The sequence below is a fragment of the Mizuhopecten yessoensis genome, unplaced genomic scaffold, assembly GCF_002113885.1.
Source record: "Mizuhopecten yessoensis strain PY_sf001 unplaced genomic scaffold, ASM211388v2 scaffold11091, whole genome shotgun sequence".
Classification (NCBI taxonomy): domain Eukaryota; kingdom Metazoa; phylum Mollusca; class Bivalvia; order Pectinida; family Pectinidae; genus Mizuhopecten; species Mizuhopecten yessoensis.
The window spans coordinates 711,488-783,576 of NW_018408875.1; the positions used below are offsets into that span (position 1 = coordinate 711,488).

Below are 72,089 nucleotides of genomic sequence, written 5' to 3' on the forward strand. Positions count from 1 at the left end.
TATTTTGTTCTAAGTAATCAATCAATTCTGCGCTTCTTGGAGGTATTGAATGTGATTTATTATATTGTCTTGTTATTTTGTGTAATTAGTTGTTCGTTATTTATCACACATTTTCGCATAATTGTACCAAACTACTAAGTATTAGCTGTTTACAGCAATCATCGGTGGCTTGCTATTTTGTTACTTTATCGACGCTTCATAAACCAATCGTTATTGTTTCAAGATGGAGGGTAAATGTGTTGGAGAAGGGTGTCAAGTATACTTCAAGAAACGTAGTGGCAATAAGAACAGAAGTGCACGCAATGTAAATAGTCCACAATATAAATGGCTCCTAGATACGCTGGTGCAACAAGGATTGATGTCAGCAAAGGAACAAGCACTTATTTGCCAGAAGTGCTACATGAAGTATCTTCGGAACAAAAATCAGCCTGAACCTGAACCCGAGCAGAACCAGGAAATAGAGGAAGAAGACGACTCCCCGTCCCATATCCTGCCGTTGCTGACCCTTCATGATCTTTTGAATGGATCATCTTCACACAAAAAATGCTGTCTCTGTCTTGTTACCTTTGCAAGAAATGGAACAAAATCATCAGTCTTACCAAAACGTGCAAGACATCACCTGATCTATTCACACAAACTGTGGTGTCCCACCTCATCCCGCGTCTGCTCCATTCACCTTATTGGTAACGACTTAGATCCGTCTACAGAGGTTGTCCTTGATGGTAGAGGTTCCTTGGAATCTCAGTTACCATCAAAATCGTCCGAAATCATTAATGACCTCCTAGAGGTGTCGCACGTCCTTTCACAGAACCAGTCTGCGTTTACAATAAGCTTTTCTTCTCTTGATGACTCGGCATGCATGGCCTGGACAGGTTGGTCCAAAGATCAGTTCCTCGAAATCCACTCGCACTGTTCCCCATATCTTTCATCTGGTATATATACCAAGACTACACACGATGCTCTATTACTGTTCTGGGTAAAACTGAAAACCGACATTTCCTGGAGTCAGTGTTCTTCTCTTTTTGGAATTTCCAAGTCAAGTGTGTCCAAAACTTTCCACTCCATAGTACAGGCATTAGACACATCGATAGTCCCACAATTTCTAGGTCCGGATCACTTGACAAGAGAACAGTTGCTCGGGCACAATACTGTCTTTTCAGAAGCATTTTTTGGAGATAAAGCCACTGCCATATTAGATGGCACCTATATTTATATCCAGAAAAGCTCCGACCACAAGCTCCAGAGAATGTCCTACTGTGGCCAGAAGAAGAGAAACTATCTCAAATTCATGAGCATCGCCTTACCAGATGGCTACATTCTGGACACAGTAGGACCATTCACTGGCAGCGAAAATGATGCTACAATTACAAAAAAAGTCATGGACAAGCTAGTTACTTGGCTACAACCAGACGACAACGTTGTCGTTGACCGAGGTTTTAGAGATGTCCTACCAGTTCTCGAAGCCTCTGGCCTCAATGCTAGCATGCCGTCATACCTGAAACCCGGTCAAAGTCAACATTCTGACGTCCAAGCAAATCTTGACAGAACTATCACCAAATCGAGGTGGATTGTGGAATCCTATCATGGTCGTCTGAAACACTGGACGTTCTTCCGAACGCAATTGGTGTCTAACAGCTTTATCAATGTCATCGAGGCTTTGCTTCGAACCGTCACAGCCTGTCTGAATGGTATTAGAGGACCGATCTACCAGAGATCTCCAGAGAGAGATGCCAAAGATAGGCTAATGGCTGAACGTATGAAGGACCGTTTGACAACACCGAATGGTTTAGCTCAGAGAGTCAAGACAGATCCGGATCTATCTAGACGGGCAAGGTCCGAGTTTGTCAAGATGGATGCATCTTCCGTACTGTTTCCCCGTCTCGATCTTGATTACTTGAGAACCATTACGTGTGGAACGTATCAGATATCTCTGGCTCCTGGTTACATCGCCGAACATTTAAGTGATGACGGAGACTATGAGGTGTGGCTTTACCAGCACTCCCCAGACCTTCTCCGATGTCAAATACATTCTCGACACAAAAGCCAAACGAAATATAACGTTTGGATACGGTTCACCGTTTCACCCGATGTTGAGGCCCCAATAAAGGACTACTACTGCCAGTGCCCAGTTGGAGAGAGAACGATGGGAATGTGTGCGCACATCTCCAGTATCTTGTACTACCTTGGGTATTACAGGACGCTGGAAAACCCTCGACCATTACAACCACAGGTAAAGAAATTCCGACAAAACTTGAAATAGTTTTCCATGCGGCAACGGAGTGCATATGTCGAAAGTATGTTTGGGGCTCGATATGAAAGATCCCCGTTACCATGTGACTAACCAAACTTATAAATATAGGTATTATACAATCGCCCGTAGCTATGAACACTCCCGTAAATGCGAAAACCAACCAAAATCATAAGGAACACGTTTTGTTTGTTGTTCTGTCTATTTGTCAGCCAATGTCTTCAACCACGGGGACTTGTGAAGTAGCCATCTTGGATTTTTTTTATGAAAAAGTGTTTCTCTCACTTTTTTTCATATCTGTGTACATATTCTCAACATACCGAGCAAATACTCTCGTTTTTTTGTTAATTATCTAAAGAAAGTCGAAAATCGGCAATTCAACCATAGGCTAATTCAACCCAACATTTGAAAATGTTCCACCACTTACATTTTGATGATTTTTCCTCTCATCAATAGCATATTACGTACTGTTTAATAGGATAAAAATTGGTTTGCATCCAACGCCCATAAAAGGGTGTATTCTCTAAAAAACACAGTTTTTGTGTCTAAAATGTTATCATCGAAAATGGCATTTTTGAGATTGTTTCTTCCATAAAACAGCCAAATGGCGCGATGGAAACATGATTTTTTGTCACAATCATGCCATGAATGTATTCTTTACGGTGACCATCATTTGATTAGATTTTCATTAATATTTTACATAACATGCACATTTTATCAACACTTAGACAGCTTCTGAAAGGTACAACTTTGAGGAGCCATAAAAAACAAACCAAGTGACCTAAATCTTTATACTTTATAGATTTGTGACCACAACGGCATGGGCAATGCACCACCAACAGGAAATTTGAATCAGAGAAGGGGCCGTTTTGGAAACCGGCCCTTTAAGGGTCGTTCTTGACATAGTCAGGCAAGGAGTTCCAGATACTGATGACAGATGGCAAGTATCATGGTTGTGGTAGTTACGGTTACGCTGAGGTAGAATATCTAGAGGATATTGAGGAGCCAGACCATGAACCATTTTGTAGAAAAGAATAAGCTTGTGCTGTTTACGTCTTTCCTCGAGGTGAAGCCAAACAGTTTAATCCTACTTGTGAGTCTAGTGCCGCCAGTGACCATGCGTGCTGCTTCTAATTGAAGATTTTCTAATAATTCAGATTGAGCTTTAGAAAGGCAGTCCCATAAGATATCGCCATAGTCTAATATAGGTCAAATAAGAGTGTAGTACATAGTTTGGAGACTATACCTGTCCAAAGAGAATTTAAATTTACGTAAGATATTTATTTTAGGTGAAATCTTAGATATCAAATAACTGATGTGTTCATTCCAATGACCATTTCCAGAGAGAAAAATACCTAAATGCTTGTGTGTAGTAACTTCAGAGATGTTAGTATTGTTCATATTTAATGGAGGATGAAAAGGTTTAATGGTTTTTCTACTAATGAGCAGGGTTTGTGATTTGGAAGGGTTAAAATTTACTAACTATCTTTGCGACCAGGTATGAAATTTATTAAGGTCACTATTAAGAATATCTGCGCTGACTCTAGGAATATCAACAGTTACGTAAAGAGAGATATCATCAGCGAATAACTTTATTTTAGCTTGTATATCTTTAACAATGTCATTTATATATATCAGAAATAAAAGAGGTCCAAGAATTGAGCCTTGTGGAACACCGGCCTTAACATTTAACCAATTTGAGTGTTTACCATTGAAGACAACTCTCTGCTTTCGATCGGAAAGATAATTTTCAAACCAAACTAATAGCGAATTTCGAATCCAATAGCTGGATAATTTACAAAGAAGTCCTTTATGCCAAACACGATCGAAAGCTTTACTAATATCACAAAAGACCATACGTATTTTCCTACCATTGTCTAAGGCTAAATATATATCATGGATGATCGCAAGAAGTTAATTTGTTGGTGAGTCACCGTGCCTAAAACCAGATTGATGGGGGGATAGGAGGAAGTGAGTGTGCAAAATATTGTAGACATATTTGAAGACACATTTTTCCATTAACTTACAAACAATCGATAGCAGATATAGGTTTGTAATTCGTTAATATAGACTTGTTATCCTTTTTATGCACAGGGGTGACGTTAACAAACTTTCATACAGATGGGAATACCCCAGATCTAATTGACCTGTTAAAGAGATTTCTTAAGGGGACAAATATGATATTTACTGATTCTTTAAGAAAACGAGGATTTACCAGGTCAGGACCAATGGCTTTAGAACAGTCAGTGGTAAGAATAGCATCTCTGATATCATTAGCTGTCATGTTAATATCAGATAAGGAATTATTACGTTCGTCGATAATATTAGGGAGATTTACATTGAAGTCATCAACTGTAGACTGGGCACAAAAGAAGTAATTAAATAAGCAAGCTTTCTCAAAGTCATCTGAGACAGCGCTATTATTATGAAGCAATGGTGGTATACAAAATTTACCAGAGTTAGGTAATAGTTGCTTTACAGTTTTCCACCATTGTTTGGCACTAATGTTAGAGGGTTTGCGAAGTTCGGTACATACATTTGAAAAATATGTTAATTTGGCGTGCTTGATTGTGTTAACGCATTTGTTACGAAGTCGACGAAACTTTGCCCAGTGATCTTCAGTGAGGGTACGCTTGGCTTTTTTATGAGCGCGCTTACGTTAACGAATTAATCTCCTTATTTCGTTTGATAGCCAAGGGGGGTCATTATATCTGGTGGTTATTTTTTTATTCGGAATACAAGATTTAGCAATAGTAAGTAAAATATCTAAGAAATTTTTGACATCATCATTAATATCATCAAAATCACTCAATAAATTCCAGTTAAGTGAGCTTAGTTTTACCCTAAATAAATCGTAATTTCCTAGGTCAAAAAGCCAAACGTTTCGCTTAAACACCTGCTGCACTGGCTTTGAAATATTAAAAGAACAGTAAATTGGACAATGATATCTAACCGGTTGGTCAAGGAAGCTTTCTCCAACATAACATTTATTAATAAGGTTATTACTATTAGTACAGACTATATCTAACAATGACTAAGAGGCTTCTGAATAAAAAGTTGGTGATTCAACAAGCTGAGTTAGATTAAAGGAAACCAGTATATCGCGTAAGTGGGACGAATGGTGGTCTACTAGGGCATTTGCATTAAAGTCGCCGGTTATCACAATATGAGAAATGCCTGTATTATATGCTTTTTCTATAGAATGCTAGATATGGGACCATATGATGACAGGAGAGTTTGGAGGCCGATAAAAAGTACCATATAATATTTTCTCTGAACCAAGTACAACTTCTAACCAGACACATTCAATGGCAGCTATCTCTATATATCTGATCTTCTCTTTGCAGGAATATTATATTTTACATAAACCGATATACCACCGCCCATTCGATCAGGTCTACAGTAGTATAATGGGTCAGAATATCCAGGCAGGTTAAGCTCAGATGAGATATCATTTAAATTTAACCATGTCTCAGTAAAGGATAAAATTGGTATATTACTTAACTCGGTGTAAAGAATATCGAGTTTTTATTTGAGACTTTGAACATTAAGATGGACAAATGAAAAATTACTGACTGCACCGAGCTGGCCACTAATATTCGAAAATATAGATGAGGACGACGAGCTAGAAGACATGGGACCAGGATTCAGTTCTATATCTCCAGATAACAACAAATGCCAATAGTCAAAAGCACGACGTAGAGATATAGATAATTTATCAGTAGCGGACAAGATAGAAGAGGAGATGAATTTAGCACTTGAAATTGAAATTGGCCCAGTGATTAGGAAAAGTTGTCAGGACAATAATTTTTCAAGAAAGGGCCATAACTCCATAAAAAGGGTTGGAAAAACAATACTTGGATGCAGATCATAAGGGGGTAGTTATCATATCTAAAAACTTTCGTTGTAATTGGCCGCATAGTCTTGGGGGAGTTGTCAGGACAAGTATTTTTCAACAAAGGGTCATTAGTCCAAAATATGGGACAGATTGAACAAATAAAACCTGGATGCACAACAGCAGGTGGTAGTTATCATATGTGAAAACTTTCATTGAAATTGGTCCAGAAGTTCGGAGAGGTTGTGCGGGAAAGCCTTTTTCAACAAAGGGAAATTACTCCGTAAATAAGGGTCAGAATAAACCAATAATACCTGGATGCACAACTTCGGGTGGTATCATTTCTGGAAACTTTAGAAGAAGTTGTGCTTACAAACTTTTTCTACGGACATTCAGACAGATAGACAAGCTGATTCCAGTATACCCACCTAACTTCGTTGCGGGGGGATATAAATACTGCTAGTCCATAATAGTCCTCTACGAAGAGTTAGGCCTTAGGGAGGGAATATCCTCTCAGACCCAAAAGGGCATATTTATACTGCTTCCAGAATTTTAAAAACACGTAGAAAAAGTCTCCAATCGGGAGACAGCACTAAACTTTGAAGTTAGTGTGTTGTCTGTTTCTGAATTTGATGGAGAGAACATGCAACAAATTTCATTAAAAAATGCCGTAATTATAAACAAATGTTTACCTAAACTACAAAATGTAATAACATATATTGGAACTTGCAAAGCTGTTTACAATCTTAAATTTAATAAAAACTACATAGTCCTCATTTTTAACAGTTTACTATAAACATTTGATCACATTTTCCTCTTCTTCAGATAGAACACAGAGGGTATTTTCAAACAGAAAATAAATCAAAACTACGTGAGGATTTGTAAAATGGCTTTGTTAAAAAAAAAAAAAAAAAGACAAAGATATCGATTTATTAATAAAACGTTTTATTCGAACTCGAAATCGAAATGGTTATTTTTTGCATCTGAAACATTCGCCAGTTTTTATAAAAAGTTGAGTAACCGAAGCGTCGTGACTATCCATACAAATAGATTCGAAGAATTGAATACATTCTACAGCATCAATGATTTTTACGAAGACTCTAAGCTAGTTTCCATATGGCCACCAATAAGAGGTTTAGTTGAATCCTCTTATTAAGTTCATTATACAGAAGCAAATGAAGTTCCTTTTGTGACATATTGTGGTTCATCTCGAGTCCATGTTAAGACTTTCAACTAACTATTCTGTGGAACTAGTGTAATGTCGATGGCTATGATTAAATACCCTATGGTGATATTTGTAAGACTGAATTCTGGATTGACAAACTTCCTACCGCTATTGCACCCATATGTCTCATGAAATGTTCCTTTGTGTTTCTACGGTACGGGGTACTAAGAGCAGGACGATCGGTATTTTGATCACTTTTCTCTAAAATATTGACAGTCAAAGACATAATGAAATGATCGGGAAAGTTAAAACATTGTAAAATGCAATGATTTTCGCAAGGTTCACTGCGGAACATTGACTAAAAATTCGTTGCACAATTGTCCTTTTCTTTACCAATTACAATTACTAGAAATATGAAGTAAAAGCGCATCTTTAAAAACATCAATTTTATTGATGCAAAAGCAAAAACAAAACACATCATATATCAAAACACAGAGAGCACATTCAATACCATAGACGGGTTTTGCAATTTAGGTGTTCTGGTAAAATATTCTTTTTAAGTGAGCGAGCCTCTGTACATCCTGTTATTGATAAGTATACTTATAAGTTACAAGCCATGCATTTTGAAATGTAAGAAAAAATAATGCCGTGTCTGACAAAGACAAAGAAATTGATTAGATTATGAAGATAAGAATTGATTATTGTTTTTAAAAAAAATTGAAATTATGTTGTATACAATGTCTTTAATTAAGCGTAGAAGCAAAATATTTCTTTGCCAAAATTCGTTCTGTAATGTCAAGTATCAGTAAACAATATTTCGAACGTTCAACTCAAAATAGAGACAGCATTGAAGTAAGAAGGAGAACCACTTATTACACAAAAGAGAAATGACTATGCATATTCTTTTAGCAGGTTCTGTAGTGTCGCTGTGCTGATATTTGCCCCACAAGATAATATCACCACCTTTAGACCTTTAAATCTTTCTGGGTTGAACATATAAGCTCCCAGTGCTACGCCAGCGGCCCCCTCAACAATCTGAAATATGAATTGCGATAGCCAATCATCAGCGACCGGAAGTATATTTAACTGATCATAAATTCAAATTTCTATATTTAGAAACGTATCAAAATTGATATAACAATCATAATTGTATACGTTCTACTTGAATGCAGAAATTTTATTATTTTACATAAAACCATTGTATGGTTCATGATATATTAATATTTTCTAATTAGATGCCATCTGATGGGGTTTCCAGGATAAAAAAACACCTGTAACAGTAATAATGAGGAGTAAATGACACATGACAAGGACAAGATCCGAAATATAGTTTGGTTTTGGTTTTTCTTAAAAACATTTAAGGGCGTGTCTGCATCTGTGTTAAATATGTGTGCATGTGTGTATGAGTGCTGGAGGCGATATGTTGTCGTATAATATGCAATACCGCGGATCTGATGCCAACTATTGAGTACTACCTCACTGAATTACCGTGTCGAAGGCATCCAGCGGATTATTTTGCCCGGTAACAATATACTGGCAACGGGTTAAACAATTGCCTGTTGCTATTTCCCTAAATGCTAAACCTGAAGCAGGGAATCACAACTACTGTTTTAAGGATTTTGGCATGTCCCGTTCTGGAGACATCTAGAAAAGACTATAATTTTATATAAGCCTTGTTGCGTCAGATTTTATCCCCACCTTGCTGTGTCAGCTTTATATCCTTTCCTTGCTATGAAAGACTAGACCATGACCTTTTTGTTGGTATACATAACTTTCTTGCTGTATGAGATTTTGTCACTACGTTGCTGTGTCAGATTTTTGTGACTACGTTGCTGTGTCAGATTTTTGTCACTACAGTGCAGTGTGAGATTGTGTCACAACGTTGCTGTGTCAGGTTTTGTAACTACGTTTCTGTGTAAGATTTTGCCACTACGTTGCTGTGTAAAATTCTGTCACTCTATTGCTGTGTCAGGTTTTGTCACTACATTGCTATGTAAGATCTTGCCACTACCTTGCTGTGTCAGGTTTTGTCACTACGTTTCTGTACGAGACTTTGTCACTACTTTGATTTGTCAGATTTTTTCACTACATGTAAATGTTTGTCCCTACGCTGCTATGGCAGATTTTGTCACTATGTCGCTGTGTAAGAGTTTGTCACTTTTTTGCTGTTTACGATTTTGTTACTACTTTGCTATGTCAGAATAATCAAAATACCTTGCTGTGCCTGAATTTGTTGCTGTTTGTGATATATTTTGTCGCCAGACGATATCATATCATTTTTGTGCCTTATTTGTCACTATCTTGACACTTTGCCGTGTTGTATTTATACCTTGTGGTGATTCTTCACCATAAAGACAATAGCCTTTCCTATTTGTTCCTCTGTGACTAGTATCCACTCGTCCACGTAATCCCTGCACAGCTCGAACGTCACCTGCACATCAAGTGTATTTGTCTTTATTGATCTATTTTAACATCGGAATCCTGTAAACTAATTGATGGAGCCGATTTTCAATACACAGCTATCACATTCACATTTAAAATGAATCAGTAAAACCAAACCGTAAACGACGTAAAAATGTAATACATCAATGGATGGTGATCATAATAAATAAAAAGGATAAATGCAATGTTACTTTTATATCGATAATTGTTGTCTTTTCCTAATTAAAACGTATGTTAGATTCGGTAAATTGTTAAAGTGCTAAGGTTTACTTCTTCGAATATTACTGCTACCCTTGTCTTTGTCTCCTGTATTAGTGATATCTTGGGTGTTTAACATCAGCTCTGCCACTCTCTAAAATGTGATATTACTCTGTTATCTAAGTATGCTGTTTTACTTGAGTGTATCATAATTAAGACATAAAGAAGCTCGTCAGAAAGACATTTGTTACGGCGTAGCTTTGAACGGCGGTGTTACCTTCAAGCGAAATGAGTGCAAAAACCCGTTAAAGCAAGAACGTAAAAGAATATATTGTGAAATGTCTAATGATAACTTCTAAAGCTATTTACGTATTTGACAGTTGTGCAGCGCTATAATTCATTCATCAAATACATACAAACATATATATATGCTAGATTCTATAATAATATTATTTAAAACACAGCTTAAGAATTACATATGATCACATCAGTTTTTATCATTGACTTGAACTGTTGTGTAATATTTTGAAAAGGGGTATAATATTGTTGTTAATAATATGTTACTTTAAATCAAACTGATCTTACAGCATTTTCCTCTATAGCACCTGCCGTTCCGTCCGACAAGGTATCGAACGATTCTTCGTATATCAATTTCTTAGCTTTCACACTTTCGTGCATCACTTTAGATTTCTCCGGCGAGCAGCCAATTATCTGGATGGATAGAAAAATAAATAAAACAAAACAAAAAGAAGGGTAGAGTAAAAACTGTGTCACAGTTATACAACAGTAGAGTAGATACAAAATATGGACTAATAAACCCGTTTTTGTAAACAACCAAGTTTGCATGATGTTTACCCTGTAACCCTGCTTGTAAGAGTAGAATCTTCATTCTGAAAACTAATAAATCCAGCATATAACTCAGTGTTGAAATCACAATGCTCTCTTGACTTCTTCATCATTATGAATTCAAAAATAAATTGCGTGCCATTGAAACACTGGAAAGCACTGTTTTTATTCAAGGATAATACTTAACAAATGAAATTATCACAGTTCTATCAAATGCAGTTCAAACGTGTACTTATGTTCTAATAATTAATCTAGAAATAAGATATATTTCAAAACCTTTTTGTATCTGCCATTAGACATTTTCAGGGCTTCTGACTATTCAAAGTTTCCGAGTGCATCAAATTTCGGGCTTGCACTACCTTGATAGAAGGCTTCACTTGTTTAGCATATCTTGCTATTCCACCTATCAATCCACCTCCCCCAACTGACACCAAGATAGCATCCACTTCCGGTAGTTGTTCTAAAATTTCAATGCTGAACAAAGAAAAGAAATGAGACACAATGCATTCATGAACGCTGCTGATATATTTCAAATTTCGTGAACGTAATGTCACACCATGAAAGACACATATACGAGTAATCTAACCTCGATACATGATTTTCTGTAACAACTTAATAATATGAAAGGCGTGCATTAGTTAACATAACATATATTGTATATTTACGATAAACAAGCTAGCAAATTCCTCTCATAAACACACACATTAAGGGGTATTATAATAATAGGTACACGAATACCACTTCACCCAATTACTTTTCAACAGAAGCTTCGATTTATTTGTTATACAATTATTTGACCAATAGCAGCAATCAAATAAAAAAAAAAGCTGAATGAAGGTCTAATTTTTAAATTATATAAGAATGTGTATAATATAAAGACAGTTTATGTATTTGTTTGAAGACAAGTTATACTGATGGTAAATTCATTTACAAAACTATTATCTGATATTTACGAAAGCCTATTAGTGTCATTTTGAAAAGCGAGTTTAACGAGATAAATAACGCGTAATAACGAGATAATTATCCACAAGAAAAGAAGATACAAATAATGTAAACAAATATTTGCATTTTACTGTAAACAACTTTTATTGTTTACCCGAATGGACCAGGTGACCAACAAAAATTCAAACCAAATTAAAAAGTCATTTTTACTTTAAACGTCTAACCCTTTGGTCAGCATATCTTCTTTCATTTTAGTTTAAATCTCTGGGCTAGAGCTCAGAGACTATAGCCATGGATCTAAAAGTTTATTGAAAAACGTGTTATCGCATTTAAGGTGTAAAGCTAAGGTCCGGAGCCGCCGAGTGCAGATGATTGATGGTCTGAATTCAGTTTATTGACAGAAACATTCAGTTGCTTTATTATATTGATAAGATTTAAAAATCATTTATTTTATGCTTAGCCTCTCTAAACATAGATGAATTATATAATCATCAGCTCGCGATTGCGCTGTTTGGCCTATCCTACTATCACATTATCATTGTTATTAGAATGGAAAAATGTATTATCCAAAGTAACAATTTAACATCCGCATAATTAATACCATACCTTATTGTTCCCTGTCCTGCAATAATATCGTAATCGTTGTAGGGAGAAATATACTCTACGCCAGTGTCCTGCGTAATAAAACAAAGCAAACATTTCTTAAATATTGCTATCATTTTTTGTGTCTGTGATGTGATAATATACTATACAAGTCATTTCACTTTCTCACGAATGAAATCCTTTAAAGTAAAACAAAGAAAAATAAACATTTAACGTAATAAAAATTAGTTTACATTTGCAACTCTCCGCGCTTCCTCTTCAGCCTCTACACAATCCTCGCCTATCTGAACAACGGTTGCCCCTTGGTCCTCCATCCACTTCTTCTTGCCAGTGTCCACGTGTTCCTGGCAGTAAACTTTAAGTGGTATTCCAGCCCTTTTGCATGCTGCCAACTGTAGAATATGACGAAGTTATTCCGTAATATTACCAAACAGGTTGATATCTAATACGAAGACAAAACGTCTGTATTCTTAACCCCGATATCTAAACCATGCTCAATTATCTGTTCTTCAAATATTTACAAAAAAACACCGATTAATGATAGGAATACGAACTTTCATCGTTTGCATAGGATTACGAAACATAGAAATATGTATGAACAACGTGTTATTGCCGGCTCTTCAAGTTGCTCTGCTAAACTATTATCTAAACTTCTTAAAACAATTCTTAGTGCCGTCTATATATTTTATTGCCGTCCACCTTTATAAAAAAACAAAATTCTCATAATAAGACAATGGTGGCGCTCCGTCAGAGAATGTAAAATAAAGTCAAATATTTTAAAAGGAGGGAATGCTTAAGATTGATCAAATGATCTTTTGAGTTCTTCAAAATTTTCATTCAAGTATACAATATAACAGTATAGCCGTAATCCTGTTTAGAGAACCATTTTTGAGCATTTTGATGTGAAAAAGAATCACAAAAAAACAACAAGATATAATGTAGTGAAGTGAAACTCCTGAGAATGACGGTGTTCTTGGTTTTACAATATCGTTTTCTAGTAAGGTGACAAGATTTTTTCAAACAGACTGCAGGTATTCCTATGGTAACAAACCATGGTCCTCTTCTCGTCAACTTAGTTTCATATTCATATGAAAATGAAGAGCTTATCAGAACGATCACAAAAACACGCTTCAGTTTCATTTCTAAACTGTATGTCAGCGTGAGAATTTCGATTTTCCAATCTTGAACATTTAGATTTCCCTTTCTTGATAGTAAGATCCATACATCCTTAACGTACGATGTTTACATGTGAAATTTGATTCGGAGCCTTCTCAGAATATCCTGATTTCCGTGATAGATGACGACTGATAACTGACTAACATACAATACAGGGTTTCGGAGAAAAGAGGGTTGATGAAGACTTTTGGAAAGGTTAATAGTCGCCACCGTGATCTCATCGGGAAATATTAGCTGTGATATAAAGGTCAATGTTTTTACTATGTCTTTTTGTTTTGTTGCCGTTACTCCAGTTTTCATTTTTAGAGCGTGTCATTGTTCAGGTTTGTCCTAAATTTACATTGAAGGTGTCGTTATTGAAGCAGAAGGCGCTCACCCCTCAGAAACACCTGGTCGCATTCTCCTTTTATTTGTTGAATACTTTCCATGTAAATGTTTTCTATGTTCATGTTTTGCCTAGTTTTATCGTGCTAGAGTTACAATTGTGTTGATACTTCTGCATTCTTGTTTATTCGATAAATAGATTAATTTTATTTTAACTCAAATGAACTTAAAAGAAAATCAAAAAAGCGATATATTGCCTGACTGTACCGGATATGACGTTATACTTACACAACCTAGACCATGATTACCAGACGACGCGGTTATTACTCCCTTCTGTTTGGACTCGGGACTCCTTTCTGCGATCATCAATATTTTATTAAAAGCTCCCCTCGCTTTGAATGATCCTGTTATCTGCTCACTTTCTATAAGTAAATTGCATTATCATTGAAACAATGTTAATGTAATTTTCCTCAAATTCAGTAATGCTTTATGTTGGGAAGTTTCAAGTTAAGGAATTCCTATCATTAAGGAAATTTCGAGAAACTGGGGGTGGAGAAAGGTAACCAACAGGGGAGCTGTTTCTGTCCAAGCCTTTCCAATATCTTGAAAATGATATCACGTCAGACAAAGAACGAAAAACAAGTGTATCATCAATGAGAATGGTACATGTATCTAGCAATACAGTCGTTATGTAAATCTGTCAGCGGGTGGTCACGTTGTCCTACAACAACCTTAAAACCTTCCACTGAAGTGATGTTGTAACTATTTGATTAAAATGTGAGGTTCCCTGTGATTAAAGGAAAACTAGAACTGTAACTTAAGGTTAACTTCCATCATTAAGCAATGTTCGTGAAACTGGGGATGGGGATGGTACCCACAGGGGAGCTGTATCTGTCCAACCCTTTCCAGTATCTTGATAAAAGACATCACGTCAGACCTACACCTAGCAAAGAAATCCATAGTCCCCCACCAGTAATGCTTTCTTTATTTACGGAGCAGCTTTCAAACATACGCCATTTTTTCTCTTCAGATAAAGGTTGCTAGACAAGTGTTTAGATAATATTGGACTGCAACACATAATTTTAAATAAAAGAAACTTCACCAATTTGTCCACAAGTGTAGGAAGCATTGTGTGGAAGAAGACAAACCATAAGATATCCCCTACAAGCCGTCATATCTCGAAATTGAAAACATGGGGAAAGAGGTATCATTCAGTACACAACATGATGACAGGGAGTAGTTATCATATCTGTTAAGTGGTTTCGCTGAGATCGGCCTAGTTATTTAGAGAGAAAAAAAATCCAGACAAGGATTTTGCAACAAAGGGCCATTACTCTATGAAAAGGATCGGAATAAAAACATATTACCTGGATGCACAACGTTAGGAGTAGTTACCATATCTTAAAATTATCGTTTAAATTGGCCTAGTATTTTCGGAGTGGTTGGCCGGAGAAGTATTTTCCAATAAAGGGCCATAATTCCGTGAAAAAGGATTGGAATGAAATACTACTTCTTGGTTGCAGAGGGGGGTGATTATTATGATATCTGCTTGTTGATATCTATAAAGTGTCATTGAAATCGGTGTCCAAGTTTAGGATTTTGCAGACAACAGACATCGAGACAGACCCCCACCCCCCTACACACACACACACACAAACACACCCCAACTTCGTTCCTTAGGGTATTTACATGAACATTTATATGATCGTTTGGCATTGTACAAGCAAATGTCATAATTAGTCAGCAGTTTCGTTTTGAATATCTTCTTGTTGCTGTAAATGCCGAATTTTGACCAGAAGCTCTCCAAAAACATCGAAAACGCTGGCGAGCCAGCTAACTTGTTACTAGATATGTAGGTCAGAGGGAGACGGTGATAAAAAGTGATGACCTATACTTACCTAGCTTGATATAAACATCACAACCATCAGCCAGCTTACTTAGACCGAGAGAATATTCCAGTGGTGTCTTTCTTATATATGATATAATCCTTTGTCGAGCCTTCGTGGTATTGGTCGGTAGATCCATCGAGCTTGATTGATTGATAGGTTTTACGTCCGCTTCACTACCGAGTGGTTCGGTTGAAGTCTTAATTTTTATACTGTTAAGCTGTGTGCACGTTAGGATAACACAGAGCTTCTGTACAAATCAACGATACACTTCGCCACAGCAAATAGTTGGTGTTAAGTAAATATTGTCTAGATATGACAATCAGGTCAAAGGTCAATGAGCTAATATATTCATGAAACCATATTCATGCGCAAGTATTATTCTCTGCTCAAACCAGCTTTCTTGCTACTCACTAGATCCAAAAAGTCAAAATTCAAATATTGATAACAGTATTTGGCTTTAAGTATCTTCAAATCTTTTTCAAACCATTGACAAATAAGACAAATTTCATGAATACGGGCCCTGGTCACAGGCACAAGTACTTGCCTCGTCTGTCAATACACTCCTATCAGTTAAAAGGACGTTAGTTTTTAAGGGATCAGCTGAGGTCATATTACGCTGGTTTTCTACAGATTGTTTAGCCACTCATTGGTGACTTTGAAGTGTCATCTGACTGTAATGACATAATTAATCTAGATACAATAGCATGACGCCCAACTGGTCACATTATCCTAAAAATGGTTCCAACAAAGTCACCTCCGAAAAGCAGAGAGTTGATAACATTTCAGAGTAGGAGAAATATAATAGTATATTATCAGTAATTAATAAGTATGCCAAAACCAGTTGTTGTATAGTTGATTGGAAGTGACCGTAAATTGGCCAACAATTAACATAAAATCAACCAAAATCCCATAAGCAATATATAGATTTATGTAGGTAGAAGTTGTGCTTACGACATGTTTGCCATTTTATTTATCATTGTTGTAAGTCATTTCCTCAAAATTTAATTAGGTTATGGACCAATCAATCTGATTAAAATCATATGTTACATGGCTTCGTTAACTTCGTACTACGTCTGAACATCTGAGTGTGCCGCGGTCAGGGTCACGTTCAGGTGACCTTTATATTTATAAATACTCATTAAATTTTGACCAATCAGAGACCCTCTTTCAAAAGGGTGCTCGGAGTTGAACAATTATTAATCAATTAATATGTCAGACATTGATGAGAATGATGCGAAAGTGACCTAAATATCTACGCCACTGGTAGAAGAGTGAGCCTTGGTATAAGTGTGTGTAGTTCAACATTCAGCAATATTATTAATTCAAATACATATACATATTTTCCATATAAGTGTCAATCTATTGCAATAATCTCAATAAGTAATTAATTATCGATAGTTTTGGAAAGATACCTTATTATTCTGTGTAAATGTATATATGTTGTACCGGTCCAGGAGAAGACTTATATAGGCACTGCCTGTTGTCTAATCCTTTTGTTGACACAATAAAATTTGTTGAAACGAAAAGTCTTTTTTGTAGTTATTAGTTCTGAAGGTAGGATAATAATAAATAATGATAATAATATACAACATTTATATAGCGCCCTATATAATTTGTAAAATTACTCTAAGGCGCTTTACAACATATGGATAATAGTAATGGTTTTAATTGTGAAAACAAACAACAAAGGCTTGCAATCACTTTCATACATTAACAAGCAATGTGCACATAATTGAACAAATAAAAGGGTGGTATTTACATGACGTCTTTGCAAAGATTCTAAAATGCAGACGTGAAGAGGTGAGTTTTTATGTCCCTCTTGAACTTGGCCAGGATATTTGACTTCCTAATAGCAGATGGTAAGCTATTCCACAACGTAGCCGAAACCCTCCCAAAGCATCTGTTTCCGTAGGTCACAGTACGAGATTTTGGGACACACAACAAAGATTCTGACTCCGACCGCAGTGATCTTGACGGCTGATACAGGGTAACAAGTTCCTGTAGGTACTGAGGAGCTGTTCCATTCAGTGCCTTGTATGTGTATACCAGAATTTTGTACTGCGACCTGTATCGTACAGGTAACCAGTGCAACGAATAAAGCGCAGGTGTGATGTGCTCTCTCTTTCGAGTACGAGTAACTAGCCGTGCTGCAGTGTTCTGGACCCTCTGCAGACGACTAGTTAGTTTGTCAGATATACCACAGAGCAGGGCGTTACCATAATCCAACCGAGAGGTAACAAGTGAATGCACCAAAATCTTGCATGCATCTGCAGTTAGAAACTGCCGAATACAGCCGATGTTCCTGATCTGGTAGTAACAGGATTTGGCAATAGCGTTCACTTGTTTCTCCATGTTCAGAGAACTGTCAAAGTATACCCCTAGGTTTTTAACAGCTGGAACAGTCTCAATAGTTCTGGCACCAACCTTGAGCTGGAGAGCCATTGTTTGCTGACACTTTGGGGGAAAATCGATTAGTTCCGTCTTTTCCTGATTAAGTTTAAGCATGTTGGCGTTCATCCAGATACTGATATCTGTCAGACAAGCTTCCAGACTTTCTGAGACTGTATTCCAACTGTCCTGTGGTTTTATGACCATGTAAATTTGTATATCATCAGCATAGCAATGATAGCGGAGGCTATGGCGACGACAAATCTCTCCAATCGGTTTGTAGTACATACAATATTTCCGTGGTCCTAACACCGACCCTTGAGGAACCCCGATGGGGAAATTTATATTTTAGTATCAGCGGTACTGACATTTGAAGAACCACATCCAAAATTAGAAGGGGTTTTCCTTATGCCAACAAGCATTCATAAAGTTTGAGCTTTATACGATGTTTTTTTGCAATGACCCCCTCCCCGATTTTTTGGGGTTAAAAAAAATGCAAGAGGTCAATAAAACCAACTTTGAAATTGGAATAGCACGATATACGTATCTAGTTTAGAATGTGGCATACAACAATTCATGTTTCTACTAAATTCAACACCTGTAGCCGCTAAATAGTTGAGAATTTGACTGAGAAAATTAAGACTTTGACATATTTAAAGTATTTATAACAAAATTCTCTTGCAACTGATTGTAGTAATAAAGTGTGGCTTTTAATCTTCTTGTGAAATACGTTATTATTCTTGTCGTTGTATATTTTGATCACCCTCCATAGCACATTGGTATATAAAAAATCAAACTAACAATTTTTTTTATCGAATCACAAAATATTTATTATTGGGGAAAATTACAAAAATTGCACGATGCATCTAAGCAATAAATATCACAAACTTTTTTTTACTTTATCGTTTTAATTCAGACTTTCCATCAATTCCAAGCCGACACTGATACATTTGTATATATATGTACATTTATGATAAATAAAATGGTGAGCAGTTTCACATTATTACATACCACAGTGACGGCGGGAGACACTGTAAGAAATAGAAGGTGAGCATTCAAGAGGTGTCTTTCAAATTTAATATTTCTTCACTGTTTTTGTCAAAAACTGAAGTGAACTTTGACCTGTTACAGTACACAATTGTTCAAAATCTATATATCTCAAGACAATACAAAGTATGGATGCACCCGTTAAAAAACTTTAATTAATCTGGAAAATTGCGACTTTTTAGTCACAGGAGCATCGTTTACAAGGATTTTATTTATGAATTCCATTCCATTTTATTCTAAATTACTTGATTCAAACTGTAGTGTTTCCGTGTCGTTTACTCAGTCAGAATATAATCAACTTGTAAATGACACGATGTTTGCAACAATATCTAGCTTTTTTCAGATATAGATACAATGTCTAGGTATGTTTGCTACTAAATCGAGGTTGTTCTGTTAGTACAGTATACGGTAGGTAGGTACATGTAGGTAGGTAGGTAGGTAAGTAGGTATGTTTTACTACTAAATCGATGTTGTTCTAGATCTGTTAGTACAGAATACGGTAGGTAGGTATGTTTTACTACTAAATCGAGGTTGTTCTGTTAGTACAGTATACGGTTGGTAGGTATGTAGGTATGTTTTACTACTAAATCGAGGTTGTTCTGTTAAGATATGGTAGGTATGTTCGTTATAATATCTAGCGTTTTCATACATAGATACGTATGACTGTTATAATATCTAGCTTTTTTACATACAGGTACATGTAGGAATGTTCGTTATAATATCTAGCTTTTTAACACATTGGGTACATGTAGGTATGTTCGTTATAATATCTAGCGTTTTCATATATAGGTAGGTATTTTACTAAATAAAGGTTGTCTTGTTAAGATATTATAGATGTGTTTGTTACAATATCTAGCATTTTTAAGTATAGGGACGTTTGCTTGCTACAAGATTTAGTTTTTTCATATATAGGTAGGTATGTATGTCATAATATCGGGGAATTTTATTAAAATAAAGGTATAGGTATTTTATTAAATCGAACTTGTCTTGTTAAGATATGATACAGTGTAGGTATGTTTGTTACAACATCGAGACTGTCTTTTTTAGATACAGATAGACAATAATATGTTTGCGACAATACTGAGGCTGTCTTTTTAGATCCTGTAAACATAATGGTTACTAAAACGAGTCTGTCTTGTTAAAATACATGTATTTTCTCGCCTACATATTGTGGTTGATTCGATGTCTGTCTTATTTACATATGTAGATATACATGTAGTTAGATAAATTCTAAATTATGATTACATCATAAAGACCAACATGTTCTTATATTTAAAGCTTACTTAATGTCTGGGGTATATAAGCACTTTTATATTCAACTTTATTCAAAACTGTATTGTGTTCAGAAAGGATGTTGCTATCATTTAACGAGGATGTTAAAAATTAATAGATGCACTCTAAAAAGGTTAAACTGTTTACATAGAAGTTGTTAAAACAGGGTCAAAGAAATATAATTCCCAGTTTTGCTAATTACTTGATTTAATTAGTCCTGCCTCTTAATACTGTTCCATCATTTAAAATCACAAAGGAATTGGTGTTTATCATGCTATACGAAAACAGTATACAAACAGCAGAAGCGCTTCGTTGTAAAAACACAAATTGGTGAATACATTCAATTGTAATGTTAAGTAAACGAATATACAAGGTTTATCTAGAGGAATTATTGAAGATAAAAAGAGAGTGGGGGAGGGGCTTTAGCAAAACAAATCTACAAATCTACCAAAATATCTAAATAGAACAGGAGGCCAACAATACTTATCACACTGTTATTCGTCCACTAACAATAATTATTCTATAAGTAACAAACTTAATGTGATACAAAAACAAGTCCCCATTTATCTTTGTCCCGTAGCTATGGAATCGTTTTGGAACCAAGTAAATACAATTGCTAACTGAAATTAAAATACTAAAGCTTCCACAGTTTATATTGTTTTCATCACAACACCAACATTGAACCCTAATGCACTGTGAAGCCTGTGAATGGGTCCTACCTTCCAATTAACATGGTCAATACCAGGTCATATTTCTGAAAAATACCAGACCTCAACACATCCAAATAAACTTAATTTACGATACTGTAAATCTACAATAATTGCAGTGTGTTATTTTCAATATCATTTTTTCAGAATTTTAGTATTTTGTTGTATCATTTAAAAATGAAGGATTCTAAACCAATTTGAACAGCATGCCAATTTCTTTATAAATTCAACCATAATAAATCTAAGTAGTATAGTAACCTTACCAATGGAACAATGAGTTTTCCCTCACCTCACACATAAACAATTTGTGGTTGTGCTATATGAACCTTTCTACGAACAATGAGCTCTGATATCATATATTTAAGACAATGGATAACAATGTTTCAAACCGAAAATCTTAAAATGATTGTAAAGATAAATTGTTATGTTTCAGATTTATATACCTATTGACCAAGCACAGCTGAAAATGTGTGCATCACCTGTTTCTAGATGCTGTAAAGAAAATGTACGACCATATCATTTATACATTGTGTTTAAAATGTAAGTTTACATTTATCGATCCATGTACAGAGTTACACATGCAAAAACAATCACCATACTTCATCAATTCTTTACAATGTTTATATAATATGTTATAGCATATATATGTAATTGTGTTAAAAAATGAGGTAATTTGGTAAATTGCAGAAATATGTACACATATACAGTATTACAGTACGGTTACAGTAAGGTGAGTATTTCTATTAGTGTTTGTGAACATATTTGGCACAATTTTCACACAAAAATTCATTTTAAAACTTTCAATCTGGATGAAACTTTAAAAAGAATATTAAAGAAACAATCTACTTATTTGATATACTTATTGTTAGGATAACATAAACAGTTTCTTTGTACCATCGATAAACAAAAACTTTACCCTGAAAATGTTAGTCTTATCGATTGTTGAAAAGTATAAGAGATTACTTCTGCAGGATTTTAGGTCTTCAAAGCAGGTTTAGTCATCTGATAATAGGTATGTAATTTTCTAGAATCCATGGGCCTGAAAAGCTCAATTTCCCCTTTCGAATGAAGAGAAGGTGATAATTGTGGAAGTGGGTGTTTGCCCTTTAGTTACATACAATGTACTCCTTTTAAAATGGCAAAAAGTGGGTGTTCCGATTATGATCATTTCATATGACAAATCAATTAGTTTAATATTATATGGAACAACCCAATACGAATCAGAATCTGAGATATTTTACTAACATTTCATGTACCAGATAAGCAGAATTATAACTGTGGATACTATTTGACTAAAAAAACTTACTGTCAATAATATTCTTTTTTGACAATTTTAAAATCATCTAGATTACACTTTGTTTCTTAAGAAAAGCAATTGATATAAAATAAAGTGTTAAATTTAGTGTTTTAAATCATCTGACTTGCGCTTTGTTTATAAAGAAAGAGAATCATATAAAACATAAGTGTTAAATTCAGTGTTTAAAATCATCCGACTTACGCTTTGTTTCTAAAGAAAGGGAATTATATAAAACAAAGTGTTAAATTTAGTTGTTTAAAATCTTCTGACCTATGGCTTAAGAAAGGTAATTATACAAAACATTGAGTGAGTGATGATCATTTTTCACAGTTTGAGTTAATTTTTTAACAGAATCATCCATTTTAAAAAGTTGCAAGAAAATGTAACAACCACATTGGTTTTAGTTTATTTAATCAAAAAACCTTTCATCACGAAATGTAATTGCCAAATTTTTTGACTTCAAGTATATAAAACTTTTTGGTCATGGCTAGGTATTTGGGGAACTGATTCAAACACAAGAATACAACGATAAGTTCACGTCATCCTCAGTTGCCCATGCTAGAAGAACACAAACATATAGGTAGCAATCAGCGCATGACATAACATGATACATCAATCATTTCTGTATCACCGGTATACCCCTGCAACAAGCTTAAGTAAAAATAGCAACAATACATTCCGTAAGTCCACAACCACTGAGTCAGACGTACATCTTCTGAACCTTACTGGAAGATAATGAAATGGGTTTCATATGTTTTTATTTATTTCATGCAATGGGTTAAAACTCCTTAGTATAAATAACAATGCACATGTTTCATTTTAAACAGAATATAAAAGGACAAATGTGTCCGGTCTCCCAGATCAGCCGACGACTCCTGTAACCTGTTCGTGCTAAGTTGTATAAACATAGTTATTATGAAAACAATTGTATAAATTAACAAGCTTTATTTTAAACTCAACAAACAACAACACTGTCATCTGACAGAACCATTCACTTGACACTCACACTAAATGCATTGTAATGGCCATAACAATTAATCAGTTTAATATTTGTCATATGGGAAAATGGTTTCAATTTTGGTTTTATGATTTTTATCAATTGTAGTTAAAATCCTTTCAAAGACAAACAAAGACAGAAATAATCACCTTTTATTTCATTTCATTTTACGAAGTTATCACAAAAAAATGTGATTTTTGTAATTCGCATTAATGAAATATCAGGAAAAAGACTACTTATAATGAAGTTGGCTTTTTTTGAAACCATGGTAATATTAAGTCCTTTATTTGCCTATCTGCCTCCAATTGCCTTTTAGGTGAAAAGTAAAATCGAGTAACGAGTGATACCTATGTAACTGGACAATGCTACAATACTGAAACAAGAGTACCGCGGGGCGGAACAATATACACCCGTTGAATGCCATATAGTGTTATATACATTGTTACATGAAATAAGATCTGCATCATTCAAAGAGTGGTTAGCTGACATGCTATAAAAATGTAGGAGAAAATCTCCGGATAAAAACATCAAATACTGAAATGAACAAAGGGCAATAACTTTTGCAAAAATCGTCGAATCAAAATTCTTTTCAAGGAAACACAATAACATATCATGATTATTTAGCCTACTAAGTTTCAAAGAAATCTGTCAAAAAATGTAGGAAGAGATTACCAGACAATAATCAAATACTGAAATAAACAAAGGGCAATTACTTTTGGAAAAATATTCAAATCAAAATTCTTTTCAAGAAAACACAACAACATATCATGATTATTCAGCCAACTAAGTTTCAAAGAAATCCGTTGATAAATGTAGGAGGAGATTGCCGGACAAAAATCAAATACTGAAATAAACAAAGGGCAATAACTTTTGCAAAATTGTCGAATAAAAAATCTTTAAAGGGAGACACAACTTCATATCATGATTATAATGTATACCTAGTTTCAAAGAGATCCGTTGAAAAATGTAGGAGGAGATTGCCGGACAAAAATCAAATACTGAAATGAACAAAGAGCAATAAACTTTTGGAAAAATTGTCGAATCAAAATTCTTTTAAGGGGGGCCAAACATCATATCATGGTTATAATGTGTACCAAGTTTCAAAGAGATCGGTCGAAAAATGTAGGAGATTGCTGGACAAACAAAAAATTTCGCCTGACGGACGGACGGACGGACGGACAGCGCCATACCATAATACTCAGTCAAATTTGACGGGCGTAGAAAAAGCAAATACAATGTACTTGTATACATTAAGTACACTAAACAGAAGATAACTCAAGACTTTATAAATGCCAGTATTTCCCATCCATGTTCATAATTGCAGAAGACTATTAAAGTGTGACAGATGACTACTTAATTGGGGGGAAAAAGGTATGACTTTCTGTATGACAATCAAAAAAAGTTCTCATTCTTTCGTTCCATCACTTGATAGTCTGAAAACACAAACCAATGAAAAAAGCACATCATAAACAGAATAATTGGAGGGACAGTGTTACTGACTTTGAGCTCTCAGTCTAGCCGAAAATTTCTTTTATTTGGAATGTTTTGATCAGATTAACTGGCCTTCAATAACCAAGTGATACTTACAGCAGGGTACTGTTACAAGATCTTTGATTATTAAGACTGATAAAATGAGATGGTTTTATTTTCAAGGCAGCACAATCCCCTATTCCTGTTTAAGGGACGGTCACCAGTTAATCTATATTTCTTCATTCACTTTCCTCTTTAAAATTGTACAAAAATGTTAAGAAATATTAGAAACTTATCAAATTTGGTATAACATTAAAAGCTATAACCTGATGATACTGTAGTGGTTTGAAAATATTCAACATCAGGAATGGACTTTCATCAAATTTACAATAGGAATGTTCCCAAAACTGGTAATTAGTAAGTACATAAACGTATGTACATAAACATAGTTGTTGTATTTTAAAACACGTTGTCTTTATCCCAATTAAATCTTTAAATATTCACTTATACACATGCACATCTTGAAAAGTATTTACTTAGTATTCATACTAACGAAAAATGAAAATATCCTTCTTTGCTAATATATTATAAAATGGTATCATAATGCAGTGGTGATCTCATATCATTGTACATGACATGTGTAGTGCTAAACCTTTTTCAGTTTTGTGAGAATAAGATAAATCCTTATACCTAGTTAGTGTAACATCTGATTGAGAGCATGCAAATAGCAACAGTTTAGTTATGTTCTTAGATATTGATAAAGCTTCAAGCAATTGGCAGAAGCAAATGTTTAGTACATCACATGATAAGTTCTAGGATAACTATTGGATAACTACCTATGTTCTTTTTGATAGTTAGCATCCGTCCTTGATGACGGGAACTATACCTGGAGACAGGTACTATACCTTTTTTTTTGGACCGCTGAGACTGCGGGAAAAGTAGCGTGACGTTAAGAGTTGCGCCCTTTCTAGTAGGGAGCACTGTACATTTTCTACTTTCACTTCATTGTTGTCGTCAGCCAAAATGGCTTCGAGATTCGGGACCGGGAATGCCGATTGCTTCGCAGAGATTCAGCAATGCATAAAGACGAAGCAGGCGACACACTTTTCCGTTGCAGTCCTTAAAGACTTCATACTGGAAAGGGAAACCGTATGTGACCTAGCAGTGATTCAATCCAGAGAATTGAACGGTGTTTTGGCCGATTTCTATGCCATCATACACAACAAAAAAGGAGAGATCTACTCAAAAAGTTCTCTTATTGCCATCAGGCAAGGTTTGCGGCAGCACTTACAAGAACCATTATGTGGCAGAGATTTAGACATTCTATTGTTTGTGCACCTTCTTTCAATTTTAGTAATTGTACCGTTACAATTAACAACAACTCATGAATCAAAACTTCAAATGTTACAATCAAATTTCCAGCTGTTGTTAATTATTGAATATGTTATCAATGAAGTTCCTCATGTTTGTCTTTTTATTATCAACAGTCATGTGATGTACTAAATCTACTATGACCCTTTCCCTCGGGAACAGTTCTCTTATATTTCAATCTCTCCACATTTTTCAATAAACCTCAACCACAGCTCAAATTTACATTAGAAAAAAACAAAACAAAAATGAAATATTTACATTTTAATAGAATTTGTTACTCGCAGGCCCTGTTCGAGATTTTTGGTTAATACTGATGGTATAGGGCATGGCCTGGATTCCAAAAAGATGTCTGCACTTCTATTTGAGTTGAGCATCATTTCCTACAATCAAAACAGTGCTTTATTTTGGAAGTTTTTAGATCTAATCAAATTACACTTAAAGCCAAAAAGGACTTATTTATTTACGAAAAATATTTATATGAAAACTGGAACCATGTTAGATCTATAAAAATGCTGAAAAATGTCTTTGAAACTTGTTCCCAACAGGCAAATCAAATCCTAAAATTGATAAATGCTATAAAAATCTCTTTGACACTCATTGCAAAGAGGCAAATCAAATCCTAAAATTAAGCATTCAAATTGTGACTTTTTTCATTGATGGGATGAAGCCCAAGTTAAGAGGTCAAACATCCTAAAGATGAGTGAGTGCCGAGGAGAAGCCAGAGTATTTTGAGGCCTACTCTATCTACATGACTAGATACCCATTACTATCAGCTACGACACGACTTCTGCACCCAGTCCAGGTACTTTTGTGCCAGGCCTTTCTGGAAAGTGTCTTTCTTAGACATATGGTTTCGTGACACCGAGTCAACTTCCTTTAACAACAGAACCTGTCGCTCATTTTCAAGCTTGGTTTTCTTCTGACTGGTTTTAATGGGAAGATCTTGATCATAACCATCCGGCAAGGATATAATTTCTACAGCAACAGCCTCTGAATCACACACTTTACACAGAGCTTGGAACACATACCTCCTGTAAAAAGATTGTTCATCATTTCTCTATAGTTTTATTTAAAGAAAAAGGGACTCAATTATATAATGTACATATAAGAAGATTTCATTTAATATCCGTAGTATACTTAATTTTGAAAATGATCGATTTATGGTGTTTCAACATTGTAAATAGTATTAAGGATATATGCTACATCACTGTGACGTAAATCTCCTTTACAAATGAGTTCCAAACAACACTATTATTGAATTTAACTTATTTAATCACTGATGACATTTAGAAGGTAAAATTAAATAATGCTTTCAAATTTTTTTAAAGGGAGTTAACTCCTATAACTACAGGTATACTGTTGTATACCGTAGTGCATATCTAATGTGTAACCAGGTATATGAAAATCAAAATCCAACCAACATCGACTCGGGTAATTGCAGCTACTATAGGAGAACGTTTTTTTGCAAAAGTGTTTTTTCCTTTCCATAAACAATTTCTTAAATGATTTTACATAGTGAAAAATATGACTTGTATGCTAAATTGCTCAATCAAAATCTTACTTCTTACAAAATATCCCAATTTAGATGTTTAATCTAGTTAATTCTTAAGGATGAACATGAGTATCAAAGGTGTCCTAAAAACCAGACAATTTTGATTCTGTTTAATCAAGTTTTATGAAACCATTGATGTCACTTACCTGTGGTACCAAATAGCTTCATGGCCAGAGAAGGACTTCAGTAGGTCAACAACAATTTGCATTTCCTTGTGAATGAGATTCTTGTAGTTGAGTGAGAACTGCTCCTTGAGAATGTCTGCCTGTTTGTGTATGTTGGTGAGGAGATACTGTCTGTAGTGAAACCCACTGTGGTCCGAAATATGTTGTCTCACCCATGCCTCGGTTACATGTAGTTCTCCAATTAACACCTGAGCAATCAGGAAGAAAAAATCACAATAGTATAGGTATATGGCTATAACTTAATCTTGCTGGTAACAAGCATTATAATTGGCTTAAAAAATTATGTTATCAGCCTATAACGTAAAAAATGACATAGCCGTTTGTAACATCGCTTTTGATTGGCTGATACAGCGGCGTAACAATTTCTAAGAGAAAAGAGTCCATCAATAAAAGTGGATTTCCACAGGGATTGTGTATAGTAAATTAAATTATAAGGATTAACTTGAATATATTTTCATGTTATGGAGCTATAGCACTATAGTACTCTAATCATTTATTTAGAGTACACTCCGTTTTTTGTGTTATATCTCCATAACATAAACAATATATTCAAGTTAATCGTTAATAACATGAATATATGACTAAGTTTGAAACGTTTATTATTTTGTAGCCAATTAACAAGCCGAGCCAATCAAAACTAAGGAATTAGATCCATATTTATTCATCAGGTTTACTCCACTCCTGTCCTTTATACTTCAGAAAGTTTCCTGTCCTTTATACTTCGGAAAGTTTCCTGTCCTTTATACCTCCGAAAGTTTCCTGTCCTTTATACTTCCTAAAGTTTGACTTACATCAGTATATTAGATGGAGTTAATGTCTATTTGGGAGAGGAATGTACTGCAGGGCAATTTTTCATATTGCCATGTACATTGCAATATTTAAGGAAATATTGCAATATATCACAATATACTTTTCCCGAGAAATTCAGGGCTTTAAAATTGTTTTTCATAAAGTAAATGAAAAGTAAGATTGATTTGGTTCCTCCAAGAATACAAAAACAAAAATTGGAGTCCCCGGCAACTCTCTTTGTTTATTTTGAAGCAAATTGAGGTAAATGCAACCATTGAAGTTGGGTACAAATCAGTCTTTATTATTCTATAATAGCATATGGACACCAAATGATGGATAGGTCAAGACCAATCTTGAATCCTCTCTGTTTGTACCCGTCAGATAGTAATTAGAAAAGTGGAATGCATTGGTTGATGGAGAAAAGCAATAAAGGGGAAGATTAACTACATTTACAAATATCAGACAAGCAATCACCTGTATGGTACAGTTGTAACAGTTCTGTATGACCCAGCTTCGGTGACTCCAGGCGTTATAATTACAAGGGTAGTTCTCCCCTGCCTTACGACAAACGTTCATCTCTCGACGCATCACTTCATGAAAGTCTGTTTGTTGGTTCATCCCGTGTAAGTTATTTTCCATTAAAAGAAAGTTATTTGCCTCTGCCTCCAGGTCAAAGTCTATGGCATCCATGTTGACAAAGTCGTTGTATAAACTTCCTGTGCTGGTTGTGCTTCCATTGCTAGAACTAAGGCAGCACTCAACATATCGTCTGAGGAGCCACTTCCTAAAACCAACAACATAATATCATTAGGGTATAAGCATTGACAGAAGAAATTGTGCTCATAGAGCTATGAATGCAATTTAATCAGCGTAATTTTGAAGCTTCTCCTCCCACTCCGAATTACATGAGACAACCATATTTATCATATAAGTTGATAGAAATTGTCTCATAATTATTTTAAAATAACTGAAGTTTAATTATCCTTGAAATAAAGTTTTTGGTGCTTGATTTGAGTCTATGAGTTATGGGCGGATTTGTTGAGTGGTTAACACTCCCGCCTTCCTTCGATCACTGAAGTCATTGTACGCATGGATATTCAGAGAAAGTGTTTTTCTCCTGCCCACACAACTCCAGCAACCCAGGTGGAGAATAACTTGGTCTGGGGTGGATGTTGCGGTATCTGTGTTGTAGCATTCAATTGAGGTGGCACTATAAATGATGCCGTTAGAAGCACGGTCCTACTAGCTACAAACAGAACACATTACATCTCCAGCACACATGCAGGCATGCACACATAGGGAGATGTTAGCCAGGTGGCACAGGACTAGTAGTAAGCGCCTGATAAGGCAGCACCTGCAAACTCCTCAAAATTGTATTGATTAATGTACATGTATATGCTAATTAAATGAATTGTATATCTATGTACTGTAAAGCGCTTTAGAGTAGCTTATGTTAACTAGATAGGGCGCTATATCAAATGTTGCATTTTATTATTATTATTATGGTTAGAAGCAAACATTTCAGTGACATTATTCTGTTCCGGGAATCTCATTTGCACTGGTAACACAGACACTTCAATATAAAAAATATTAGGGAATATCTATAGTAAGGTCAATAATACCTAAAATTTTGAATGTAATTAAATATAAGGATTGAACAGCAAGTTTTCAACGTTCAATCAGTTACATACATACTTACCATGAAGCACTAGTTCTATCCTTATAAATAGGTTATTTCTTGTTTTGTATTTACTAGAGGCTGTAATGTTGGCACATGTAGCTTTTTTGTAAATAGAGCCAGACATTTTAAAATACAAAATAAACAATAAGTACTCTGTTATCAGTGTTGTAGCACTCATTACATGATTTGTATTATGAATCCACATTTAAAAACACTTTAGTTGATGAAACTGTGATTGGCTGTGTGCTCCCATTGTTTCAATTGTGACATCACAACCAGGACAACTTTACTGCATCACATAGACATGGCAAGGGCTCTCTAAAGTTCAAAATGCTTGAAACAGGTTTCAGTAACCTCAAATGAATTGGAAACTTATTTAAAATCCTCTACATATTCAGTTTTCATCTCTTTGGGAAACCACTGAAAATGTATCGAAAGCTGTTTTTTTGTTATTGTATATGAAAAAATTGAAATGTACTTGTTTGATAAATATTTAACAGTATGTATCATACTGATTTTACGATTCACAGAATCACCTGAACTGACTGGACCTGACATACCTGTGACAGAATGTTTCTGGACTTTTAGGATGCCTAGACAAAACCAGCGCTCCAAACTTCAGATCATCAAGAAGGTTTAGATCTGAGGATTCCACCAGTTCTTTCCTGTGTAAAAAAATGTGGAAACGATGAATTTGACCATAAAAATATGTTATTGCAATATCTACAGCTAAATCAGTTTTTGTATATTCTTCTCTCAGACAAATTATTAACATTTGTTTACATAAATATAATTTATATAACTCTTGCAAATAAATACAGATTATATTGATTGGCTTCAAAAATCAGGTAAAACAAGCAACAGATATATCACTTTCAGATACTGTAAATATGATACATAAACAACGGAAGACGTTACAAACAGTCAAACACTGGTGTAAATTATGTCAAAGACTTGCCAATATATAGTCATGTTTTGCAGAAATTCTTAATTTTACATATAGTACACTGTCTGCACAAATTCCAAATTCATTAAAAACACTTGTGGAAAGACTTATGTCAAACTAGTGAATGATCTAGTCATTTGGCAAGACTAGGAAAGCTAGAAGGAATTTTCCACTGAACTAGTAATCTAAAGTCTTAGGGCACACACACCTGCTGTCTTTAGTTTGGGCACAAAGAAAAAAGTTGTTTCTATTACACGTACCAGCCGGCATGCAGGTATTCAAGTAATAGACTAGACAATATCAAGTGGTCTACCAAATCGAATGAATCAAATTAAAATGAAATCCTTTTCCAGTCATATCAGGACCTACAACAAGTAGCCTCTATATACATACCTTATATTCCAAGCTGTTAAACAATCCGCATTGACAAGAACTACTGCCCTGCTCAGACTAATGAGGTCAAATGGATCTGGGGGAAATGAATACAGAAGTTTGTGTTTAATTTCATTTAAAGGAAATTAAACTTAAATAAACTATAGAGAGAAAAAAAATATCAATATAACTAGCAACTATACAATTGTTTCAACGATAGGATTTTATATAAACTAAATGTTGATTATATAATTGATAATTTGGGTTATTTTTTTAATCATTTAAAACATTACCTTTTTAAATGAATGATTTTTTTTAAAAATGGAATTAAGTTACATATAATCTACACATGGCCAACCCTTGCATAACATGTTTCTGCAATATGAATAAAATGAAAAAAAAATCACAAAACCCTCTATCATTTGATATGATTTTTCTATGTTTTACCATGGTATACATAAACCCAGTACTTTTTTTTTTATCTTAAACTGATCCCAAACACACATTTTTTTAGATAACATTTTTATTGTTCTGCAAATATTTCATAGTAATACATGTACCAAGTACATTGAAGATGGAAATATTCCAGTGGCTGAAATTAATTAATCATTGTATGTTATAGATTTAATTATCTTACGGAAAATCCTATGCAAAACTCAAACAATCATTGTAATCTCCTTAGTGATTGCCTCAAGATAAATAATTGTTAAATGATGAAAAAATGTACCAAGAAATTTGGCATGTGCTTCTTTTTGGCGCCAAGCCATAAGTGTATTATAGGCGTGATCATAGAGAATTCTGACGCTCCACATCTCCAGTCCAAGCTTATGTTCCTGGAGGAGAAGAGGACTTCGGTTGTGTTTAGGCTCCAAAACTGGCAGGAAATCATACTCATCACTGAAAAACACATACACATGTAATCAGTACAAGCAGTTGAGGAGTAAAGCTGTATATATCTAGTTTGTCTTTGAAGATAATATCTCAAATTTCTGCTATAATTAAAATACTGAAAAAAACTTAATCCATATATGGGTAATGTCGCGGATCGGGATCCTTTATTTCAACATATTTGTCAATATCCTGTTTTTCTTAAAATATCCTTTGCCTGTGTCCCTCAATTTCAGTGATTTTTATTTTGCCTAGTTTTACAGCCAAATACAGGCTGCTTACCCTTGCAAGAAAGTGTTTTATTTTCTCCCAAAAAAATGAAAATGAGGAATATCTTCCCAATTTCTATCAAACTTTTTCTATATTTTCCCAATTTATGTAAGACAGGCTGCTGTAAAATTAAGGAAGAAAAAAACCTGAAATTAATATCACCATTAAAATAGCAGTTTTGTGAGGCTTTTGTGTTATCTATTAATATATATTAATACCAGCATGCTATCTTGGTAATTGATCTTTTATGATAACAAGTTTAAAACAGACCATGGGGCCAGTGCCTTGAGATGGACAAAAAGGGAATTCAGAATGTGTCATTACATAAAGAATAATATTTATAATGCTTTTTATCTTACTGTCAAGTAAATTTAAAGAATTTCAAATGCATCACTTAGTGTTATTTCCTACCGATGAAATGATTAATTAAAAACATCAAGCAATACTTTGACAGTTTCTGGGCCTGGACTTATGACATGACATAAACTTAAACAGGAATCATTGCTGTTGATAACCTTTAGTTAAACGGTGAATTCTGCATTATACAAGTTTAAGCAATCATACACCATGGAGGTATTTCTGTTTTATTCAGACATCTACATAATGTACATGTACAGTTGTATTCAATTAGTATTTGCCTTTAAACACTCTAACATGTCATGAAATAGTGGAGTAAGTCCTTGTCTCAGATTTTTTCTTTAACATAAATTTACCAAAAGGGAAATTTAAAGCATTGCTTGAATTGAAGGAAAATCTCATCTATAAACTAAGAAACAAGAGAGAAACCAGGGCAATGGATCAATCTATAAACTAAGGAACCAGAGAGAAACCAGGGCAATGGATCAATCCACTTTGTGACCAGTATGGGGAATACTACAGAGAACTGTAGCATAACTATATTGCCAAAATATAGGCAACTTATAACAAGGTACAAAACCTTTTTTTTTTATAGAAGACACATAGGTTCATAATACAATTAAACAGGTTGGGAATCACCCTTCATTGTCCCTTGTTTGTAAGATTTTCATAGTTTCCAGGGAAAAGATGTCCTGCTTTAACAGTGAAAATCCAGAATGAAAACATTAAAATTGCTCTGTAGCATTTGTCACTAAAAATGGAGGTCTTGTCTGCAATGTATTTACATATTTAGTACAGTAATAAATATAAATATACAAAAAATCACATTCCCACATCAAGTTTCTGGTACATGTATATTTACACAGGAAGTAGCCCGGGTTTTAACCTATAAATCACTGAATTATGTGAAAAAGAGCATTTCAGCACTTCATACTAAAAAGGCAACTGGTGTCAATATGGTATCTCCTCGAAATTACTGAAGGCCTGTAGTAAAAGCATAAGCGACCCTCTGTGCAATATTATTAATTACAGTTTTAACGTAAATGTCTTTCCAAATCGGCTTAAGGAGGCACAGGTTGTCCCCATTTTTAAAAAGAAAGACACTATGGATAAACAAAACAACAGGCCTGTAAGCATATTACCCAGTGTTTCCAAACTTTTTGAGAGAACCATGTGTGACCAGCTTGCTGAATATTTTAGTACCATTTTAATTTCTTTTCAGCATCCTTCAGACCAGGTTTTGGCTGTCATACTACCCTGTTAAGATTAGTTGAGGATTGGCGCAAGGCTGAGTATGTCGCTGCCATCCTCATGGACCTGTCTAAAGCTTTTGACTATCTTCGTCATGATCTGTTACTTAGAAAGCTGGACACATATGGTGTGAGCAGTGGCTTACTTGACCTGGTATATCCAGCTATCTGAGTGACAGAGTACAACAGGTTAAGCTTGGCTCCAAATGCAGCGACTGGTTGTAAGTGCTTAAAGTGGTTCCCCAGGGCCCAATTATAGGCATGTTCTTTTATGTGAAGTCATCTAAACTTTACAATTATGCAGATGACAATAAAGTCAGCTCCTCTAAAAAAGACCCTCAAAAAATAAAGAAATATCAAGAGTCTGATTGTTGTAATTTAGTAAATTGGTTTCAAAATAATCACACGAGGGCAAATCCAGATAAATTTCAGGCTCTTTTGCATTGGTAAGAAACCAGTTGAAATCTTTTAGCATTAATGATGTAGCCATCAAGCCAGAAAAATCTGTGAAATTCCTAGGAATCAAAATTGATTCCCCTTTAAATTTTGATATACATGTCACTGATATCTGTGTGAAAGCTTCCAGACAACTAAATGTTCTTAAAAAGAATTGGAGGATTTTTAACCCAGCAAGAGAAACAAATTATTACAATTCTTTTACTTTGTCAAATTTTTAATTTCTGTCCCCTGGTATGGCATTTTACTACCTTGGTAGTATATGGAAAGTATGAGAAAGATGGAGAAGATCCAGGAGCGTGAGCTGAGATTTGTGTAGTCCGACTATGTTTCATCTTTTAATCAACTTTTAAAGTCCTCCAACACCACTCTTTTATGTATACCATGTAAATAGACTCAAGAGTATGGGATGTAAAGTATTTAAGATTGTACATAAAATATCTCCTGAATATATACAGGGTTTAATCAAACTAAAAGAGACTTCTTACACTTTCAGGAATGAAAAGACAGTTAACATCCTAGCAGTAAGCTCTGTCAGGTATGGACAAAAAACATTCCTCTTTGGGGCAGCCCGGGTGTGGAACAGCCTACCAAATGAATTACGGAAATGCGAATACTTTCCAGAATTCCGGAGGCTGATTCACACATTGGATGGCCCCATTTGTACATGCACTACATTTGTATCTGTATAAAACTGTCTGCTGAATTATTTGTCCTGTCCACTGTTTTTTATTATGTTTTAAATGTGCTTTAAATGTTTTCTGTTTAAATTCAGTGTATGTTCTCATTATCTTTAATTTCTGTATGCTTTATGTGCTTTTAATATAATTATTGCTCATTATCAGAGGACTTGTTAGGTAGGGGATGCCCAATCACCTGTCCTCTGATTTTATGTGCTGAGGTGCTCTGATACGCACTGCATTGTTTATATTTTGTGTTATATATATGTGCTTCATTCTAGCTTTAACTTATTCAACTTATTAATATATCTTTTTCTATGGCCAAAGGACCTGGTAGGTAGGAGATTCCAGATCACCTGTCCTTTGAGCTAAATTATTTTACTGAATTAGCATAAGAAATCAGAATCTTAAAAGACTTAATTGTATTTTACATACATGTATATTTAAATTTTTGATAATTATTTAGAAATTGTAACAAAACATATTTTACTCAGTCACACTCAAATATCATAATCAAAAATAATCTCATAGTTTTATTTTTTAATGAATATCTGATTATAGTTAAATATAGTCTTATCTTTGTGTGTGCTGTTTTATGAGCTTGTTTTTCTTCCTGCATAAGTGCATGTTTGTATACTTTTATTTCAATTTTGTTGTTCTTTGGTTTCTTAATGCGTGTTTTGTTACATTATGCTCACTGTGCTATTTTCATATGTTCTGTCGTAAGAATAGCTCTTCACGCTACACATATACGACAAAAAATAAAGTTTCTTGTACATGTATCTTGTAGTTTTCTCTGACCCTAACACCAGACTTACACATACATAGGCCTATATGAGCATGAAAATATGGATGACATCATTTCGTGATATTAGATAATAACAACATTTGAAACATATGTAGCCATTTAGTATAGAATAACATAAACATCGAATCTGATAAAAGTTAATGTTTTTAAAACATACATGTCAGGATCTCGGCGAAAAGCAGAATTTAAATCCGAAAGCAGACGTGACCCTCTGCTGTCAGTCGCCATCTTCTTTGTTTATATCACGTGACTTGATTATTTATTTTTTTGTTTTAGCCAAAAGGATGTTAAAATCTCAAAAATACACGTTTTTGCGATAATTTCAAATAAAAATAAATAATACAGGAAGTGACACGAAAATGATATTGTATCTTACCAAAAGTACATTCGCGTTACCGGTTGAAACGGTTGAACCGGTTGAACCTGTAAAGAAAACGACAGGTACAGATTTGGACCGAGGCTGACCTCAGGAAAATCTGGTAAGTGTAGATTGAGGGGTTCAGACGTACCTGGCCGAAACTAAACTGCTGAATATTGCTAGTTTGCGTTATTTCTTTCTAAAACAATGTCAAGCCACATGTAGTTTTTAAGATACGTTATGTAATTTAGTGGACGCGTGAGAGAAGGGCATAATATTCTTGATACATTGTTTTTTTATTCTCCGAAACTGTGGATTTTTAGCTCTGCTTATAGAACGGTCCAAGTGTGTTCGTTTATCGTGGAAAATTTCTGCGCCACACGTACCGTTTCAACCGGTAACGCGAATGTAGCCCAGCAATATAACGAGAAACTCTCGCTCACAATTTCACGCGAGATCTGTCATGGCCGACAATGGTGGGAAGGGACCTCAAGTAGAAAAAGAACAATAACAAAATATACTTTGTGACGTTCTGAATGCAAGCAAACACTTCAGTTCATGATGCAGGGAAGGTATCAACCCAATGATAGTAGATTTAGATCCCCAAATTCTACTGTTCGACCACCACATTTAGGAAATGACTTCCAAAATGTTCCAATGCATGGCTATGGAAACATGCACGGTGAACCCCCAAGATTTTCACAAGATCAACCCCGGATGTTCAGTCCACCTAACCCACCATTTCCAAACATACCGCCAGGGAGCCATCAGCAACAGGCACAACAGAACCTAAATTTCCACCCTAACCCGCCGTTCAGTCCTAGTACTCCTAGGATAAATCCACAAAATCAAAGTGGATTCAGTCGCCCGCCTCCAAGGATTGACAATCTACAATTACAAAAAGACTTTCCCTTTCAGCACCCAGTGTCACATATCCATCAACAGGCCTCTGGAGATCCTACACAAAATACTTCATTACAAGGTTCAGGACTGTCGAATAGTTTTGCAAGAAATGATGTCCCAGATTTTCTCCAGATGCAACAAAAACAGTTTGGCAATCCACAATGGATACAGCACAGTGAAGAAAAAACCCAAGAAATGCAACAATCAAACACGAAAGGCTTTTATCCTCCTGCAAATTATTCTGGAACTGGAATGAGCAATTTTCCACCACCTACCTATGACTCTAGACAGTTTCCTCCTAATTACGACATCATTAAAAATCAAATGCTTGATTCTCAAAGTTTTGTCGAACATCAGAAACAGTTTACTAAAGATGACAGAGAAAAGAACAAAAAACTTATCATAACAAAGGAAGCAAGTCAGGAATGGGTTAATAGATGGCTCGGGCAAATAGGGAAGTCATCGCAAGAGCAACTAACTAAATCATCTTCAGAGCTTGCATGCAGTAAAACTCTGAAAGTTAGTATATGTATTGAACTAATATAAAATAATTCAGTTGCTGAAAGTGAAACTGATCATTTCATATTTAATGTAGGTGTTTTTTTCTGGTGTCATTTTGGAGCCAACACTTTGTCCCGTTCCCACAAGAAAATGTACATGTTGCCTATATTTCCCAATTGCAAAATGATTATTTGTTCAATTTCTCAGTTTGTATTCAGATAAAAATACAACAAACAACATCTAAAATCAAATTATCTTTAATAAATAAGGATGTTTTAGTCTTTAAAAGAATACTTAAACAATGGTATGTGGTATGATTCTGAAAATTCCATATGGTTTACTGCATCACAAATTCCAAAATCTAAAGCAATGGGCACCTTTCCCAAAATATTGAGAAAAAGTCCTGAATTTCTTATAAATGTTGTTTCATGTGAAGTTGTGGTTTAAGAGAAAATTAGAATTAAACATTTCCTCATAGAAGCAGAATGCACAGAAATACACGTCCAAACTGGATGTGATATATAAATTTTTCTTACAAAGTTACCAAACCCATGTTGTTAAAATCATGCAATTGGTATCATTATCAACATGATCAGTACATAAATAATGGTGTTCAGCAGGATTTATGTACTGATCATGTTGATAATGATACCAACTAGCATGATTCTCTATCCAATCAGAATCATAACATTATGTACATTCTCTTCTTTAATTTCACCTTCAGTCTGTTAAATTGCAGAATGATGAAATGTGTAAGTTATTATTCAGATAAATGTGTGGTGTGACAAGTTAAGCATGTAGAAACGTTATTAATGTTTTAAATATTAACCCATAACCCCAAGATTTAAATGACATTGATATCCAATCTTTGTAAAGCCATTAAATCAAGCTCAGAAGCATTTTTAAAGAGAACCATTCTTGGTCATGATATTCATGTATAATTTGTGTACAGTTAAATAATGGTATATTTTATGTAAATGTTAGATATTGATATGGACAAGGAGTCTAACAGCCTGCATCCATCATGTTTCTTTTCTAATCCTTTTATAGTCTTTGAAATAACAAAATTAAAGAAATGAAGTTATTAACATATGAGATTTTCTTATTGTCTAATAAAAATCTGGAAAGAGTTGATGATTTTGATTGATTTTGATTAGGAAAAAAATACTGATAATTCAAAATTTGATACAGATAACAGTAACATGCACTAAATAAATGTTGAAAGTAGTTGTCTGGTTTTATTTAAATCTGGCAATGTATACTTTATTGTTTTCATTCAATGCCCAACTATTACATCTTTCAGATTTGTGAGGCACAAGAACGAGTAAAACAGATGGTTTTCCTTTTAGCAAAGTTGAAACAGGAGACTGCTTATTTGGAATCACTAACAGTTGACAGTGATGAATGGAAAATTCATGCTGAAAAAGCGACACAATTACAGGTATGTATCTCGAATATAATATTATTGAGTTTGGTATACATGTAGTTATTTTGGTGATAAAAAGCTTAATGAAAGATTTCAAATTTTCTTCCATTTAAATGATCAAATATATTTTATGACTCCCATCCCCGTTCAATGAATTCCTCCAAACAAAATGTTCATAAAGACCTTACTGAAAATTTATTTTATCTTAAAATACACTAGTTATATTATGAACTATCTTTGTATATTACAGAGAGTCAAAATTGAACTATTTCAGAAATGTGTTTATGGAGCACATTTTTAGTACATGTACATAATTGCCAATATATATTTCTTTTCAGCATGAACTGAAACGGCACCAAGAGGTGATGACAGATGAAGCCATGCTTAGTGACCTACAACAGAGAATTTCAAAAAGGAGAAAGAAAAGGGTATAGTTAATTACCCTATGGTCAACCTTTCCATGTATTTGATCAATTTTAGTGAACTTACTGTAGACATTTACTGGCAACAATGCTATGACTTTGCAGAGTTGTTCTTTTTGAGATTCCTAAATGATTTGACAATTTTTTTATATTAAATGTGTAACTGATATATTTATCCATTAATTGTCTCGCTGCACAATTTCCTTTATCTTCAGCACACAAAGAAAGGCTAATTAAAGACTATATTAATGGCATTTCTCTTATTTTCAGTAAACCTATCAGACCAAAGTCTACTTTATGACTGAGGTTGCCTACAGCCCAGAGTTGGCATACCCTTCTGGTCATCTAATATATATCCTTTTGAATCAAACAGTTACTTAAGAAATATTTAAGATTTGATTTTGTAACCAAGCCAAATTTATGTATTGTGTTCGCGTAATTAATATTTCAACTGTTTCTTTTTCTTGTTTATGTAAGCAGCAGTAAATCTTCTTATAAAAAAAAAAAAAAAAAAAATAGAAAAAATTGAAGTATTATATTAGTTTGAATTTATCTCACTCGTCAATATTTTTTATTTAGCTCTCATTCTTGAAAAATGTGAGAGATATCAAATTACGGTCACAAACCTGGACAATGATAGATATAGGGATAGTAGATACAGTATTACAATCCATCAACTGTCTTTACATCAAAATGTTCAGTCCAGTGACTGGATACTGGATTTTGCCCCTTTCAAGGTCATGTGTAAAGTATAATGTATAAAATTTAAGTGCTACCACTTTTAGAAAAAATGTACCTGTAATTTGATCATCATACTTGAACAATTATGTTATTTTGTCAAATTTTTGTTTTTCTGTTTGGTTATTGATACTGTATTTCTTCTTAATCTTCTTGCTGTATCTTGCTCTATCTTGCTTTATGATTCTGAAAAGCATTTTTTAAGGGGACTCTGCAAAACTGCTTTTTAGAAGAGTTTTTCTACTTTGTTGTCAGCAAAAGGAACATTGAATAGATAAGAATTCCTATCTTTATCTTTTCCTTTTATGGACTAAATTTTATTTCGAGTACAAATATCTTTTTGTACAAACCTTCATTTTACCAATTTCTTTGGTACTGTTCTTAACTTACTTTATAATTTGTTACATCAACAAAGATACAAGCAAGAAATACCTTTCATGCTTTAACACAGCAAACCACTTTCAAGCCAGTTCCTACTCTATGGAAACAAAAATTGTTAAAATAGTAATGAAAACAGTATCTGATTCTCCTGCCATCCTTATCCTCATTTAAGCAAAAATCTTGCTAAAGTAATACAACATTGAGAGAAAGTTGTAAAAGACAGGCCGATTAAATAATGGGAATGTATTCATCAATGATATTAGAATTAAAAGGGTTAAAATAGGGTTTTGTAAACATTAAATGTCCTTTCAAAACTTGCTTGTAAGCAGGACTGTTCCAATGGTGCAGGGCAAGACAATAAGGATAGCCTGATAGTCTGAGACTACTGACACAGGGCTAGACAATAAGGATAGCCTGATAGTCTGAGACTAGTGACAGGGCTAGACAATAAGGATAGCCTGATAGTCTGAGACTAGTGACACAGGGCTAGACAATAAGGATAGCCTGATAGTCTGAGACTAGTGACACAGGGCTAGACAATAAGGATAGCCTGATAGTCTGAGACTAGTGACACAGGGCTAGACAATAAGGATAGCCTGATAGTCTGAGACTAGTGACACAGGGCTAGACAATAAGGATAGCCTGATAGTCTGAGACTAGTGACACAGGGCTAGACAATAAGGATAGCCTGATAGTCTGAGACTAGTGACACAGGGCTAGACAATAAGGATAGCCTGATAGTCTGAGACTAGTGACACAGGGCTAGACAATAAGGATAGCCTGATAGTCTGAGACTAGTGACACAGGGCTAGACAATAAGGACAGCCTGATAGTCTGAGACTAGTGACACAGGGCTAGACAATAAGGGTAGCCTTATAGTCTGAGACTAGTGACACAGGGCTAGACAATAAGGGTAGCCTTATAGTCTGAGACTATTGAAATCTCTTGCTAGAGTAGTGATTCTAAAAACAGCTAACCCGATTGACTAGTCAAAATGTTCTTAACATGTTTAATAATATTGAGTTTATAGTTGAATTTTGCACATGGACTAGTAGAATTGGAAACTACTAGCCCGACTGACGAGTGGTTTTTAAAAAACAAAAGTGTTAATTTATCGAATGTCTCATTTTGCCTACTATCAATTTATTGTGCAGCTGAGGAAGAAGGAGATAAGGAGAGAGAGTTATGAAGACCGACAGCAGCAGATGGCTGACAGGGAGGAGACGCATCAGAGGGTTGACAACTGGCAGGCCAGAATACAGAAGGAAGAATTAAACAAAAAGCAGGTGATGATATATTCTGTTTCCAATTCTCCAATATCTGTATAAGTAGCTGGGTAGAGATATTGTTTGTCACTCAGTGGGATGTTGGAGAAAGGGGGATCTTGCCCTTAAAATTCCTTCTTATTCCGCCATTATAATGAAACGTAGATTGAAATCAAATTTTCACAGCAGATTGTCGACTTATGGAAGAAGGACTGGCATAAAGGACTGGCAAGAAAATGAAAATCACTTAACAAGTCAAAACTTATGAGCTCTTTCTTTTGAAAAATCTGGACTAGAACTAAATATATTGTGTCTGCATGTCTAAAATCTAGTGAACCTATATATTTAAAGTTTATCAGTACATGTATGTGTTGGGTCATGATATGTTACTGCTATTTTGCAGGAGAAAGAGCTGAAGGCTGCTGCAGACTCCATACTTAGTGAGGTCAGGAAGAAGATAGCAGATGTTGTCAAGACCATAGATCTGCTCAAAGGTCTACAGAAACTACGAAAACTCAGAAAGGATAGGCTGTCTAGACAAGGTTCTTAATTCTCTTTGGTCACGTGTGCTTTTCACTCTTGTTTTTTTTTGCATGCAAAATAATATGAGAGCATCCTGCAAGTAAAAATAATTTAATTTAACTTTCTTACAAATGTATAAAATGAAAATAAGACTGTTCTCAGAATGATGCTTTTTGCATTACTTTCTCTTGTATATATGTATATTTACTAATCACTTGTAAAACTTGGAAACTACCTCAATGCACCATCAGGCAGTCATTGTTCTATATTATTATATTGGCAATAAATAAAATTGATTCATTTATATAAATTATGATTGACCTTTTTTTCCTTCGCCCTTTAACTAAGGATTTGAAAATACTACGACCTTTGACATAGCCTTTTTTTCTTAACATTTTCTTCAGGTTGGTAAGTATGGATTATGAAAAGTTCTTTTTGTAAAAACAAGTTGAAAAGTTGGTTGTGTAAAAAGAACTTTTTTTTAATCTTTGACATAGCTATTGAAACAATATATAAATTAACAAAGACTGTCTTCCATGCATAAATCCTTATCTTGCCCTAGGGTAGAGATGAAGGGATTCCCCAGTTATGACAGTTGTGTAATGTCACATCAGCAATGCATTGATGTCAATATTGCAAATAAGACAGAGCCAACTGTGTTAGAGAAAGATAATCTTTATCTCCCAGGGTGTTTGCCAGGTGTTTATAGGGTTCGGTAAAAGGACCCATTCCCATTTGAAAAATGACCCTGCATTTTCCCAATTTCAGTCTTTATTATCCCTATTGGATTAAAAAGCATGTTCATACAAGTTTCCAGTCGTTTTATTTACAACGTTCAAAATATTACCGTCCATGAAGGAGCATTCAAATTATATAAATAACAAAAATTTGAAATTGGATAAACTAAAACACTGAAAATTGATGTGTTCAATTATTGCTATATATTTTACTGTAAGAAACAGCTAGAGGAAAACGTTGTGCAAATCAAATTGTATGTTTTGTTTTTTCGCAACTTATGATATTTTCCCAACCCTGTACATGTGGGAACACTGATGAAATTTCCCAATGTTTGCCAAATGCTGATGATATTTTCCCCAATTCCTGCTAAGGGGCCCTTTCCCAAAATAACTGGCAAAAAAACCTGTCTCCTTTGGGATGAGGTGGAGGGGATCTCAAACTTTTGGGGAAGATTCCTAAGTTTCCAAACACTTCACACATCTTCCCATTTAGTTGCGATTCTCCAATATTACCTTCGATGGGGGGAAAGATTCCATTAATCTCACTTGGGTGTCCAAAATGGAAAATGGGTAGCTTGCATATTACGTAAAAATAGAAGAAAACTAGATTAAATAGCAAATAACTTTACTACATGGCTTGTTTTCAGGAATCACTGTACCCACTGGTAGTGACCTCAAGTTTGAGGAGCAGACGACACAGCAGATCAAAGTGATGCAATCACAGAAAGAGGTCTACCTTGCAGAGGAAAAAACTCTAAAGGTACTTAATTCAATGTAACATAACTTTTGATTTGTTGTAAGAGAAGAAATCTCTCACAATTTCTTTTCATAAGACAGTTACCAAAGATACCATTACATTGCTGAATAAAAATGCATTTAACGATGTACATATATTGATGATTGGATATCAAATGGTATAACTAGCATTTGATTGACAACTTTTATCTCACAAATGTCTAGAATTTAATTGTTCCATTGGTACAGGTGTGTCAGAAGGTTGATTCTGTCAGTAGTACTGACCTAAACAGAGAATTTCGTTGATCGGTTTTTAGGGCAATTCATTGGGCCTGTTTGTTTATGTCCAGAAAGAGATGCGTAATTTTGTCAATGTGATATTACAGCAATAAAGTTTTACCCTTTAGCGCAGGTCTTGTCAAGACTTTGTCAAGGCTTGCCAGAAAGCAACATTAGATCACTAGGTCCATTCCTATTTCATAAACAAACAACTCTGGTCCAACTATTAACCTGATGCTGCTTTCAAGCGAGCCTTGACAAAGCCTTACCAGGTCAGCATTAACATTTGTAGGTGCGCCAGGATTTATTCCTGAAAATGTTATATTTACAAACAGACAGACAGGTTGTTTCGCATAAACGAACATGGCCCAAGACTCAAATATTCACTGCTATTATGTTAAAATTCATAAGTTCACAAGAGTTATATCCCATTTCTACTGACAAGCAATTCATCCAATTTTGAATTATGTGGTCAGTAGAAAATAGCTACAACGAAGTGATTATTTACAGAATAAACATTATAGAGTATTTTACTAATGCGCTTGGGTGACTTCGGCAGTATGTTTCAGTGAGGTAGCACTATAAAGTTGGCATCAGTTCCGCGCTATTACAAGAAGACAAACACGAACATATCGCAGCCTCCCAAAATACACACACATACACTACACGCATGCATCTTGCACACAGGGGAGGCCGTCCTTAAATGACCTTAGCTGTTAATAGGACGTTAAACAAAATCAAACAAACAAACAAAAAAATTAATGTTAACTTTATTTATGAGGCTTGTGTCTGCGTATAGTTTTACCAGCATGATACATCCCTCAGGAAACCAGATTAATACCATGTCTAGTAAGTAAATCAAGCCGTAGTTGGTAAAAGTACTTTAAATATAATATCAAAGTTTTACTTTATACACAAAAAATGGACTCACTCATAGCTTGATAAAGGGACCAGTCGGTCTTGAAACGTTGCAACACAGTTAATATGTGCATTGTTTGTGTATAAAGTGAAACTTTGATATAACATATTTCCGAACTGATGAATTTTATTGAAGATACTTTATATGCATAAGTAATAAAAATATATTAACGTTCAATTTTACAGGTAATGTTGGAGGTAGAACAGGAAGAAACAAAGGAGAAAGAGAGGGAGCGTCTACAGAAAATACAGAAACTGAAAGCAGAGAGAGAGGAACGAAAAATGAATATTAAAATGTTTGGACCTAGTGGTAAGATATGAAAAAAATCAAAACTTAAAAATGTTACAACATAGAAGATATTTTTAAGGATTCTAGTCTGTACTAATCTTTGTTCATATGTAGAGAAATAAATAAGACATGAGCCAGTATTGTATAGTAATTTTTGCATTGTTTATTGTTTGAAAAATATTGCTCAACAGACTCTACAGATGTGTGCTTTGATATTAAAGTAATAACATTAATGCTTCAACTACAGAACTGTGCTTAGTCACAACCGTTCATTTTCTAGAGTAAAGATACTACAACCATTACAACATCTCAGTAACTAGAATAAAGAAACTACAAACATAGTCAAAAGTTTTACCAGAAACTAAAGAGACTATAAACAGGATAAGTCACAGCACCTATAAAGAAACTTCAGTAAACACTGCTACAAATATCACCTGTCTCAACTTACAAGTAAGCCCAATCAGAGCATCTCATTAGCTACAAATGTACATGTATCTGTACTTCAAACATTCTTTGACAGTCACAACAAGTCAGAAACTAGAGTAAAGATACTACAATTTGTATATAAATCATTAGACAGCTGTAAATATTTCGTTATACTGTACTTAACTTTTACACAAAAAGTTTAACCCTTTTACAACTGGAGACCATAATGGACTCGTCCAGATCAATGCATTGTCGAGTCTACTAAAGTTACACAGGGTTGAAAGGGTTAATACTATATATAGTGTCCTTCTATCCATTGAATCCTTCAATATTTCTAAAAATCTTCGGAATTAATGAAATTCTTTCACCTTATGATGAATTTATTTGATTTCAGAAACCATCCAAGGAGATGACCCCCTGTTTCCCTATTTCCAGTACTATGATCAAGCTAACCAGACATTAGAAGCTTTTCTACAGATAAGGTACTGTATAACATACAGTAAAACTTGATAGGTTGAAGTCCTCATAACCAATACAAATATTCAACCTATCCAATGGTTCGACTCTACCAAGTTGTAACATATACCATCAAACTTTTGTGGCTACTTTTGGATCACTTGGATAAGAAGTAGGCTGACCTAATAGAAAGAGCTCAAAATACGGCATCAGGATTTTTTGTTAATTAGTTAGTAATTGGCTTACTGTCTAAATTACTTCAAAAATAAGACTGTCTTGAAAATAGGCCGACTTTGAAAATAATTCTGGGTATTTCAATATCAGAATCTGACTCAAAGTCTTATAATATATTAAATAAAAATGGAATGGAAAAAAATTCTGCAACTGTTATAACAAAGTAATAGGCAAAACACATTAGTCCTACTTTGCAGCTTACCTTGATATTTTGATTGTATATAAAAACTACCCCTATTTGGTTCTATTGTAATATAATTGAGTTTAACAAGTGTAAATTGCAGTGAACTACAAATGTGCAGCATCCTTGTGTCTCAAACACAGTTGTTGACAAGAGAGAATTTACTAAAAACAAGATGTTCAAGGGAAAAATGGGGGAAAGTGCTACTTGTGTCCCGAATTGTTGCACTTTGTATGTCATCTATAGGATTTTCACACTGACCTGATGTTGTATTTTTTCAGAAGAGATTGGGACATGTTTTTGGTACCAGACAGAACACCAGGTGGCACTAGAATACCAGATGGATTTGTCGTACCCTCTGACCCTTCCAGCGAAGCTTGGGCAACTGCTTTGAAAGATGATTAAAACAATTGTAACTGACATTTAAGTCTTTGTGATTTTTGTGTTACCTTCAAGGCAAAGGTGATATGTAGAGATCTCTCTGTCTGCATTTTCTGTACAAATGGTTTCTGTGGGATAAGTCCGAAAGGAATGCTTTGATTTTCATGAAAATATTTCAACATACCTAAAACCTGCTGAAGTTCTATTGCAAACCAAATCTGAACATCAACATGGCCGTCAGCAGCCATCTTCGATTACGTGAAGAGTACATAATTTCCATGTAATAGCCCATGAGAAAATGCTGCGACTTGAATGAAACTTTCAACACTACCTATGATATCAATTACCCAGTCAGATTTATTTTTTACCCAAATCTGAAAATCGACATATATGGCTGCACTTAAACAAGACTAGAATGTGCAAAAATAAATACATTTGAATCCCCACAAAAAAGCTGAAGACAAAATAATGCAAGCTGATGCTCCAGAAGGGTATGCATACCCTGCACCACATGCAGTACCTGGAGTGTATCCCATCAATCTCAGGACAGTTCAAGATTTCATTTCCCTTGACAAATATTTCCATCTAACTTACAAGTGTACAGAATACATGTTGGCAAATATGCAATTTGGGGGTCAAATTTAGAAATGTAGCATTTTGTTTGCCTACCATCATCAGTAAGGTGACATCAATTCAGTACTTACTCCACACTTTGTGAGAGGGTGAACATCTATTTACAGTGCTTATTAAAAATTTCAAAAACTGATGGAATTTAATTTGTGAAGTGCCTTGACAACAATGACTTACAGCTCTCTATTGTAGCAATTTTGGCCATGGTGCCTTGTAAGATTCCATAGTCTAATGGTATATGAAAAGACAGAATTCCTGTATGTTCTTGTGTGTGGAATCAGGAATCTGATGGAATGGCCAGAAATGTGCAGTTTTGTTTGTTACAGGTAGGAGTCTGGTGTTACATCGACTAGTTGGTACACTATCCTATACACCATAACTAAACGTGCTATGTTTTTTCTGGTCTGTATTGACTGCCATCACAGGTTCTGAAGCATGGATGTTACACTGGAAGTCCCCAGTGACTCGTTGGGACCCGCATGTCTCTCTGACTACTTCTATTTTGTTGACGGTACCTTTCTTTGTTTGGCTCCAAACTGTCGATGTATACTCCAATTGGCTGAAGAAACAGTGTGAAGTACATGTCCATAGATGTTGTAGTTGGACCGTTGTGAAGATCATCTGGTGAACCTCACATTCTCGGAGAATCTCACACTTACCAGGATTAGAGCACATTATCCTTTATTCTCCCAGCACTGCCGTTGATCCAAGTCCCAGCCATTGTTATATGACTTGATCCTTTGAGGATGTTATTTTCTGTACAAGATGTAGTCATCTGCAAACAGTCAGGTGGCTGGTTAAGTAAATGCTCCTGGGAGGTTAATTGTTACTGAATAGCAGAATAACATTGGTGTGGGCTCAATGACTTGAGGAACGCATTCCAGACGAAATACTCTCGCTAGAAGCCAGTGATTGACTGTTAAGAACAACATGTTGAGTTCTGACTGGTAGAAGCTTTAGGTACAATTGTGTAGGTGCTATGACCCTCTTACATGTATCATGATCTTGGTCTATAGCTTAAATTTGCATGCTCCAATTTGAGACGGATTTGGGGAAAACGGCTGCCTTGCAGCTTAAGGCAGTTTAATTATCCTTGATTTTGCATGTGAAATTTGTTACCACATTTGTAATGGAACTACAAAAGAGACCATGTCTAAATTTGATATACATGATCTCCTTGGCCAATAGCTGTGTGTTCTCCAATTTAAAATGGATCCTATCAAAACGGCCACCCGTACTCGCCCATGCTGCTTATTTTGGTTGTTGCATGTGTAGATTGATACTACGATGTACTACTTTTCATAAACTACTAAACAGAAGGGATGAAACTTTGTGGGCATGATTCACTCTGTTAACAATTATGCATGCTTTGATTTAAGGTGGATAAGAAAAAAAACACAAAACAGTCTCTAGTCAGCCATCTGTTTTTACTTACCCCAGTCGAAATGAGCTTCAGGGCTTTCTGGGTAATCCTGGTTTTAAGGGTAATTAACATATATTTTAGTTATTTTATTTTTCATACGAATAACTGTTGCCTACCTTGTAATTTATAAAATTGTGATAGCTCTTTTTTAGAGACTTATATAATTTTACATTAATAGGTTTTATAATGTAATCAGCCATATAAATTATTAGTGCCAAAACATGTATTGGGTACAGTATGAAATTGTTATGTTGTTGTACCTTTTGACCAAATAAACTTGAATTGAATTGATTATACTTCACAGATTTCTGGAAAATCAAGATGTATTCTGTAACACATCACTTGAACACCTGGTTATTACATTTAAAGGCCTACATAGAGAAATCGCAAAAAATCTCATTATTTCAATGTTTTTTTACATATGTTCGTGTTTTTCTTGTTTGGCAATGAACTTTTGCATTAATTGTACAGTATAATTATTATCCCTTCTTGTCTCTCTTCTTGATTAAATTATCATATCAGTATAAAAAAAACTTCTTTTTTTGGTTAATTCCGAAAAAAAATAAACGATTAAAGAATTATAGACAGTGTTCCACTGATTGCTCACTGATTGGATGTCCTTGAAAAAGTTTGTCACTATCACGGTTTTCTTTCCTGACATTAGAGTTGTCCCTCACTGTTCCGGGCACTCATGACTTTAGTACCGCCCGTTCATTTGTAAACATTGCTGCGCACGTGTGGGACTGACTGACATTGACTGTCCATGCCGTCAGTGGACGTTTACAGTTGATTATTCTGTGAAATCATGGCAGCCAATACTGCTGCTAATGTTGATGTGATCATCGACACAGGGGGTCGAGAAATCCCTGAATGTCCTCATGGTATGTGCCGATATCATACATGTTACTACATAAGAGGCCGCTGGTCGGATATGATTTTTACCTGTCTGATCACAGGGACCTGTCCTTGTTACATCTACATTTTGACCTAAACTGAGTCGTTCAGAGTAATATTTATACGTATATACCATCATTGGGGTTGCATTTTTACCAAAAGTCGATGTTAACCCCTCATTAGCCTGTAATATTACTCTGTGGGGTTGGGGGGTGGGGTGGGGTGGGGGTTGGGGCGATCATTCTAACGGTACTGTTATGAATGGTGTCAGCTAGTGGCGCTCCCTGTAGTGACAGGGAGTTAGAACCTGGGTTGTATGTGGTGTTCGAACGCCAATACATTTTTTAAAAAGGGGGTGGGGGGACCTCCCGTGGGGAATCAATGTGTGGCAGGTGCTCATAGGATATTGGTCACCTTCTACTCACTGCCCGGTCTGCTGCATGCTTGTGGGAATTTGCCTTTAGCTCAATCGGCACAGTGACCATGAAGCTGTCTAAGGGTCGCTGATTTGATCACTAGTTATCAGGAAGCATACTTCTCTCTATAAAGATTTTGATGTCGATTTTGCATGACCCCACCTTCAACTTCATAACGTTACTATAGTGAATGAAAAAAGAATTATACATTTTATTGTTTGAAAGATAGATAGTTTTATTTCTCATATATATGCGCACAGAGCAGTGACGGATACTAAGACTAAGAGACCTATCTGGTGGGGTTTCCCAATTTCGAGGGGGGGGGGGGTCCAAGTGGGGAAAAATTGTGGAAAATGGTGAAAACACATGATTTTTAAAGAAAATTCTCAGGGGGGGGGCTGTTCCTGAAGTCCAAATAAACCTCTGGATCCGCCACTCCAAAAGTCTTTTTCTCCTTCAGCGGATATGATATCTATTTACACAGAAAGCACACACCATACACATTTTCACATTGAGCATATTCAATTTTCCCATATTCGCGAGGTCAATGTAATACTTTTCCTGTACTTCCTGTTGAAGATACATATGTAGGTCTGAAAATCTATGTAGGTTCATAAAACAACAAGACTCAGGAGGGTGTTTTTCTAATGATGATGATGTTTTATCACACATCAATTTAATATGATTGATGAATGCAAAGCTGGGTCGATAAACAGTTATGAACTTCTTAAAGACATTGAACAAAAAACTTGTTTGATTTTAGGCCCAGCGTTGCTGTTTGTCAAATATGACAGAGGAAGCTCATCCAAGTTTTTTGCCTGCTCAGCCTTCAGAGATAGGAAGGAGTGCAACTTCTTTCAGTGGGAAAGTGAGAAACCTTCAGAGGAAAAAAAGAAAATTCGCCAAGAAATTAACTCGCAACAAAAACCAAAGTTTTCCCATGAAGAGGCTTATAATAGGTAATCATATACGGGTAATGGCTGTCAAACTTCAGGCTTCATTTGCAATCCATTCATGTGTGAGGTCTGAAATATCTTTTCAGTCCGAAGGGGTGTTTGTTCAAGAAATGTAACCAAAAAATATACAATGGTTTCATTGTAAGTGAAGTTTCTTATACATTATACTCATCAACATGAATCATACTACAGTATAAGTCGATTTCATGTATTAGTAGTAATTTGGTCCATTCCTTTTTATAGTCACTGAATCACAGAGCCACAGAATACACATGTTGTCCTCAGTCTTTCTAAAGTTGTTTACAGACAAATGCTGTCCTAAAAATCACAGACTCTGACCAAAAATGGATACAAAAGCACATAAGAATGTAAATATGGTCCAAATGTGAATATTTGCCAAGAAATCAACTGTTAACACTGGACATTTAATTGCCACTGACTTTGGTTTTTCGTTTCATTAGTTTATCTGTATAAACATTTATAGTTTGATATACAATGACAAAAGTTTCACTGGGGTATAAAACTGTTGGAAAATTAGAATCCTGTAAGTGTTTAATATCAAGGTTACAGACTTATAAAATATTGTTAATCAGTAGTTTAATCTTATAATTTGCTTTTTTACAGATTTTTAAGATTCAAGGAACAAACCAGCTGTAATCGTGAACTCTGTCAAACTTGTGGCAGGTTCTTGTTACCAGGGGAACTCAAAGATCACAAAGGTCACAAGGTCAAGTCCCCAATTACAGATGAAATGTTGGAGAAACCCACCAAGCTATTTGTACCTTTAGATAACAACAAAACTTTCGCTGTAAGTGAAAAAATAAGGATATATATTGATATGCTATAAAATAAATCCAAAGCTGTAGAACTTTAAACAAAATATCCGTACTATTCTCATAGAAAACATTTTCAAGTTTTCTAAATTGAAGGACAATTTTGGAAATTTTACTTGCTTTAACTTGGGGTATGCAATTGTAGTAGGATGAGGAGTAGTGATAAAGATAGTGCCATCTCTCCAGCCTGATGCTCTACCACTGAGCTAAAGAGAAATTCCCTACAGTTGACGCTTGCAAGGCAACCTAATCAATGCACATCTTTGACACTTCCCCCCTTTTTTAAACACCAACCCAGGTTCTTTGACTCCCCGCCAATGGTTCTCCTACCTTGAACAGGGAGGTTCAACGGCAACAGTATGTAGTAGGATGAGGAATAGTGATAAAGATAGTGCCATCTGTCCAGCCTGATGCTCTACCACTAAGCTAAAGGGAAATTCCCTACAGCTGACGCTTGCAAGGCAACCTAATCAATGCACATCTTTAACACTTCCCCCCCTATTTTAAACACCAACCGAGGTTCTTTGACTCCCCGCCAAGGGTTCTCCTACCTTGTACAGGCAGGTTCAACGGCAACAGTATGTAGTAGGATGAGGAATAGTGATAAAGATAGTGCCATCGCTGGGACTCGAGCCAGCTGCCCTTGGCTCTCCAGTCTGATGCTCTACTGCTGAGCTAAAGGGAAATTCCCTACAGCTGACACTTGTAAGGCAACCAAATTAATGCACATCTTTTACACAACAATGACAATTTACAGGTGGACTCTCGTTTTGTCAGGGTCAAAATTGCAATAACATATCTCGTTGTTTATAAATGTATATTGATGTCAATATCGTATTGTTGATAAAAAAAAATGTTGGTATATGTATTGTATATCAAGAGTGATGTATATTATGATTTGACAAATCATAGATTTTCACAAGTGGGAAAATAAGTCTGTATTTCATTCAGTAGAGCTAGTAACGTAAATCTACTATGACCAATAATGTCACTGTCAGCTGAAATAAGTAGGAACATTATAGCATAATTTGTGGTTGGCAACAACTACATGTACCATGTAATGGGTAATGGGGAGGGGGAGGTATTAGCTTCTGGTGATCTGATGGTTAGTGCATTGTGACCTTGATCAGTCTTAAGAGGTTATTAGTACATTGTACTATTTTATTCCATCACTTCAAATGATAGATAACCTGTTATTTGCTGAATATATTTGTTCATTCCAGCAATACCTGTTCTCGGCCTCTGCTGTTGATTTTACCATCAAGACATTGGAAGATCTGTCCTTTACTCACATAGTTTGTGTGGGCGCACCAAGGTATATATAAGTCTGTGTGGGAGCACCAAGGTATATATAAGGAAGGACTGTTTACTGAGAAATCTTTACTCTGTAAAATATTAACATTCCATTGATGAAATCCATATTGATAGTTTTTCCCTTCACATTGAAAATACGGTATACATAAAATAACCTTTACACCAATAATTGCTGTCATGAAAAAAACATCCTCACGCCAGATTGGTTCTCTTTAAACCCTTGGAGATAACAATACTATGACTTCAAAAAAATAAATCACACAAAGCTCAGACTTGGTATGTTGGATGGCCTTGAAATGACCAAGAATAGTATAGATTTTGGTCTTGGTTCATCAAAGACAATATATATCAATGTTACTAGAAATGAGTTTTCCTGTACAGATTTTGACTTTAGAATAAATAATGGCACAAATCTCAGGTTTGGTATGAGGGTTGTCCTAGTCCTAGAGAAGAGAAAATACTCAATTGGGTTTGGGCATTGTTTCATAAATGGTCAATGTCAGTTTATCAAGAATTTAATTACGCTGAACAAATGACATGTAGATGTTAATTAATCACACAGGAGGAGGCAAAAGCCTATCAATTTTGGGCGTGGCATGTCAAAGGTCAATGTCACTGTTACTAAGAATAGAATGTTCTTGTCCAGATTCTAATTCCAGTTTAATATTGCTTTGTTTTACAGAATATTTGAAGCTATAGAGTTGAAGAAGGATTCCGCCACTAAAGGATTACTTCTGGACTTGGACCACAGATATGTACGTTACCATTGTAAACAGTAAATATTCCTTCATGCATTGCATTCATGATTAAAGTTGACAGTGCAAGTTAGAAAGCTTTCAATTAAGATTAAAGAAAGCAAAAAGCAGCTGGTTTTGGGATTTTCACCAGTGATTGCATTTTCATGTATCTCTTCCGGTGACGTTTCTAAGGAAGCGCCAACATTTTAGTTTGTGCCGAGTATGGGTCTCCGTGGGTATAAAAAGCACATTACCTGTTAACTTGCACTGTCAGCTTTAAACTCAATTGATCACTGAAAATTTAAGTGTCAGAATCGTAAAACAGTCATTGCAAACTAAATATCAGCAATCAATATTGATTCAAATACAGTGAAAAAGTGTTAGATTGTGTTTATTCCAGTCACACACCAGTGTCATGAGTAGCTGAGAGAGAGAAATCATTACTGTACAGACCCTTAAGAAAATGTTCATTCATGCTTATATTATAGGGCATGGTTTGAAGTGTATGTTATAGCTAGGTAAGGGTTGAGGGCTTTGTTTAGAATTTTATGTTATTTTATATTAAATCTGAAGGTCAGTTGCCTATGTAAACCAGTCTCCATGTTTTGATGTATGTATTTGTAAAACATTCTATATCTTAAAATTGAAGTCAAGGTCATGGATTTTGTTGAAGTGTGGAAATGCTTGTGTTATTAGTAAATAAGCATGAAAATATCCACACGCAGATACATGTAATAAAGAACATATAGATTTAAGAACCATTGCCAACAGGAACATTTTGATATCATAATCAGTTGTAAACATTTCCATGTGCAAAAATATTCCACTTTAACAGTACACTGTATTAGATTCTCACCAGTGTTAATTGTTTTGAGTCAAATCTCACAGCACTTTCCTTTTCTTCATTACAGCAGCAACTCTATCCAACGACTAAGTTCTGTCGCTACAACATGTTTAATCACCATTTCTTTGATGGTCAAAAGAGCGAAGATGTCTTCAAACAATTTATATTGGAGGAAGAGGAGGATGGGAAGCGTGTTGCTATGGTGATGGATCCTCCGTTTGGTGGCATGGTGGATGCACTCGCAGCAACTTATAATAAAATCAGCCTACAGTGGCAGACCCTTTCAGACCGTAAGGACATCACTTTTGCAGATGCCTTTTTGATGAGTACCTAGATTTTCCAGTGCTGTAATGTCAGTGTACCCAAAACAGAACATTAGTGGGAAAACAGGCCAGGAAATTGAAATGCAATTCAGAGGAGCATTTTTATGTATTCAATTTTCTCAGTATCATACTTTTATGTCAATTCAGCTGTATATCAGCTCTATTGGCTGTTGATTATGGTCACTAGGACATGTTAGAAATAATTTTGAAAACATAATTTTCTTAATGTATGTGCCATGCAATGCTGTCTGTTTGGATATAATTTTGAGAAACTTATTTTTTCAGAACTAATGCTAGTTTTGAGAAGAAAAGTAATCAGAATCTCCTTTATGTTACTTGTAAGAGACTTGTAAATAGAAAATTAAAGTGGATAATATCTATTTATATAAAATACGGTCACACATTTTTTGGAATTGATACTGTTGTATGAAATATATCGACAGTAAACTGAAAAGTGTCCTGTTTTGGGTACAATGACTGTAGTCTGCATGAATCTTCTCAATTCTTCTGTCAGATGAAGCCAAAAGATGCCATACATATATTCTCTGTATCTTGGTTTTCTTCTGGTTTCAGTTTGAGCTACTCACAACTTTGATCAAGGGATATTTTTTAATCAACCCCAGATCATCAGCTTTATTACCCAATTTACACGGGATACGTTTTGTAAGATTTTAATCTGGATTATCAACTGGGTTTGGCAGTTTCATTGACAGTTTTTGCATCCAGTTGAAAAATTGTCTATTTTGTAGATGTGCCAATTCATTATTGCGCTACAGTAGTTTTTGAAGAATTTCACAACCTTTATATTTGCATTATCTTAAGGTGGGTCCATCCTTCTCAAACTTAGCGCCAGTGCGCAGGAAGCTGCGCATGTTGGCTAAATTTCAGAATGATTTACGGTAAATTAACGACACAACACTTCGATTTAAAAGTGTAATTTACAATTATTAACAATAACTAAGAACGTCAAAGAAAAGTTAAAAGTATCCAGTGCAATTGTTTTTTTATATTTAAATAACCGTATTTAATGTAATTTTGAACTCCCGTAAATAAGAACGAAAGTCTTTTACACCAGAAGTTTACCATCACAGCTCAAAACACATTATATTTCAATCAGTAACTGAAGGTTATACTGATTAAATTATATAATTTAGATGAACTTAATTATTATTTTACAGAAACCCAGGACAGCAATCTACCAATACTGTGGTTTTTCCCATACTTCATGGAGAAGAGGATCAAAGAGTGTCTTCCTACCACACACATGTTAGACTACAAGGTATCCTTCTTAAATTGGTCTAATTAATTTATGCATTCATGTTTTCCATCCAACTTTATAACAAACTTTACCTGGGACACATATAAGCACTAAAGCATTGCATTCATACGAAGGTAACTGTCAAATAACACACATTTGAAAGTACCAACTCTGTTTCTAGCGTACTGGACAGGATTACACCTATAATTGAGTACTTCCTTCCCACATTGTCCTCATCTTTGAAATCTAAGACTTCTGCTTTTGATATGAATATCTTCTCTTCCCTCAAAACATTTCTTGCCAAATCTTAAGCTCATGGTTTATAGCCATTTGATTGGTTTAAGACACAAAAAACTGACCAATCAACAGACTAATGCCTGTCCTTCGAAGATTACCTTGGATCTACCAAAAAATCAAAGACTATCAATTCACCGTTATGCTGCCACACTATTCTTTTTGTCCTGTAACAAAGAAGTCCAAGGTATGCAAGATTCCTTTTCCTTTTCCGGCTGATCAACTTGTATTATATGTAAGGTGGAATGTACAGAGCCTTCAAGCTTGTTATGACATTTTCAAATGTTGTAGAGAACATATCTGTATTGAGAACAGAACACTTGGATTCATCCTCGATACTCCAGGGGTTACGCTCACGTTCGTTCTCTGCTCCCCTGGAATATGTTGTAGCAAAAATGAAGGCTGAGTGTGTGCCACCTTGTGGATGAGACTAGAAGACTAGTTTGATCCTTTGATGTACATAAAAATAATCTCGCGGTCACCTAACGGTAAAATTGACAGGCTTTGAAGTCAGATATCGCTCCTCTGTAATCTTCAAAGGACAAGTATCAGTCTAGCGATAGGTCTGACAGGTTTTTTTAACCAGAGATCAATCAAATAGCTAGCTGTATGCCTTCAATTTTGTTATGAAAAATTCCAGGAGTGCAGAGAGCGAAAGTGATCGTAACCCCAGAATATCGATTGTTTAGATTATGTTAACAATCTTAAGGAGTATAATGAAAATGCTATACAGTACAAAAGAGTTGCTCATTATTTTTCATGTCTCTCTATTGTAAACATGAATTTGTGTATCTCTGTATTCCTTGTGTTGTGGAACTGGACTTGGTCGATTTTCGGCAACCAGGTAGAATTTGGAAGGTCCCCGGTTCAAATCCCATTTGGGCCATTGCATTTCTGTTTCTCCTGTTACACTTGTATTCTTGTATCCCTGTATTCTATTAAGTTGTTACATGTATTCATATATACATATATCTTGTAGCCCTGTATTTGGTATCTCTCATAATTCTGTATTCCTTCAAATTGAACTTTGAAACCTTGTATTTCTGTAAAGAGTTCATGTATTCCTTGTTATTCTGTATTCCTTGTTAACCTGTGTATCTGTATTGCTGTATTGCTGTAATGAGTTCCTGTATTCCTTGTTAACCTGTGTGTCTGTATTGCTGTATTTCTGTAAAGAGTTCATGTATTCCTTGTTACTCTGTATTCCTTGTTAACCTGTGTATCTGTATTGCTGTATTTCTGTAAAGCGTTCATGTATTCCTTGTTATTCTGTATTCCTTGTTAACCTATGTATCTGTATTGCTGTAATGAGTTTCTGTATTCCTTGTTATTTTGTATTCCTTGTTAACCTATGTATCTGTATTGCTGTATTGCTGTAATCAGTTTCTGTATTCCTTGTTATTCTGTATTCCTAACCTGTGTATCTGTATTGCTGTATTGCTGTAGTGAGTTTCTGTATTCCTTGTTAACCTGTGTATCTGCATTGCTGTATTGCTGTAATGAGTTCCTGTGTTCCTTGTTATTCTGTATTCCTTGTTATTCTGTATTCCTCGTTAACCTGTGTATCTGTATTGCTGTAATGAGTTCCTGTATTCCTTTTTATTCTGTATTCCTTGTTAACCTATGGATCTGTATTGCTGTATTGGTGTAATGAGTTCTTGTATTTCTTGTTATTATGTATTCCTTGTTAACCTATGTATCTGCATTGCTGTATTTCTGTAAAGAGTTCATGCATTCCTTGTTATTCTGTATTCCTTGTTGTTCTGTATTCCTTGTTAACCTGTGTATCTGGATTGCTGTATTTCTGTAATGAGTTCCTGTTTTCCTTGTTATTCTGTATTCCTTGGTAACCTGTGTATCTGGATTGCTGTATTGCTGTAATGAGTTCTTGTATTCCTTGTTATTCTGTATTCCTTGCTAACCTATGTATCTGTATTGCTGTATTTCTGTAAGGAGTTCATGTATTCCTTGTTATTCTGTCTTCCTTGTTAACCTGTGTATCTGTATTGCTGTAATGAGTTCCTGTATTCCTTTTTATTCTGTATTCCTTGTTAACCTATGGATCTGTATTGCTGTATTGGTGTAATGAGTTCTTGTATTTCTTGTTATTTTGTATTCCTTGTTAGCCTGTATTCCTTGTTAACCTGTGTAGCCGTATTGCTGTATTGCTGTAATGAGTTTCTGTCTTCCTTGCTATTCTGTATTCCTTGTTAACCTATGTACCTGTATTGCTGTATTTCTGTAAAGAGTTCATATATTCCTTGTTATTCTGTATTCCTTGTTATTCTGTCTTCCTTGTTAACCTGTGTATCTGTATTGCTGTAATGAGTTCCTGTATTCCTTTTTATTCTGTATTCCTTGTTAACCTATGGATCTGTATTGCTGTATTGGTGTAATGAGTTCCTGTGTTCCTTGTTTTTCTGTATTCCTTGTTAACCTGTGTATCTGGATTGCTGTATTTCTGTAATGAGTTCCTGTGTTCCTTGTTATTCTGTATTCCTTGTTATTCTGTCTTCCTTGTTAACCTGTGTATCTGTATTGCTGTATTCCTGTAATGAGTTCCTGTATTCCTTGTTGTTCTGTATTCCTTGTTAACCTGTGTATCGGTATTGCTGTATTTCTGTAATGAGTTCATGTATTCCTTGGTATTCTGTATTCCTTGTTAACCTATGTCTCTGTATTGCTGTAATGAGTTCCTGTATTCCTTTTTATTCTGTATTCCTTGTTAACCTGTGTGTCTGTATTGCTGTATTGCTGTAATGAGTTCTTGTCTTTCTTGTTATTTTGTATTCCTTGTTAACCTGTATACCTTGTTAACCTGTGTAGCTGTATTGCTGTATTTCTGTAATGAGTTCCTGTATTACTTGTTATTCTGTATTCCTTGTTAACCCGTGTATCTGTATTGCTGTATTCCTGTAATGAGTTTCTGTATTTCTTGTTAACCTGTGTATCTGTGTTGCTGTATGTCTGTAGTGAGTTCCTGTATTCCTTGTTATTCTGTATTCATTGTTAACCTGTGTATCTGTATTGCTGTATTGCTGTAGTGAGTTTCTGTATTCCTTGTTAACCTGTGTATCTGTATTGCTGTATTGCTGTAATGAGTTCTTGTATTTCTTGTTATTTTGTATTCCTTGTTAACCTGTATTCCTTGTTAACCTGTGTAGCTGTATTGCTGTATTGCTGTAATGAGTTTCTGTATTCCTTGTTATTCTGTATTCCTTGTTAACCTATGTATCTGTATTGCTGTATTTCTGTAATGAGTTCCTGTATTCCTTGTTATTCTGTATTCCTTGTTAACCTGTATTCCTTGTTAACCTGTGTATCTGTATTGCTGTATTTCTGTAGTGAGTTTCTGTATTCCTTGTTAACCTGTGTATCTGTATTGCTGTATTTCTGTCTCACTGTACTCCTTGCAATCCTGCATTCTTGCACCTTTTTCTAACCATGTAATTCTGTATTCCTTCAAGCTGTTAACCTGTATTTCTGTTTAGGCTCTTTACCTGTTTTGATTTGTTTTATGATATATTTCTGAATTAAATGTATTCATATGTTAAACCTTGTTTGTAGGTGGATTATGACAACCACATGCTGTTCCGTGGCGACATGAAGAAGCAGGGCTCCCCAGTGAGAATATTCACCAATCTGTCGCCCGAACGTGTAATTCTGCCTGCCTCTGATGGGTACTGGTAGGTACTGCTGAATGAATAGATATCAAGTATTCATATTTGTATCACAGTAGGTTTTAACATTTACCTGGTTGTGAAAATATGCAACCTTCCTTGTAATATTTGCTCTGTGATTAATAAAATGTAACTTACCAGTAACCTATGTAAATTTCGCTCCCTGATAGATTCTGTCCGATTTCTAAACAGAATCATATTCATTTCTATGTAGTTAACCAAATATCATTTATTTCTTTTTTATGCCCCTACCATTTTATGGGGAGGGAGGCAAATAGTGTTACCCATGTCCCTTTGTGATCCATTGTCATGATGCTATGAAATTCAGTTCTTAGTTTATACCAAGGTTAATTATAGGAATACCTCGGAGGAGTTATTGTGTTTCAGGATCCTAGTGTTACTAATATTATTATTATTTTTTGGTCAACCACGGGGCCAAGGAGACATTAATGTATTACAGACATTTTCTGGTGTGTGTGGTTTTTTTTCTTTTTCTGACTTGTTTTATTTGAAGGTTCTGTAAGGTGTGTTCAAGATTCTCTGCCAAAGAAAACCTCCACTGTGATGTCTGTGACCTGTGTCCTTCTAAGGTAACATGGTCTATTTACTTGTCATTTCTACTTCTAATCTGTGTTTAATCCTTCCATAGAAATATTCATGTTGTTAAACATTTCATGTCACACACTTCCTGCAGATGACACCAGTAAATGAGGCCATAACCCACACACTTTTAGGTATATGAACTAGTCTTTTCACTTTTAGTACAGTAGTAGTAGATCTACATTACCAAGAAATGCTGCTTCCTGGGGCGACATATTTAGAATTTTCCATTACCATCACAGCAGCAGTGGTCTTTCCCCTAACTTGATGTTTAGCGGCCATTTTTCAGAGTTAAAGAGTGTTTATAATGACTGATTGCATTTAAAATTAATCTTACTTAGTATTACCATTTAAAACTCATATATAGTGTTTATTGTTTAAAATCTTGAGGTTTAAAAGTTTTCATGAGGTATGGAGATCATTGTGTCATTGCTTTACTCCATTAATACATTAACATATGGTATTTAAGGTCACAGAACACCGTACTGTTTCTGGGATCTAGTATATTAGGCAGATGGGAATATTCTTTCCTGGATTTAGATCTAGGAAATGTAATGTCATTGTCTGAAAAGTTACCTTGTACAATAAAATGGAAGGCTGAATCATTAACAGATTGATTTTGAGATGTTGATGTATCTTACTCCACCCTTATAGGACGGGAGGACGTACAAGCATTGCTTTAAATGTGACCGATGTGTGAAGCCGTCCAAGCAACACTGCAAGACCTGTAAGACGTGTCAACAGCAGGACCACAGATGTGGTCAACCTATGTCCAACGGTCAGTCACTCTTCCTTAATTCCTTCCTTAAGTTTATAATTAAACCTTTTGTAATCCAGAAAACAGTATCGACCAGACCTCTTTCTAGCTTCTTTATTTACTTCCCGTATAACTTGTTATTTACGCAATCTTAAATTTGAAATTAAAATTTAGATTATGATTCCACAATGTAGACATGTGAAGGTGCTCATATTTCGTGGTGTTTTGGCACATGACGACATTACAGTTTAAATTTAAACATTTAAAATGGAACCATAAATGATCCAGAAAACAATCTTATTTAGCTAGGTTAATCTTAAATGAAACAGAAAAGTGTATTGACCTTGAACTAGGTCCCACCAATGTATACATTTAAATCAGATCCCTGTGTTATCCAGAGAACAATAACTTTGTAAAGTATAGGATCTTGCAACCAATAATCGGGTCTGACAGCAATCTTACCTTATTTCTATTTTCCTGATTTATGTTTTTTGAATTAAAAGTACAGTAAGAATGACAGTATATTTTGGTGTTTATCTTCCGTAAATGAGTCTTCTAGGCTCCTTCAGTCTGAACGTGTTGTAGTAATAGAACTCCAAATATAATTATATTACATCTGTATTAAAGCCTTAATGATTATTGGTCTGGAAAGTTGCTTGGAAACCCTTGTACCTGGTTTGCTAATACTGATGAGTTCCACAGAACAGTTGTACATTATCACATGATCACCACATGACCGACTCTCCCAGGCCATGCACAACCTTCTTCTGTAAAATGCCAAGTCATTTGTTAGAAATACATTGCAGCTATGTAACATTACTTGCTGTTACAAAAAACCTTTCACAGTCCTCCACAGAGATAGGTACCAATAGTGTCAGTTCCAGTTTAATCTTGCTGGAAAACTGAAGGATATTTGATACCCTGTATTTTGCTGATTTGATGCCATTGAGTCAAGTGTTATATTGGAATTACAGGATGTCATGTATGTGGAGCCCTTGACCATAAAAGAAGGAACTGTCCAAAACAAGGATCAAGCTCGACGAAAAGGTCAGTAATGAAACATTTTCATTTTTTTTATTTCAAAATTGGGAATGGTCTTTCAAAGTGAAAAACATTGGTCGACATATTCTAAGTTGCATAAGCTATGAAGGGCGGCAGTGGCCGAGTGGTTAAGGCACTTGACCACCTACAATCACGAGCCCTCTATAACCACTGGGTTGTGGGTTTGAGGCCTACGTGGGTCAGTTGCCAGGTACTGGACGCAGGTTGTTGGTTTTCATCGAACAATGGTTTTGGTTTTATTTTGTTTAATGTCCTATTAACAGCTAAGGTCATTTATCGATGATTTCTCCACCACCAAACCCTGGCACATCTTTAAATGACCATAGCTGGATGAACAGGATGTAAATCACAAACCAAAAGAAAGCTTAGGCTATGAAAGAAATTGATTTCTTGTTGTAGAAGGTGAACACCTTTAACAGTGGCATTAACTCCAAGACTGTATTTACTATGTTAATCCTTTAATGAGCAATACACAACATTATGTATAGTGCACTATATAATTGATGAAACCAGTCTAAGGTGCTTTATAGTACAATCAGACATACAATTAATAATTCCATAATGTGATGATTTCAGAACATATAGTAGGGAGATTTCATTCCCACTGGTTGGGACATTTTCATAAGCAAACCTCCTGTTACCTGAATCAGTATAACACATTTGCTTTTAAATTAAATTGAATCCATCAATTCAGAATAGGTCATGTGTTTGCCAGTGATCCAATGCTTTTTAAAAAAAAGAAAATCATTAATTGGTATAGAAGCAGATACATTATTTGACATACATGTAACAGAGGTTATTATTTTTTCAATGCCTCCGCTAGTCTTACACACTACTGCATGAGCTAAAGAGAAATTCTCCCCAGCTGAATTGGTAGAGAGTGGCTAGTATACTCCCCCTCCAGCAAAGAACTCGTCCCAAGTTTTTTCAGGGGCCAATATAGTGATTCTCTCTTGTGAAAGTATCACTGAGTATTTTTGTCAGTATTTCCTGGGTCTCTACCTTGGTGCCATTGTAATAAAGATAATTAATTTTTTAATGTCTCTGCTAGGAGTCGAACCAGGGAACTCTGATTTACTAGTCTTGCGCTTTATTAAATAAGCTGAAGAGAATTTATCTAGAGTTGACTCTGTGGGAAGAGGCTAGTTTTTTTTACCAGGGCAACATACATGAACATCTACACACCACATTTAAACAATATTAGAATCATGATGGTTAATCTTAACTGAACATGGCATACATCTGTAGCACTACAATATGACATCACAATGAATAATCATTAAAAGTTTTTGATGACACTTTGGGTGTATTTTGGTTTTCATGATGTTATATTCTGATGTTTATAATGAAACTGGTGCAGCTTTCTTTGCTTTGTATTTCAGAGGAGCACCAGAAAACAGTTCACCAAACAGACAGAAACGAAAGAGGAAAAAGTGATGATGAATGCTTTCTGATTAAAACATTATAAAAAAGTTGTATGTGGTTATTTTGTTTCCTTGACTTTGTACGGTCAACTGTAATCATGTTCTCTTTTTTTAAGTACAAATTTTGGACTCATGGTAGTGAGCTGCATAATATTTACAAAATACAAAATTGATCCTTAAAGTGTCGCATACACCAGCAATATTTCAAGGATTGAGTGACCGAATTTACTTCTCTAAGTTCACATCAATTCTTCCAGAAGGTAATGTTCAGCCATGCGTAACAGCACTCGGTGTAAACTCGTTAAGTCAAGCTGCTATATGTAGGTGTTTAATGCACTGTTGGTTTGGTCGGATATACCACTAGCCGGTGAAATCATATTTACTAAGTAAACAATATTTGTAACTCCCTTCAAGTATCATGTATCTTTGATTAGTACATATTTGTTCAATTTATTGAACATAGATTCCAATATCTCCAGTACAATTTTCTCCACCTCCCCAATATAATTTGCTTGCATGGGTAGGGAAAGACTAGTGTCAGTGGCTGAATTTTTGACAAGGAATATATATTGCGTTAGGTTCCCTTCAGATATATCGGACCAGAAGGTGATGTATGTGTTACAAATCCTGGGACATAATCTGTCGGCTTACCGTGTTGAGTTGGATGGCAAACCCTATTCTGCATTATGAGTAAAAGATCCGACTAATATAGAAATAAATGTTTTCAGTTTCCAAGTAAAATGTAGAACTGTCCTACCTCCAGCATCCTGAAAAGTGGCATCAGCTGTGTTGGTAGGCGGTTTCTAGAGTGACGGCGTGGTGAAGTGGCCGATAGGGTCAGTCAAGGTTTTCATGCTGCCGCCATCTTGCAGGAAGACAATAACGGTATGTTTGTGATGTAGATAACATCGTCACTTTGAACACCGGCTGCAGCGCTAGCTTTGGGACTGCGATGGAAGGTAAACACTTCAGTTAGGAATGCAAGAAAGCACCTTCATCATCGAATATTAGAGAAGACAGGATGGAACAAAAAGAAATTGAATGAACGATAAAAGAAGGCGCTGTCACCACTTATTGCAAGCTTGGTTGATCTCTTTGATCGATCGACAATTCAGTTACTGTTGGAGCAAGAACTGAAGGTTGCTAAGCTGTGTTGTCCTCCCGGGAACTCTTTGCTGATTTGAGTTTGGCTTTGGACTTGTTTTGGAGGGTAAGTCGATACCGAAATGGACCGATGACCCACAGCAGATGAGTAGGACTCCCTTATGATTATAGGTTGAGGAGAAAAGATATCACTCTGTAAGAATTCAGAATGGATGGAACCAGTTATTCGGGTCAGATTAGGCATCTCAACCGGTACTTGTTAGGAAATTCTAAACATATATTACAGAGCCATTGACGTAAGTTCAACAATACTTTTCCTCTTCCAGACATCGTAAGTTGTTTGGATTCTGTCTTTGACGTAGCCTAGATAAGTGAACTCTGTGTGGAAGTATGGATGTCGTGTTGAAGATGGATTCCCAACACAAGTACACTCCTAGGAAAGGACTATTTGTTGTCTCCAAAGATTCCAATACTGTAAGGAATTGCCGGTTGCAGCGATAGGAACATCGGCTAGGTTTCGGGTCCGCTGGGATTCCACTTTGGATCCTCGTCCGAATTATTCTGACGTTTTATCAACTTTTTTTTATATCGGTCCAACTCGTCGGTTAATCGACGACAGACCGATATGAAAAAAGTCGATAAAACGTCAGAATAATTCGGACTATTTGGATCCAACCTGTAAAGTGTGCCATCCTGCGCGAGACAATGGACACGTTACTGTATATGGCAGATGCTGATAGTATAAGCGATGGATTTGTGGCTGGTGTTAATATACCAATGTGGTGCAACCTTTGGAACAGGACAATGATGATTAAGATGAAATTAGCCTGGAGACGGACACCTGTCCGTTGATTCTTATATAGGATCCAGATGGTATTGCTGAAGTCCGATGTTGGGTTATCCTGCGATGGGTTCAGGAGCTCAACTACACGCCCTTGTTTCAGAATGTCTTTGGGCTTGATTTGCTTGCGTTTTTAGAAAAGGGAGGAGCGTAGTATTGTCTAAGCTCAACGATTGATGTCCGAAAAGTGATATTCGGCCATGTGTTACATTAACTCTCGTTGTGTCTAACATTACACTTGGTCAAATACCAGGTTAGTTTATGGCATAATGAACTATACAGAGCAACATAATATTCCTGAACGACTTATTTTTATTGAATTTAAAAAGGCTTTCGACTCGGTGTCATGGGACTTTTTTTATAAAAGTATTAAGTTTTTTCAATTTTGGAAAAAGTACAAAGAAATGGATACAGGGTTTTAATACAAATACTTCCTCGGCTATCATACAGAATGTTTTTTATCCAACTTTGTAGACATTAAAAGGGGTTGTAGACAAGGGGATCCAGTATCATCTTTACCTATTTCTTTTGGTAGCTGGGATCCAGTTTCATCTTTACCTATTTATTTTGGTAGATGAAATATTAGCTATCAGGTTAAAAAATGATAAAAACTTTAAGGGCACAAACAAAGAACACAGGCTATCACAGTTCGCTGATGATGCATCCTTTATTTTAAATGGCAACAAATCTTCATTCATAGAGGCTATAAACATGTTAGATAACTATGCTAAAATATCAAGGTTAAAAGTAAAAACTAACAAAAAAATAATTTCGATAGGTAGCAAAATTTTTAGTGCTGATGTATACCATCACAGATGGAATCTTAAATGGGGAGCAACCACATTTACCTTACTCGGGATTGATTTCTCTGTCAATTTAGAAGACATGGTTACTATAAATTTCAACGAAGTTATTAGTATTAAAGATAGCAAGTTACATATATAGGGAGACTAACTGTTCTTAAATCTCTTATCATTGCAAAAATGAATCGCCTGCTCATATCTCTCTCTACTCCCAGTAAAGACATATTTCAATCATTGAACAAAACATTTACAATTTTATCTGGCAATCACCAATTGATCGAATAAAATGCTCGACAATTGTTCAAGACTATAGTGAGGGTGAACTCAAAATGATTGATTTAGAAAACTTTATATGTGGACTTAAATCTACATACTTCTTTCTGAAAACAATGAATAGCTAAACTTGTTTGGGGAAATTTGTAAACCTAACAAAGTAGGAGATATAGGAATTGAATACATTAAAAGTATTCATACTGAAAATCGATTTTGGAAAGATGTTTTTGAAGCATGGACCAAAGTGGCAGAAATGACAAATATTAGAAATATTGATGACCTTTTAAAATCGCCAATATGGTACAGTAGAAATTTTAAGATTAATAATAACCACTTTTTCTATAATGAATGGTAGCAAAATTTTTAGTGCTGATGTATACCATCACAGATGGAATCTTAAAGTACAAAATGAGTATATGTTGGAGATATAACACAAATGGATGGTGGGTTTTTAAGCTATACAGAGTTTAAAGAAAAGTATAATGTTACCACTGGAACTTTTCTACAATACAGAAGCATTTGCTTATCAGTTAAATCATTTATGAGAGATAATGATATAAGATAAAATGATTCATTTATTGAAAGGCCATTAATTACTTTTCACATTAATGTAATATAAGAAGTAAAAAGGGAAATAGAGATGTATACAGCACCCTCATTAATAGAAGAAACCTTACTAATACAGATAAAGTAAAATGGCTATCTAACCAACTTTTCTCCACTGTTAACTGGAGATCTAGTTTCTCTCTCCCTTTCAAAATAACAAGAGACAGTAGCATTCAATGATTCACTTTCAGGCTTCTTTAAGAATACTTCCACTTAATCATTATTTGAAAACAATATGATTTATGTATTTTATGCCAAGAAAGCAAAGAAACTATAGCACATCTTTTTTATCGGTGTCAAATAACAAATAACTTCTGGCAGGACATACGTAGATGGATATACTTAAAAACTAACCAAAAATTCAAAATAAAGGAAGATATTATAATCTTTGGCAAAACTTCTGAATTCCAAAAATCCATTTCAACAAATATCATCATGATTCATGCAAACTTCTTCATTTACTTAGGCTCCAGCAAGAAAAGAAACCCTAGTGCAACTGAATTTAAAAAATATTTATTTAATTTACATGAGATTGACAAGATAATATCCCAAGGAAGGGATTTAATTAAGCCATTTGAAAAAAACATGGGAATCATGGTCAAATATTTTCATACCCTAAAGCTAAAAATGTTATAATCCCATAATATCTTATTTCAAATCCTCTAATGGAGAAATAAATAAATAAACCCAGCTGCCACACGAGAATACTCCAGAACTATATAATATATATAACAACAATTAAGTATATATTTACCTATATTAAAGATATAATATATTTCTGTCTTTAATATAGTATTGAGTATTCTAGGTTATATATATATATATATATATATATATAATAAAAAGTGATTAAATGTCCATGTGAAGGAAGTAAATATAGAAAAAATAAAATTAACGACCGACTAAAAAACTAGCTGCTTTCACCCTTCACAGGGCTCTTCAGGTTTATTCAAAAGAGAACAACGTCGTGACGTCACAATTACATGTCATCACACTACAATAGTAACGTGACGTCACGAAGTACACAAGATTGGTGGACAATTTGGCGTAAAATTTTATTGTGGCCTGTTGAGACTCGGTTTTAATATTTTTATTAGTTGGTCTTCTTTCGTTTCTCTTAAAATAGTGTCTGATGAAAATAGTTGATACAAAGGTAATACATTAAATTTATCTCCAGCACATTCATGAATATGTTTGTTAACATGAAGATTTCGTAAAGAATCAGTTCTAGTTTGTTGTCTATGTACAGTCATACGTGTTCTGAGTTCATTACCGGTTTGACCGATGTAAAAATCACCACATTTAGAACAAACGATTGCATAAATTACATTTTTTGATTTACAATTCATATTTACCTTCACAGTAAATTTCAAACCATTCTTGAAAATAAAAGTATTACACTCGATAATCATAGGACATGTAGCACATCTTGGTGTCTTACATTTGGATACTTTTGGTGTTANAAATATGAATTGTAAATCAAAAAATGTAATTTATGCAATCGTTTGTTCTAAATGTGGTGATTTTTACATCGGTCAAACCGGTAATGAACTCAGAACACGTATGACTGTACATAGACAACAAACTAGAACTGATTCTTTACGAAATCTTCATGTTAACAAACATATTCATGAATGTGCTGGAGATAAATTTAATGTATTACCTTTGTATCAACTATTTTCATCAGACACTATTTTAAGAGAAACGAAAGAAGACCAACTAATAAAAATATTAAAACCGAGTCTCAACAGGCCACAATAAAATTTTACGCCAAATTGTCCACCAATCTTGTGTACTTCGTGACGTCACGTTACTATTGTAGTGTGATGACATGTAATTGTGACGTCACGACGTTGTTCTCTTTTGAATAAACCTGAAGAGCCCTGTGAAGGGTGAAAGCAGCTAGTTTTTTAGTCGGTCGTTAATTTTATTTTTTCTATATATATATATATATATATATATGATATTCTTTATGCAAAATGCCATGAGATGAAACTGATGATTGGCATATAATCTTATAAGATTAAAAAGAAATCACATGAAATATAGCTATGCATATACATGTTTATGGTTTTTTTATGTATGTACTTGCACATTCTTAGGCATGGGTATATGTGTATATGTGTGCATGCATGTATTGCTGTGTACCATTTATGGTATGGTATGGTATGTATGGGTGGGTGGGTGCATGGGTGAATTCTCGATTTACACATGTATATATGTTCTGATGACTCCCCTTGTAATAATGCTGTTAAGTAATGAAACGGTAAAGAAATCAAAAGTGACACATACTGAAGTATCCATTTTGGTTTGCATTATTGCATAAACTACATGTATGTATGTACGCACGTGTACGTACGTATGTATGCTATGTATGTGTGTGTCGGTGTACATTTATATTACTATGTAAAGATGTATATATATGTTTACGCTTGCTGTTGCAAGCATATTAAACAGTTATTATACATATATAACTTCAAGCACTTGTACAACGGTTCCTCCACAGGTGCTGGAGTCACTAATATTATTCTGATGTGTATATACTATATAACAGTTTTATATAGTATATACACATCATAGTATTAGTGTGTCTAGCACTTGTGGGTACTTCTTCAGGTAAACGGTGGTCCCACTGCATCGTTTATGATCACGAAAAGCTCCACTCGGAGGTTTTTTTAAACTTTTATTTACAGCATACAATATGAAGCAATCGGTGTTTTCAGGCTGAGAGTAACTGCCTCTGTCAATTTTTCATGGGCTTTGAATATGTGTCCTTTTATATTTTAACAAATTCAATTTTAAACAACTACAATAATGTAAAAATGCACCACAGCATGTGGTTTTTATGGAACACTTATTTTCAAAAGGCCTAAAAGAAATAATTCACACAAGTGACAATGGTAATATCATGGTTTAGCTCGTAGGTTTCCTTTATTTTGTAACAGGAAGTACAATATGTACCGGGTACTTTATATAGAAAAGATAAATGTTATTTTAGTATAGTGTCGCAAACTCGGTAAAAACTCAACATAAATACTAAATGCACAATAAAAAAAAAAAAATGAGACACTTTACTAAAAACATGTAAAATATTAAACCATAAATCATATTCAATAAATGTTATCTCATATTGTTTTTATAAAAAAAAGCCATAGTATAGTTAATCACATATACACGTAGTCGATAAGACTGCCACAGGTTGGTATGCGAATTGAAGTATATAAAAAGGTTGTCGATTAAAACCTATCCAAACATTTTCCTTCGCGACAAAAATTTGTCTAGAATAGACATTTGAGTCCTTTAAATTGCATTACATGTATATAACATAATATTATTGAAATTTGATTCCGTGTTCATATATAAAAAGTTTGGTGTCTAATCCGAAAAGTGTCATACAAAGGACATGTTGTCATT

At 35.0% G+C, this 72,089-nt stretch overlaps 5 protein-coding genes across 8 annotated transcripts in view; 2 read left to right on the forward strand and 3 right to left on the reverse strand.

Annotated features, from left to right (window-relative positions):
• Positions 1 to 7,072: 7,072 nt before the first annotated feature.
• LOC110465591 (putative threonine dehydratase) lies at positions 7,073 to 15,945 on the reverse strand. Its single transcript, XM_021521526.1, has 8 exons — positions 15,678 to 15,945; positions 14,068 to 14,201; positions 12,513 to 12,671; positions 12,283 to 12,350; positions 11,094 to 11,208; positions 10,474 to 10,599; positions 9,578 to 9,679; positions 7,073 to 8,283 (listed from the first exon to the last, which is right to left on the reverse strand). The coding sequence occupies exons 1-8, from the start codon at positions 15,802 to 15,804 to the stop codon at positions 8,140 to 8,142; spliced, it is 975 nt and encodes a 324-aa protein (XP_021377201.1). The 5' UTR covers positions 15,805 to 15,945; the 3' UTR covers positions 7,073 to 8,139.
• Positions 15,946 to 24,547: 8,602 nt separating this feature from the next.
• On the reverse strand, positions 24,548 to 36,684 carry LOC110465595 (protein prenyltransferase alpha subunit repeat-containing protein 1-like). 2 transcript variants are annotated; one of them, XM_021521532.1, is made up of 8 exons: positions 36,609 to 36,684; positions 32,470 to 32,639; positions 31,764 to 31,839; positions 30,985 to 31,089; positions 29,218 to 29,527; positions 27,916 to 28,142; positions 26,978 to 27,248; positions 24,548 to 26,597 (listed from the first exon to the last, which is right to left on the reverse strand). In XM_021521532.1, exons 1-7 carry the CDS (start codon positions 36,677 to 36,679, stop codon positions 26,987 to 26,989), a joined length of 1,221 nt encoding a protein of 406 aa, XP_021377207.1. In that variant the 5' UTR covers positions 36,680 to 36,684; the 3' UTR covers positions 24,548 to 26,597; positions 26,978 to 26,986. The 2 variants fall into 2 exon arrangements, with proteins under 2 accessions (XP_021377207.1, XP_021377206.1); XM_021521531.1 differs by having other exon boundaries at positions 24,548 to 27,248.
• A 568-nt stretch (positions 36,685 to 37,252) lies between these two features.
• LOC110465582 (programmed cell death protein 7-like) lies at positions 37,253 to 47,644 on the forward strand. The gene is made up of 9 exons (XM_021521507.1): positions 37,253 to 38,231; positions 39,517 to 39,654; positions 39,978 to 40,067; positions 42,335 to 42,466; positions 42,849 to 42,987; positions 44,352 to 44,464; positions 45,823 to 45,946; positions 46,746 to 46,833; positions 47,504 to 47,644. The coding sequence occupies exons 1-9, from the start codon at positions 37,368 to 37,370 to the stop codon at positions 47,625 to 47,627; spliced, it is 1,812 nt and encodes a 603-aa protein (XP_021377182.1). The 5' UTR covers positions 37,253 to 37,367; the 3' UTR covers positions 47,628 to 47,644.
• Positions 47,645 to 50,313: 2,669 nt separating this feature from the next.
• Positions 50,314 to 65,097, forward strand: LOC110465576 (zinc finger CCHC domain-containing protein 4-like). 2 transcript variants are annotated; one of them, XM_021521495.1, is made up of 12 exons: positions 50,314 to 50,537; positions 51,730 to 51,925; positions 52,547 to 52,730; positions 53,979 to 54,070; positions 54,752 to 54,824; positions 55,721 to 55,940; positions 57,152 to 57,252; positions 61,093 to 61,211; positions 61,720 to 61,795; positions 62,460 to 62,583; positions 63,537 to 63,609; positions 65,007 to 65,097. In XM_021521495.1, exons 1-12 carry the CDS (start codon positions 50,462 to 50,464, stop codon positions 65,059 to 65,061), a joined length of 1,389 nt encoding a protein of 462 aa, XP_021377170.1. In that variant the 5' UTR covers positions 50,314 to 50,461; the 3' UTR covers positions 65,062 to 65,097. The 2 variants fall into 2 exon arrangements, with proteins under 2 accessions (XP_021377170.1, XP_021377169.1); XM_021521494.1 differs by having other exon boundaries at positions 50,316 to 50,537; positions 55,718 to 55,940.
• Positions 65,098 to 70,618: 5,521 nt separating this feature from the next.
• Positions 70,619 to 72,089, reverse strand: part of LOC110465573 — a 12,288-nt gene continuing 10,817 nt past the window's right edge. Inside the window, exon 5 of one of the 2 annotated variants that reach the window (XR_002464626.1) lies at positions 70,619 to 72,089. This exon is cut by the window's right edge and continues 1,173 nt beyond it. The gene's annotated coding sequence lies outside the window, so the exon portion shown is untranslated. The other variant, XM_021521493.1, reaches the window with a different exon arrangement.

Excerpts from the sequence above, each read along its gene's own strand:
- LOC110465595 (XM_021521532.1), bottom strand. The coding sequence starts at position 36,679 with ATGGCGACTGACAGCAGAGGGTCACGTCTGCTTTCGGATTTAAATTCT. Across the intron at positions 32,640-36,608 it reads TTTCGCCGAGATCCTGACAT|TGATGAGTATGATTTCCTGC; the intron begins GTATGTTTTAAA and ends TGTGTTTTTCAG. Across the intron at positions 31,840-32,469 it reads AGCACATGCCAAATTTCTTG|ATCCATTTGACCTCATTAGT; the intron begins GTACATTTTTTC and ends CATTTCCCCCAG.
- LOC110465576 (XM_021521494.1), top strand. The coding sequence starts at position 50,462 with ATGGCAGCCAATACTGCTGCTAATGTTGATGTGATCATCGACACAGGG. Across the intron at positions 50,538-51,729 it reads AATCCCTGAATGTCCTCATG|GCCCAGCGTTGCTGTTTGTC; the intron begins GTATGTGCCGAT and ends GTTTGATTTTAG. Across the intron at positions 51,926-52,546 it reads CATGAAGAGGCTTATAATAG|ATTTTTAAGATTCAAGGAAC; the intron begins GTAATCATATAC and ends GCTTTTTTACAG.
- LOC110465582 (XM_021521507.1), top strand. The coding sequence starts at position 37,368 with ATGATGCAGGGAAGGTATCAACCCAATGATAGTAGATTTAGATCCCCA. Across the intron at positions 39,655-39,977 it reads AAAAAGCGACACAATTACAG|CATGAACTGAAACGGCACCA; the intron begins GTATGTATCTCG and ends ATTTCTTTTCAG. Across the intron at positions 45,947-46,745 it reads TAAAATGTTTGGACCTAGTG|AAACCATCCAAGGAGATGAC; the intron begins GTAAGATATGAA and ends ATTTGATTTCAG.
- LOC110465591 (XM_021521526.1), bottom strand. The coding sequence starts at position 15,804 with ATGGATCTACCGACCAATACCACGAAGGCTCGACAAAGGATTATATCA. Across the intron at positions 14,202-15,677 it reads TGATGTTTATATCAAGCTAG|AAAGTGAGCAGATAACAGGA; the intron begins GTAAGTATAGGT and ends ATTTACTTATAG. Across the intron at positions 8,284-9,577 it reads TGGTGAAGAATCACCACAAG|ATTGTTGAGGGGGCCGCTGG; the intron begins GTATAAATACAA and ends TTCATATTTCAG.